At 45.3% G+C, this 64,045-nt stretch overlaps 1 protein-coding gene across 3 annotated transcripts; it reads left to right on the forward strand.

Annotated features, from left to right (window-relative positions):
• Nucleotides 1-48,478: 48,478 nt before the first annotated feature.
• LOC123113018 (villin-1) lies at nucleotides 48,479-54,298 on the forward strand. Of its 3 annotated transcripts, XM_044534125.1 has the most exons (20): nucleotides 48,479-48,685; nucleotides 49,101-49,200; nucleotides 49,299-49,367; nucleotides 49,490-49,726; nucleotides 49,817-49,994; nucleotides 50,079-50,214; nucleotides 50,299-50,461; nucleotides 50,731-50,881; nucleotides 50,968-51,053; nucleotides 51,124-51,279; nucleotides 51,489-51,557; nucleotides 51,681-51,749; nucleotides 51,838-51,975; nucleotides 52,100-52,228; nucleotides 52,331-52,478; nucleotides 52,565-52,575; nucleotides 52,688-52,828; nucleotides 52,903-53,040; nucleotides 53,172-53,234; nucleotides 53,663-54,298. In XM_044534125.1, exons 1-20 carry the CDS (start codon nucleotides 48,633-48,635, stop codon nucleotides 54,002-54,004), a joined length of 2,577 nt encoding a protein of 858 aa, XP_044390060.1. In that variant the 5' UTR covers nucleotides 48,479-48,632; the 3' UTR covers nucleotides 54,005-54,298. The 3 variants fall into 3 exon arrangements, with proteins under 3 accessions (XP_044390060.1, XP_044390072.1, XP_044390066.1); XM_044534137.1 differs by lacking the exon at nucleotides 53,663-54,298 and having other exon boundaries at nucleotides 53,172-53,623; XM_044534131.1 differs by lacking the exon at nucleotides 48,479-48,685 and having other exon boundaries at nucleotides 49,494-49,726.
• Nucleotides 54,299-64,045: the final 9,747 nt, after the last annotated feature.

Here is a 64,045-nt window from a genome sequence, read left to right on the forward strand (position 1 = left end):
TAGTAAAAAGGTTAATTCGGTTGAAGAAATAAATTCTCTGAGTGAAAAAGTTGATGCTCTTATGAAATTGGTTGCTAATAAAAGTTCTCCTATTTATTTTAATGATGTGCCCTTGTCTACTTTGATTGAGAAAAATAGTGATGTCGTAGATGGGAATTTATCTCACGAAACAATTTCAATAACAATGCTTATAGAGGTAATTTTAATCCTAGGACTTTCCCTAGTAATTCCTCTAATAATTATGGCAATTCCTATGGTAATACTTCTTACAATAATAATAGGAATACATCTGATCTTGAGAATAATATTAAAGAATTTATCAATACTCAAAAGGTTTTTAATGCCACGATAGAAGAAAAGCTGAATAAGATTGATGATATGTCTAGAAGTATTGATAGAATTTCTCATGGTGTAGAAAGTATGAAGATGAAAATATGTGTGCCTTAGGTTGAAGAATCAATTAAAGCTTTATATGTTTCTATGTATGAAAGTAAGAAAAGAACCACCATGCTTAGAGCTAAAAGAGAATTTTTAGAAAAAGTGTTTCCTAGTGATTGCTTTCATAAAAATGATGAAGATCTTAAAGTGATTGTTGTTTCCTATATTGATTCCTTGTTTAGTAAGATTAAAATTGATGATAAAGGGATTGGAGAAGAGTCAACTTTATCTAGAAGGCATCCCAATAATTTGGAGAGTGAAAATCTTGTTGAGAAAATTGATAAAAGTGGGTTTGGAGAGGTCAAAACTTTAACTAGTGATGTACCCAGTCTCTTGGATTACAAGGACTTTAATTATGATAGTTTCTCTTTGATTGATTGTATTTCCTTGTTGCAATCCATGATTAATTCACCTCATGCTTATGAACCAAATAAAGCTTTTACTAAAAATATTGTTGATGCCATGATCAAAGCTTTGGAAGAAAAGTTGGAATTAGAGATCTCAATTCCTAGAAAATTACATGATGAATGGGAACCTACTATCAAAGTCAAGATTAAAAATTATGAGTGTTTTGCTTTATGTGACTTGGGTGCTAGTGTTTCTACAATTCAGAAATCTTTATGTGATGTCCTTGGTCTTACGGATATTGAAAATTTGCACTTTGCGGATTCTACCATTAAAAAGCCTATGGGAAGAATTAATGATGTTATTATTCTTGCAAATATGAATTATGTGCCCATAGATTTTATTGTTCTTGATATTGATTGCAACCCATCTTGTCCTACTTGGTAGACCGTTTTTACGTACTATTGGTGCCGTGATTCATATGAAAGAAGGCAATATTAAATTTCAATTTCCACTAAGGAAGGGTCTGGAACACTTACCTAGAAAAATAATTAAGCCACCATATGAATCAATCATGAGGGCATCTTATGGATCCTGAACTAAAGATGGCAACACTTAGATCTTTGTATTATGCCTAGCTAGGGGCGTAAAATGATAGCGCTTGTTGGGAGGCAACCCAACCCAACCTTTACCTTTTGGCTTTTTGGTTTACTTGCTATTTTGCAATAAATTTATAAAGATGCCTCTGATTAGATATTTTTTATGTCTTAATTAGTGTTTGTGCCAAGCAAACCTTTGGGATCATGTTGGGTGATAGTTGATTAGATCTTGTTGGAAAACAGAAACTTTTACGCTCAGTAAAATAATTTTAATAAATCACATAAACTTGATTTTACTCTGAATCTTTTACACGAGATTGATATACAAATTGCCCAGGTTGTCCTAATTTTTCAGAATTTTTGGAGTTACATATAAGTATGCAAAGTTCCCTGGTTACTACAGACTGTCATGTTTTTTGACAGATTTTGGTTTCTTTGCATTATGTGCTTATTTTAATGAATCTATGGTTTGTATTAGAAGGTATGAGCCATAGCAAAGTTGGAATACAGTAGATATAATGCAAGAATAAAATATGAATGGATTTGCAACAATTAGAGTAGTGGTTTGCTTTGTTATACAAACAGATCTCATGAAGGTTTTGTTGAGTTTTGTGTGATTAGCACCCGAGTCCATAAGTCAACTACATAAAGATTTGGACATGGCCCGAGAATCTCAAAGGTATGTCGAATCGCAGGACGAAGCTGTCCGCTGGGTACAGACCCGAAGTCATGAGGAAAAGAACGATCTCAAGGCGGAAAGCCAGTGATAGGTCAAAGAAGTTGAGAGATTAAAATCCCAAATGGTAAAAGCCCTCGAGGAGAATCAGAGATTGAAAGGTGGCATGTTTGGCAAGTGAAATTTCAACTTGTGATAACGTAAAGCATGCGTACGATTTGAATGCAAAAATCCTACCACGTCTTTTTTAGGTCTCCTGATCGGGCGTCCCAAAGAAGAGGCTAGCTCTTTCCGAGGGAACCTGCTAAAGGAATTGTCCATCATGCATGAGCGAGCTCGGAAAGCCATGAGGAGTATGGTCAAGGCGTATGGCCATCCGAGACGCCTCCAGAAGGGATGGGCGAACTGGCCAACCGATTTAAAGGAGGTCGGGGTCGCTTCGAGCTATGGAAGGTGTCGGCTTTCCAAGAAGGAGCACGGGAGGCATGGGCGATGGTGAAGACCCGCTTTACCAAACTAGACCCAGAGCACTTAGCTTGGGTTGGGCCGGCAGGGCCAGATGGGCGGGAAGTGCCACTTCATTTTGTGTATGACCAAGTGATGCTAGTTACTTGGTTATCTCGAGAAGACTATGCCCTGGATACTATAATAGATAACCTTGACCATAAGCAGGGGTTTGATTCTATGTATCCATGTACTTTACATTAATTAAACAATCTCTGTCTGTGCTGTAAACATCGTCTTAACTAGCCATCGGCTTCTACCTCCCCTGCCACTGGCCGGGGAGTGTTCTGTACTATGTGACCTCTGATAACAGAAAATCACTTCAAAGAACCTGGCAATTAGGCCATGTGGTATGACCAGATAGAACACACACATGGAGTTATGTTATATTATTTTTTAATGTAGGAAACATCTTCCAAAGAAAATAGTTCCTTCATGGGTTCCTTTCTTTGGGTTGTTATGCTGACCATAGATGTTTTAACCAGATACCCGTAGTATGCGGGTGATGGTTACTTCGGGAAAATACACCTAGATGTTTGGTGATGATAACCAATAATTTTCACTTCCCTCGTAGCAGACCAACTATGTTCTTAAGAACGCCAGCTTTCGGCTTCACCTGTCTAAGGTATGTGTGTGGGTAATCCGGCCGTAACAATCGCAGAGGTGCTTCGTTTACCTTCTAGCCGAACAGTCGGGAACGTAGAGGGTAAGCATATAGGAGCGAGGCCACCCATCTTGGCAAAAACTTCAGTCAAATTGATTCATATAATGGCTGAAAAAGATACTGGAAGGGTGCAAATACGACACACGCAAATAGATGCACGAAAGGTATATTGATCGGCTTCATCAAAGAAACCCCCAGGTATGACCGGGTGGTAAATTTAAAGATGTATGCCCAAGGAAGCTTAACATAGTTCGGTTAAGCTGGACACAATCTGGGAGGTGCAGAATACCAAAAAAAGGTAAAAAATAAAAGGAAAACCATAATAAAAGAAAGGCTAGTTGGAGTGGCAACACCGGACTAGCCGTAGAAGCGCCGAAGCCGAGCTGTGTTCCATGGGTTTGGTTCGAGGCAATTGTCCACTGGATTGCAAAGACGATACACTCCTCCTGCTAGTACTTCATCGATTATGAATGGACCCCCCCCCATTTGGGCGAGAGCTTGTTCTTCTGCTTCTCGGGGAGACGTAGGACGAGTTCGCGTACGTTGTATGTCTTTGCCCGAACTTCCCTACTCTAGTAGCGTCGGGACTGTTGTTGATAAAAAGTAGAGCAGGTCTGAGCTATGTCACGCTCTCCTTCCAGGGTGTCTAGGTCATCCTGCTGATCTATCTCAGCTTCCTTTTCTTCGTACATGTGCACTCTAGGCGCGTCGTGAGTGAGGTCATAGGGGAGGACTGCTTCTGCGCTGTACACCATAAAGAACAGCGCGTATCCCGTTGATCGGTTAGGGGTGGTGGGCAGTCCCCATAATATGGAGTCAAGCTCCTCCACCAAGTGGCTATCAGATTCTTTCAGGGAATGGACCAGGCGAGGCTTAATGCCGCTCATGATGAGTCCATTGGCCCGTTCGACCTGTCCGTTGGTCTATGGGTGATATACCAAAGCATAATCAAGCTTGATGCCCATGTTAGCGCACCAGTCCTTTACCTCCTGGGCTGTGAAATTGGATCCATTGTGCATTATTATACTGTTGGGGACACTATAATGGAGGACCATGCTGGACATAAAGTTGATGACCGTTCCGGACTTAGCTGAAGTTACTGGTTTTGCCTCGGTCCACTTAGTGAATTTGTCGACCATGACCAGTAGATATTTCTTTTTCTTAGTCCCCCTTTTAAGTGGTCCGACCATGTCCAGCCCCCAGACAGCAGAAGGCCAGGTAATCGGTATTGTCTAGAGAGCCATAGGGCGCATGTGGCTTTGATTTTCAAAGAGCTGGCATCCAATGCAATGTTGGACTAGTGTGTGTGCGTTCGCGCGAGCGGTGGGCAGGAAAAAAACCAAATCAGAAGGCCTTGCTAACCAAGGCCTGAGCTGTCGTGTGGTGACCACCCATGCCAGCGTGCATCTCAGACAAAAGTTGTCGCCCCTCCTCTTCGGATATGCACAGGACTCCGGTAGTGCTTTTTTTGTACGGCTCACCCTCGTGGACCTTATAAGCTTTAGAGCACCGAATTATGCGTGGTGCCTCGGTTTGGTCATCGGGGAGCTCTTGACAAAGAAGATAGGCGAGGAGGGGCTCGGTCCATGGCGCGATTATTTCCATGACCTCATGAGACGAGGGTGTTTCTTTGAGTGTCGAGCCTCCGATGATTTGTTCATCTAGTTCAATGACCGGAGGGGTGATCTGTTCTGGGCTATTGGCTCCAGCATACTTGCCCTCGTCCTGCCATACCACAGATGGCTTGAAAATCCGTTCTAAGAAGGTGTTCTTAGGGACCGGTTTAGTCTTGGCGCCCATGCGAGCAAGGACTTCAGCAGCTTGATTCTTGTCTCTGGAAACATGATGAAATTCTAACCCTTCGAACCAAGCAGATATTTTAAGGACGACATTCCAATATGTCGCCATCTTTGGGTCTTTAGCATCAAATTCGCCGTTGACTTGGGAGATGGCGAGGTTAGAGTCTCCCCGCACCTCGAGCCATTGTACACCCATTGTCGTTGCCATCCAAAGTCCATGCAACAGAGCCTCGTATTCAGCCGCGTTGTTGGAGTCAGTATACATAATTTGAAGTACATACTAGATATTGTCGCCAGTGGGGGATGTAAGGATCACCCCAGCCCCCAGCTAGCTCGGCGTGGTGTGTACACTATTTCAAAGGGAAGTAGCTCTATGGCCCATTTGGTAATGCGGCCAGTAGGGTCCCTGTTGTTTATTTTGTCGTTCAGTGCTACTTCGGATGCCATCGTGCCCGGACACTCTTGAAAGTAGTGTCAGAGTTTTCCGGATGCCATAAAAACTGTATAACCTATCGTCTTCTGGTAATGCGGATACCGAGATTTGCACGGGGTGAGAACTTTTGATATGTAGTAGACTGGCTTCTGCACCAAGAGCTTGTGGCCCTCCGCTTCTCGTTCTACCATGAGAACTGCACTCACCACTTGATTTGAGGCCGAAATGTACAATAGTATGGGCCTATGCCAGGTGTTGTAGTATAGGATTGCCGGCAAATAACATTTTTATTTCTTCAAGTGTGGCAGTTGCTTCATCGGTCCACTCGAAGTTTTAGGTCTGTTTCAGCAATCTGTAGAGTGGCAGTGCCTTTTCACCAAGATGGGAGATAAAGCGGCTCAAGGCCGCCATGCAGCCCGCCAGTTTTTGGACATGCTTCAGCTTCGTAGGTATTACTAGTTGAGATAGGGCTCGGATTTTAGCCGGGTTGGCCTCTATTCCTCTATGGGAGACAATAAATCCGAGCAGTTTACTGACGGGAACTCCGAAGACGCATTTGTCCAGATTCGGCCGTATATCATAAGCTCGCAAGTTATCAAATGCTTGGCGGAGATCATCCACCAACTAGCTAACGTGTTTGGTCTTGATGACTACGTCGTCTGTTGGGGAACGTAGTAATTTCAAAAAAATTCCTACGCACACGCAAGATCATGGTGATGGCATAGCAACGAGAGGGGAGAGTAATGTCCACGTACCCTCGTAGACCGTAAGCGGAAGCGTTATGACAACGCGGTTGATGTAGTCGTACGTCTTCACGATCCGACCGATCCAAGCATCGAACGTACGGCACCTCCGAGTTCAGCACACGTTCAGCTCGATGACGATCCCCGGACTCCGATCCAGCAAAGTGTCGGGGATGAGTTCCATCAGCACGACGGCGTGGTGATGATGATGATGTTCTACCGGCGCAGGGCTTCGCCTAAACTCCGCGACGATATGACTGAGGTGGAATATGGTGGAGGGGGGCACCGCACACGGCTAAGGAACGATCACGAAGATCAACTTGTGTGTCATGGGGTGTCCCCCTGCCCCCGTATATAAAGGAGCAAGGGGGGAGGAGGCCGGCCCTAGGAGGGGGCGCGCCAAGTGTGGAGTCCTACTAGGACTCCCTAGTCCTAGTAGGATTCCACCTCCCTTGTTGGAGTAGGAGAAGGGGAAAGAGGGGGAGAGGAAGAAGGAAAGGGGGGCTGCGCCCCTTGTCCAATTCGGACCAGAGGGGGGCGCAGGCCTCCTTCCTTTTGGCCTCTCTCCTTTATTCCCGTATGGTCCAATAAGGCCCATATACTCCCTGGCGAATTCCCGTATCTCTCCGGTACTCCGAAAAATACCCGAATCACTCGGAACCTTTCCGAACTCCGAATATAGTTGTCCAATATATCGATCTTTACGTCTCGACCATTTCGAGACTCCTCGTCATGTCCTCGATCTCATCCGGGACTCTGAACTCCTTCGGTACATCAAAACTCATAAACTCATAATATAACTGTCATCGAAACCTTAAGCGTGCGGACCCTACGAGTTCGAGAACTATGTAGAAATGACCTAGAACTATTCTTGGTCAATCACCAATAGCGGAACCTGGATGCCCATATTGGCTCCTACATATTCTACGAAGATCTTTATCGGTCAAACCGCATAACAACATACTTTGTTCCCTTTGTCATCGGTATGTTACTTGGCCGAGATTCGATCGTCGGTATATAATACCTAGTTCAATCTCGTTACCGGCAAGTCTCTTTACTCGTTACGTAATGCATCATTCCGTAACTAACTCATTAGCTACATTGCTTGCAAGGCTTATAGTGATGTGCATTACCGAGAGGGCCCAGAGATACCTCTCCGACAATCGGAGTGACAAAACCTAATCTCGAAATACGCCAACCCAACATGTACCTTTGGAGACACCTGTAGTACTCCTTTATAATCACCCAGTTACGTTGTGACGTTTGGTAGCACCCAAAGTGTTCTTCCGGTAAACGGGAGTTGCATAATCTCATAGTTACAGGAACATGTATAAGTCATGAAGAAAGCAATAGCAACATACTAAACGATCAAGTGCTAAGCTAACGGAATGGGTCAAGTCAATCACATCATTCTCCTAATGATGTGATCCCATTAATCAAATGACAACACATGTCTATGGTTAGGAAACATAACCATCTTTGATTAATGAGCTAGTCAAGTAGAGGCATACTAGTGACTATATGTTTGTCTATGTATTCACACATGTATCATGTTTCCGGTTAATACAATTCTAGCATGAATAATAAACATTTATCATGATATAAGGAAATAAATAATAACTTTATTATTGCCTCTAGGGCATATTTCCTTCAGTCTCCCACTTGTACTAGAGTCAATAATCTAGTTCACATCATCATGTGATTCAACACCAATATGCACATCTGTATGTGATTAACACCCATAGTTCACATCGTCATGTGATCAACACCCAAAGGGTTTACTAGAGTCAATAATCTAGTTCACATCGCTATGTGATTAACACCCAAAGAGTACTAAGGTGTGATCCTGTTTTGCTTGTGAGAGAAGCTTAGTCAACGGGTCTGTCACATTCAGAGTCGTATGTATTTTGAAAATAGTCTATGTCTACAATGCTCTGTACGGAGCTACTCTAGCTAATTGCTCCCACTTTTAATATGTATCCAGATTGAGACTTAGAGTCATCTGGATCAGTGTAAAAGTTTGCACCGATGTAACTTTTACGATGAACTCTTTTATCACCTCCATAATCGAGAAACATCTCCTTAGTCCTCACTAAGGATATTCTTGACCGTTGTCCAGTGATCTACTATTAGATCAAAATTGTATTCCTTTGCCAAACATAGAGCAAGGTATACAATAGGTCTGGTTCACAGCTAGCATACTTTATAGAACCTATGACTGAGGCATAGGGAATGACTTTTCATTCTCTTTCTATTTTCTGCCATAGTCGGGTTTTGAGTCTTACTCAATTTCATACCTTTGCGACACAGGCAAGAACTCTTTCTTTGACTGTTCCATTTTGAACGACTTCAAAATCTTGTCAAGGTATGTACTTATTGAAAAATCTTATCAAGCGTCTTGATCTATCTCTATAGATCTTGATGCTCAATGTGTAAGCAGCTTCATCGAGGTCTTTCTTTGAAAAACTCCCTTCAAACACTTCTTTATGCTTTCCAGAAAATTCTACATCATTTCCGATCAACAATAAGTCATTCACATATACTTATCAGAAAGGTTGTAGTGCTCCCACTCACTTTCTTGTAAATACAGGCCTTTCCAAAAGTCTGTATAAAACCATATGCTTTAATCAACTCATCAAAGAGTATAATCCAACTCCGAGATGCTTGCACCAGTCCATTGATGGATCGCTGGAGCTTGCACATTTTGTTAGCACCTTTAGGATTAACAAAACCTTCTGGCTGCATCATATACAACTCTTCTTCCAGAAATCCATTCAAGAATGCAGTTTTGACATCCATTTGCCAAATTTCATAATCATAAAATGCAGCAATTGCTAACATGATTCGGGCAGACTTAAGCATCGCTACGGGTGAGAAAATCTCATCGTAGTTAACACCTTGAACTTTGTCAAAAACCTTTTCCGACAAGTCTAGCTTTGTAGATAGTAACACTACTATCAGCGTCTGTCTTCCTCTTAAAAATCCATTTAATCTCAATGGCTTGCCGATCATCGGGCAAGTCAACCAAAGTCCATACTTTGTTCCCATACATGGATCCCATCTCAGATTTCATGGCCTCAAGCCATTTTGCGGAATCTGGGCTCACCATCGCTTCTTCATAGTTCGTAGGTTCATCATGATCTAGTAGCATGACTTCCAGAACAGGATTGCTGTACCACTCTGGTGCGGATCTTACTCTGATTTACCTACGAGATTCGGTAGTAACTTGATCTGAAGTTACATGATCATCATCATTAGCTTCCTCACTAATTGGTGTAGTAGTCACAGGAACAGATTTCTATGATGAACTACTTTCCAATAAGGGAGAAGGTACAATTACCTTATCAAGTTCTACTTTCCTCCCACTCACTTCTTTCGAGAGAAACTCCTTCTCTAGAAAGGATCCATTCTTAGCAACGAATGTCTTGCCTTCGGATCTGTGATAGAAGGTGTACCCAACTTTCACCTTTGGGTATCCTATGAAGACACATTTCTCTGATTTGGGTTTGAGCTTATCAGGATGAAACTTTTTCACATAAGCATCGCAACCCCAAACTTTAAGAAACGACAACTTTGGTTTCTTGCCAAACCACAGTTCATATTGTGTCGTCTCAATGGACTTAGGTGATGCCCCTTTTTAACGTGAATGCAGCTGTCTTTAATGCATGACCCCAAAACGATAGTGGTAAATCGGTAAGAAACATCATAGATTGTACAATATCCAATAAAGTACGGTTATGACGTTCGGACACACCATTACGCTATGGTGTTCCGGGTGGCGTGAGTTGCGAAACTATTCCGCATTGTTTCAAATGTAGACCAAACTCGTAACTCAAATATTCTCCTTCACGATTAGATCGTAGAAATTTTATTTTCTTGTTATGATGATTTTCAACTTCACTCTGAAATTCTTTGAACTTTTCAAACGTTTCAGACTTATGTTTCATTAAGTAGATATACCCATATCTGCTCAAATCATCTGTGAAGGTCAGAAAATAATGATACTTGCTGCGAGCCTCAACACTCATCGGATCGCATACATCAGTATGTATTATTTCCAATAAGTCAGTTGCTCGCTCTATTGTTCCGGAGAACGGAGTCTTTAGTCATCTTGCCCATAAGGCATGGTTCGCAAGCATCAAGTGATTCATAATCAAGTGATTCCAAAATCCCATCAGCATGGAGTTTCTTCATGCACTTTACACCAATATGACCTAAACTGCAGTGCCACAAATAAGTTGCACTATCATTATTAACTTTGCATCTTTTGGTTTCAATATTATGAATATGTGTATCACTACGATCGAGATCCAACGAACCATTTTCATTGGGTGTGTAACCATATAAGGTTTTATTCATGTAAACAGAACAACAATTTATTCTCTTACTTAAATGAATAACCATATTGCAATAAACATGATCAAATCATATTCATGCTCAACGCAAACACCAAATAACACTTATTTAGTTTCAACACTAATCCCGGAAGTATAGGGAGTGTGCGATGATGATCATATCAATCTTGGAACTACTTCCAACACACATCGTCACCTCGCCTTTTTACTATTTTCTGTTTATTCTGCAACTCCCGTTTCGAGTTACTACTCTTAGCAACTGAACCAGTATCAAAAGCCGAGGGGTTGCTATAAACACTAGTAAAGTACACATCAATAACATGTATATCCAATATACCTTTGTTCACTTTTGCCATCCTTCTTATCTGCCAAATACTTGGGGCAGTTCCACTTCCAGTGACTAGTCCCTTTGCAGTAGAAGCACTTAGTCTCAGGCTTAGGACCAGACTTGGGCTTCTTCACTTGAGCAGCAACTTGCTTGCCGTTCTTCTTGAAGTTCCACTTCTTCCCTTTGCCCTTTTCTTGAAACTAGTGGTCTTGTCAACCATCAACACTTGATGCTTTTCTTGATTTCTACCTTCATTGATTTCAGCATGAATCGTTTTCGTCATCCCTTGCATACTATACTTCATCACGAAGTTCTACTAACTTGGTGATGGTGACTAGAGAATTCTGTCAATCACTATCTTATCTGGAAGATTAACTCCCACTTGATTCAAGCGATTGTAGTACCCAGACAATCTGAGCACATGCTCACTAGTTGAGCGATTCTCCTCCATCTTTTAGCTATAGAACTTGTTGGAGACTTCATATCTCTCAACTCGGGTATTTGCTTGAAATATTAACTTCAACTCCTGGAACATCTCATATGGTCCATGACGTTCAAAACGTCTTTGAAGTCCCGATTCTAAGCCGTTAAGCATGATGCACTAAACTATCAAGTAGTCATCATATTGAGCTAGCCAAACATTCATAATGTCTGCATCTGCTCCTGCAATAGGTCTGTCACCTAGCGGTGCATCAAGAACATAATTCTTCTGTGCAGCAATGAGGATAAACCTCAGATCACGGATCCAATCCGCATCATTGCTACTAACATCTTTCAACATAGTTTTCTCTAGGAACACATAAACATATGAAAGCAACAACGCGAGCTATTGATCTACAACATAATTTGCAAAATACTACCAGGATTAAGTTCATGATAAATTAAAGTTCAATTAATCATATACTTAAGAACTCCCACTTAGAAAGACATCCCTCTAATCTTGTAAGTGATCACGTGATCCAAATCAACTAAACCATAACCGATCATCACGTGAGATGGAGTAGTTTTCAATGGTGAACATCACTATGTTGATCATATCTACTATATGATTCACGCTCGACCTTTCGGTCTCCGTGTTCTGAGGCCATATCTGCATATGCTAGGCTCGTCAAGTTTAACCTGAGTATTCTGCGTGTGCAAAACTGGCTTGCACCCGTTGTAGATGGACATAGAGCTTATCACACCCGATCATCACGTGGTGTCTGGGCACGACGAACTTTGGCAACGGTGCATACTCAGGGAGAACACTTCTTGATAATTAGTGAGATATCATCTTAAAATGCTACCGTCAATCAAAGCAAGATAAGATGCATAAAGGATAAACATCACATGCAATCAATATAAGTGATATGATATGGCCACAATCATCTTGTGCTTGTGATCTCCATCTCCAGAGCACCGTCATGATCACCATCGTCACCGGCGCGACACCTTGATCTCCATCGTAGCATCGTTGTCGTCTCACCAACTATTGCTTCTATGACTATCGCTACCGCTTAGTGATAAAGTAAAGCAATTACAGGGCGTTTGCATTTCATACAATAAAGCGACAACCATATGGCTCCTGTCAGTTGCCAATAACTCGGTTACAAAACATGATCATCTCATACAATAAAATATAGCATCACGTCTTGACCATATCACATCACAACATGCCCTGCAAAAACAAGTTAGACGTCCTCTACTTTGTTGTTGCAAGTTTTACGTGGTTGCTACGGGCTTAGCAAGAACCGTTCATAACTACGCATCATAACCACAACGATAGTTCGTCAAGTTAGTGTTGTTTTAACCTTCGCAAGGACCGGGCGTAGCCACACTCGATTCAGCTAAAGTGAGAGAGACAGACACCCGCCAGTCACCTTTAAGAATGAGTGCTCGTAACGGTGAAACCAGTCTCACGTAAGCGTACGCGTAATGTCGGTCCGGGCCGCTTCATCTCACAATACCGCTGAGCCAAAGTATGACATGCTGGTAAGCAGTATGACTTGTATCACCCACAACTCACTTGTGTTCTACTCGTGCATATGACATCTACGCATAAAACCAGGCTCTAATACCACTGTTGGGGAACGTAGTAATTTCAAAAAAAATTCCTACGCACACGCAAGATCATGGTGATGGCATAGCAACGAGAGGGGAGAGTAATGTCCATGTACCCTCGTAGACCGTAAGCGGAAGCGTTACGACAACACGGTTGATGTAGTCGTACGTCTTCACGATCCGACCGATCCAAGCACAGAACATACGGCACCTCCGAGTTCAGCACACGTTCAGCTCGATGACGATCCCCGGACTCCGATCCAGCAAAGTGTCGGGGATGAGTTCCGTTAGCACGACGGCGTGGTGACGATGATGATGTTCTACCGGCGCAAGGTTTTGCCTAAACTCCGCGACGATATGACCAAGGTGGAATATGGTGGAGGGGGGCACTGCACACGGCTAAGGAACGATCACGAAGATCAACTTGTGTGTCATGGGGTGTCCCCCTGCCCCCGTATATAAAGGAGCAAGGGGGGAGGAGGCCGGCCCTAGGAGGGGGCGCGCCAAGTGTGGAGTCCTACTAGGACTCCCTAGTCCTAGTAGGATTCCACCTCCCTTGTTGGAGTAGGAGAAGGGGAAAGAGGGGGAGAGGAAGAAGGAAAGGGGGTTGCGCCCCTTGTCCAATTCGGACCAGAGGGGGGGCGCAGGCCTCCTTCCTTTTGGCCTCTCTCCTCTATTCCCGTATGGCCCAATAAGGCTCATATACACCCCGGTGAATTCCCGTAACTCTCTGGTACTCCGAAAAATACCCGAATCACTCGGAACCTTTACGAACTCCGAATATAGTCGTCCAATATATCGATCTTTACGTCTCGACCATTTCAAGACTCCTCGTCATGTCCCCGATCTCATTCGGGACTCCGAACTCCTTTGGTACATCAAAACTCATAAACTCATAATATAACTGTCATCGAAACCTTAAGCGTGCGGACCCTACGGGTTCGAGAACTATGTAGACATGACCTAGAACTCTTCTTGGTCAATCACCAATAGCGGAACTTGGATGCCTATATTGGCTCCTACATATTCTACGAAGATCTTTATCGGTCAAACCGCATAACAACATACTTTGTTCCCTTTGTCATCGGTATGTTACTTGTCCGAGATTCGATCGTCGGTATCTAATACCTAGTTCAATCTCGTTACCGGCAAGTCTCTTTACTCGTTATGTAATGCACCATTCCGTAACTAACTCATTAGCTACATTGCTTGCAAGGCTTATAGTGATGTGCATTACCGAGAGGGCCCAGAGATACCTCTCCGATAATCGGAGTGACAAAACCTAATCTCGAAATACACCAACCCAACATGTACCTTTGGAGACACCTGTAGTACTCCTTTATAATCACCCAGTTACGTTGTGACGTTTGGTAGCACCCAAAGTGTTCTTCCGGTAAACGGGAGTTGCATAATCTCATAGTTACAGGAACATGTATAAGTCATGAAGAAAGCAATAGCAACATACTAAACGATCAAGTGCTAAGCTAACGGAATGGGTCAAGTCAATCACATCATTCTCCTAATGATGTGATCCCATTAATCAAATGACAACATATGTCTATGGTTAGGAAACATAACCATTTTTAATTAATGAGCTAGTCAAGTAGAGGCATACTAGTGACTATATGTTTGTCTATGTATTCACACATGTATCATGTTTCCGGTTAATACAATTCTAGCATGAATAATAAACATTTATCATGATATAAGGAAATAAATAATAACTTTATTATTGCCTCTAGGACATATTTCCTTCATCGTCCACGTATGTCTCAACTGTCTTGCTGATTTGATTTTATAGGCATGTTTGAATCATGCGTTGGTATGTGGCGCTTGCTTTTTTCAACTTGAAGGGCTTTGTGTTGAAGCAGAATGGCCCGTAGGGGGTGATGAAGGCAGTTGCGGCTTGGTCGGTGAGGGAGTCCTGGATAAGGGGGTCCTTGGACAGCCGGACTATATGCTTTGGCCAGACTGTTGGACTATGAAGATACAAGATTGAAGACTTCGTCCCGTGTCCAGGTGGGACTCTCCTTTGCGTGGAAGGCAAGCTTGGCAATTCGGATATGTAGATCTCCTTCTCTGTAACTGACTCTATGTAACCTAGCCCCCTCCGGTGTCTATATAAACTGGAGGGTTTAGTCCGTAGAACAATAACAATCATAATCATAGGGTAGCTTCTAGGGTTTAGCCTCTACGATCTCGTGGTAGATCAACTCTTGTAATACTCATATCATCAAGATCAATCAAGCAGGAAGTAAGGTATTACCTCCATCAAGAGGGCCCAAACCTGGGTAAACATTGTGTCCCCCGCCTCCTGTTACCATTAGCCTTAGACGCACAGTTCGGGACCCCCTACCCGAGATCCGCCGGTTTTGACACCGACATTGGTGGTTTCATTGAGAGTTCCACTGTGCCGTCACGATAAGGCTTGATGGCTCGCCTTGTTATCAAGGACCACATGACCTCGGGGGGGGGGCGGGGCTGGATTTAGGCCAAACTCTCTGACTAGGTGGCTTTGTCATGACCGCCCGTTCGGCTGTCGCGCCGACGTTGACTTCTCAGGTCATCAAAAACAGCCTCCACATCAGCTCGAAACTCATCGAACAGATGGATCCAATGGAGATCTCCTCCCTGAACGAGCTCTTGGATCGCATCGCTGCTCTGGGAGTCGCTACAGACTATGATCGGATCGGGCTTAAACCCGACCAAAGCGAGATTAACTCTCCGTCGGTCACCCATCAGATAGCGGTGGTGGAGGAGCAATGCAGCGATTCTCCCTCTATTTTGAGGACGAACTATGTACGGATTCCCGAGCTCTCCGAGCCGATACCCGTCTACGGGAGGACATGGCCCAAGCTCCGAACCTAGAATCGGACAGCGGGCCAGAAAAATTGGGCAACATCCCGAAGCCCGAGCTGCCAAGCTCGGAAGCTCCTCTGCCCGTGGGTCTCAGATCGGGTCAGGGTTTGGACTTAAATCTACCCACCCACCCGAGATCCGCCAGTTTTGACACCGACAGTCAGGCTCCTTCATTTTGATTTGATGATACCCGAGTATGCATTGCGGAAGCACAGTGAGTCATGTCTGACAGTGGCGTCGATGATCTGGTCTATGCAAGGTAAAGGAAAGGGATCCTTAGGGCAGGCTTTATTTAGGTCTTTGAAATCGACGCACAACCGCCAGGATTTTTCCTTTTTGGGCACCATGACCAAATTTGCCAACCACTCGGGGTTTATGATTTCTCGGATGAATTCGGCTTCAAGTAGTTTTGCTAATTCTTCACCCATAGCTTGATGCTTGGGTTCGTAAAATTGGTGCAACGCCTGTTTGACTGGCTTAAAGCCTTTAATTATGTTAAAGCTATGCTCCGCTAGTCTTTGTGGGATTCCTGGCATGTCTGAGGGGTGTCAGGCAAATATGTCCCACTTTTCACGGAGGAACATGCATTATGCTTTGTCAACCATGGGATCCAGCTGAGCTCCAATGGATGTTGTTTTGTTGGGGTCCATTCGATGGACTTGAAGTTTGATAATTTCATCTCCTGGTTTAAAGGATGTGGATTTGGGCCTCTTAGTGAGGATTACGTCATCCCTATCCACCATTGAGCAGAGTGTAGTTAATTCCTCGGCCGCAAGAGCCTTGAACCGTGCTTCGAGGGCGAGTGATACTGTTTTGTTTTCGTCCGGAAGAGCTCTATCCGGATTGCATGTAACTGTGATCACGCCATTGGGCCCTGGCATTTTGAGTTTCATATACATGTAATGTGGTATAGCCTGAAACTTTGCAAATGCGTCACGCCCCAATAGGGCATGGTAACCGTTGTGGAATAGCACAATGTGGAAGAGTAGTTCTTCTGACCGGTAGTTCTCGAGAGTGTCGAACACTACATTGAGAGTGACTCGTCCGAAGCAGTGCGCTTCTTTTCCGGGGATAATTCCTCAAAAGGTAGTGTGACTTTGTTTGACACGAGATCTGTCGAATTGCATCTTGTCTAGGGTGTCCTCGTAAATGAGGTTTAAACCTCTACCCCCATCCATTAGCACCTTGTGGAGTCTGAAGCCGTCCACTATGGGATCAAGGACTAGTGCGGCGGGTGCTCGGACGGGGCAGGCCTTTGGCTCGTCTTTCTCGTCTAAGGTGATTGGCATATTCATCCATGAATTTGCTATTGTCACCTAGTGGATTTGACCTAGTTCTCGAAGGGTTCTTTTCCTCTGATTCGTTGAGCAAAACATCTTGTGGATCGTCAGGATCTCTGTGTGGTTGTCCCGGGGTGTTCCTAAATGTCTGTTGGAGGGTGAGATTTTGAGGATAGCCTTTCCACTCTTTGCGACTTGCCTAACCACCCAGCAAGCTCGAAGGCTATGGGTTGGGTTTGTATTTAGCAGGACCGAGTGTATGGGGCATGGTTTGTCTAGTAGCTTGTCGAGGACTATTCTGGATCTTGCAAGAGGTTTATTCTTTTTCTCGGCGGACTCGTGTTCGACCGACCATAATGGGTTCACGCACTTCGCCCAAGCTTTTCTAGGTTCTTCAGTATGGATTGACTCCACGTGCATGTATTGAGCCTGCCAAGCGCTTTCCATGGTGCAGTATTTGCATACTAGGTCCGATAGCTCATTGAAGTTTTGAATGTTTAATATTCCTTCATCTCCGCAGTTATGTCGAAAAGTCGCTATGATTTCGTGGCCGCTGCATTCCACCATTCTGTTCCCGATGAGGAGGAATCTGGCCCAGAAGTGGTGGACCGTTTCTCCGGGCCGTTGCTTCACGTACATTAGGTCCCATATGTCGGGCTTCCCTGAGTTACTTGGGGAGTACTCAACATGGTGGGTGGGTGGGAAAAATTTTGTATCCCAGTAGGCCGCAGGTCCGGGGTTTTGGCGGCAATGTCATGCGCTGTCGCCATATCCGGCGCATTGGGCCCAGAATCCCGACTGTCAAACAGATACTGTTGCACAGACTCAAGGTCATGCGTTGAGTCGGGTCTTGATCGCGGGCTCCTTCCAGGATGAATGTTGGATTCCGAGCTAGAGGCCTAGATCCGATGATCAGAAATCCGAACATATTCCGTTTTTAGCTCCTGTGATTGCGGGGGCGAGCCTTTGGCCAAATCCTTGATGGTGGTGACCAGGTGTGTGACAGGCGGGATGTAGATTTCCTTGTCATCAGGTCTAAGCCCGATCCGATCATAAACCGAGGATTGGCCATCAGAAATTCCCATGGCTTGGATTCGGTCTAATAGCTCACTCAACAACGAAAGGTCTGTCGAGTCCATACTCCTGGAGTACTCGGGGTCAAACCGCAGTATCGCTGCTCCGGGTGTGTTCGAAGTCGCGCCCGGGCAGTATTCGGTCGGAGCTGGTCTGGATGTACCGACGGGGTCGGGCTTTGAGTCTAAACCCAGGGTGATGGTAATCCTCATGGTGGGGTTCGCCGCCCCCAAAGTTGAGGCGTCAGGATTTTCAAGCTCTTCAAGGGCAGCTGAAGATTTTGTAAGAATAAGATCTCCTCGAGAATTGGCGATGAACTCTAGGTTCCCAAACCTAATCTCCTGATCGGGGGCAAAACTGCTGACCTGGCCGAGGTGGCCGGTCGGATCAGCGTGGAGCACGATACTGCCAAATCCGAAGATCTGGCCGGTGACTAAGATGTCCCCAGCGCAGATGACATTGTTGATGACTAGGCGGGCCATTGATCCTTCGGCAATCTGACAGCGGAACTCTCAATGAAAGCACAAATGTCAGGGTTAAAACCAGTGGATCTCGGGTAGGGGGTCCCGAGCTGTGGATCTTGGATCAATGGGGAACAGGAAACACAGGGACAATATTTACCCCAGGTTCTGGCCTCTCGAAGAGGTAAAACCCTATGTCCTGCTTGATTATATTGATGTGTACATTATGCCTACAGAGTCGATCTACCACAAGATCAGATGAACTAAACCCTAGGTAAGTAGGATGATGGTTCTTCTTCTAGCCTCTATGGACTAAATCCTCTGGTTTATATAGACACTAGGGGTACTAGGGTTACACATGGTAGGTTACAATGAAGGAATAAGCACGCCAATTCTCCTATTTTTACTTGGAGGACACACCAAGGCTCTGAAGATTTCCTATCCTGATACGGAGTCATCCTATAGCTCGGCCTTCCAGTAGTCGCAGAACGGCCCACTTTTCTGACCCATAAGAGATAGGTCGGTGGCCCGAGGACCCCTTAGTCCAGGACTCCTTGAGCCTTCATCTTCTTGGAGCTCTCTGTCTCGTGGGTATCAACCTTCGGCGTCTGCTCAAACACCGGCAGATCTTTGCCTGGTTCTCCTTGATCCATCTAATTGACGAATAGAACACAACTAAAAGGAAAACACAATCGCAATGACAATGAAACAAAAAAGAGAGTAAGGATCGGTTGCTGCTTTGTAAAAGATTTTTTAGAAAGAAAATATACGAACATCACGGATCCGCTTGCCTTCCCTTCTTGGGAGAGAAGAACAATGGCAGACACGGGTGTTGGCTTTCTTGAAGACGATGAGGGAGAAATGGATCCAGTGAAGAGTGAAATGATGATTACTTCGTTCGTCCAACTTAGACTATCAGGAGGTGGGGTTTTGTGATATGACGACTAGTTACTGCCGCGCTACGACTGGGGTGACTCTCTGCCTATATATCACCTTCTAATTTGGTGGATACCATTTGGGCCCGTGCGCTGCATGGCCCGCATGTTGGTGAACCAAAGTAAAATGACATTCAGTAGCGAGGGCCGTTTCAATGACCGAGGAGGAACCAGAAGCGTTAGTGTATCCACTCTACTAGTAATAATTGTTTTTCAAGGTAGCGGTAGAGTGTCTCCACTGTACTAGTAGTAATTGTTTCTCTGGTCCCAAGATGAAAGAGTCCATCCACCCTAAATAAAATCAATTCAAAAGTCCATATATTTACTTAATGAGAGGCACTCCCCAGCACACCGCCCCCAAGCAAACCTGGGTGCTCTTCTCCTCCTCACTCCCACCCACCTCACATCATCTCGCTCCACTCGTACCACCAAATTCCTCACCTCACTCCTACAACAAAAACCAGCACCCCTTCTTCCTCACTGCTACAGAAAACCCCAGCTCCCCTTCTTCTTCACTCACACTACACCTAGGCTCGTCATTCGTTACTCGCTCAAATCTGTGAGCTCAATGTGACGCCCACAAGGAAAATGGTGTCGGCTAACCGCAGCGCCAAGAAGATGAGGCTCCCGCCAACAGCGACACCTGTTGTACATCCTACACCTAGCAGCGCGGGGAGAAGCGGCAAGGTCCACCCCCTGGATCTAACCCGAAGAATCTCGGGCGGACCTCATCACCAATCTCCCGGACGCCATCCTTGGGGATATCATCTCCCTTCTCCCCACCAAGGATAGTTGCCGCACCCAAGTACTCACATGTCGATGGCGCCCTCTATGGCGGGCTGCGCCTTTTAATCTCAATTGTCATGGCCTATCTCTCTTTAATGATTTTGAACACCCGGGAGCCATCATCTCCTCCCACAAGGGCTCCATTCAAGGCCTCTGCATCCCGGCATGCTACCTGTGCATGCACTGCACGGTGGATGCCTGGCTGAAATCCCCTGAATTCAGAAAACTAAAGTTGCTTGAGTTCTACTATTCCCCCAGAAATCACATATATACCACATATCGGACGCCATGTACTTGTGCCCTCAGCACCGATGTCCATCTCATGGTTTTCCTCCTCTCTCCACACCGCCACTTTTGCATTGTGCGACCTACCATACAATTTGGTACAAAAGCTTCGACTCCCAGTTCTAAAAAAAACTTTCACTTGTGCGGGTTCGTATGTCGGAGGCCTCATTGCACATCATCATCAACTCCAGTTGCCCTGCCCTGGAGTGCTTGGTGCATGTTTTGACAGTTAGAATCGGTTGTCTCCAAATAAAGTCACCAAACCTTGTAAGAATGGAAATTTCTTTTGATGGAAGGGGGCTCATCATCGAATATGCCCCTTCACTTCAAAGGTTGATCCTTGATTCTCGTTATTCACCGTCACAAATAACTGTCAAAATAAATAAGTGTCATCTTTGCGCCTAAACTGGAGACCTTGGGTGTAATACATTATCTCTGTGCTCATTTCAAGATGGTGTTTAGCTCCACGGTTCTTCATGTACTATATATTATCATCTACACTTGTAACCATAAGCTACATTTTAAATTCTATGCATAAGTTCTATACATCTTGGAGTACACTTTTTGTACTAATATTATGTTCTATGCTCAATGAAGAGTTTGTCCATGGATAGCCTATCAATGGTGCTGGATTCTATGAAGATCTTATAAATCCATATGAATAGTTTTGATCTGAACAAGATTATTGGCTTGCTGAAATGCTTTCCCTATCTGGAGAAGTTGTATATAAAGGTGATAATTTCACGCACATTGGAAGCCACATATAGTGTACTAGAATTAACCGTTCAGTTGTTGCTCTTTTGACACTCTTTTTTTAGACCTTAACTGTTTTCAATCTTCATGTCTATTTAGGAAACAAGATGGGGTAAGAAAGGTATAACCAATCGCTGGTTTCGTAAGCACCGGGATTTTCTCAATTCTCATGACATTTGATTGAAGACAATAATGTTGAACGATATGTAGCAAACCATGAAAACACTAGATTTGTCACATTCTTCCTGCTGAATATGAGGTTACTATTGTCCATCAGGCTTAAGTTTATCAGCAGCATGGTTTTCACGGATGGGTATGTCGAAGAGCAAAAAAGGAGTTTCAGGTGGACAAAAGGGCTTTTGGACGTGTCGGGCTTCTATTTACAACATCTTGTGGTCATTATCCAGTAAATTTTATAACCCGGGATGTTCATTCTTTGGACCTAACCGATCCATTTGATTGTGACTACCGAAAATAGTGCTAGAGTTAGATGTCGTTGCCCTTTTCAATCTGGGTTTGGTCTAAACCTAATGAACAATTAACCCTCATGCTTTTGTACAGTTTGTAAGATGGAGTTAGATGTTGTTGCTCTTTCAACTCGGTTGTGACTGTCATATTTTCTTTCAAACAAAGCAAATGGCTTGCCATTTGTTTAATTAAGATAGAAATATTGTAACAAATCCCAACCAAGGGAAATAACATCACTCTCGCCGGCTGCTTGAGCTCATTGTGCATTACAGAACCCAAGTGATTAGCCCCGCCAGCACCCACAAACTTATTTTGAGCTAGCACACCAAATTGGTTGTAATTTTTCATAAGAAAGGTTGCATGGTCGTGACAGATTTGGATTCTGTCATTTGGGACCCACGAGGAAAAAGCCTATCCAAGTGTCGACTTAGTCAACAAACGATTCTGCCTACCAGCTATTGGATTGACATCCAACATATATCGGGTTTCATCTATCTCTTGTCTTCTTACTCGAGCCACCCAAGCCAAACCAAGCCATCGGTCCCGCCTGCTCCCGCCCCCCACGACTGACTACACCTCTGGCGCCCTACCGTACCCTTAAATGTTGGTTAGTCCATCCCTCTATTCCCACACACGTCTTGTCATTCTCCGCCGATGTCAGCCCCAACCCGAACCCACACCCTGACCAGTCAACCCTCGTACTCCCCTCCGCCTGTGACTACACTGTCGCATCTTTCATGGCTCTTGTTTGTTCCCGTCTGAGGCGTCGCCGTCGTCGCTTTGGTTCACTCGCCATGCGCGATGCGCCAACGTCTGGTGTTGTCAACGTGGTCAACAACCGAGAGGAATAAGGAGATGATTGTACATGGAGAAGATGACAGTAGGGACCCATTAGGGTCATGGTAGTGCGCAAGCAAGTGCCTTGTTATTAGTACAAGCCAAAAAAATGCTTCCTCCTAATAGTTTGACATCTATATCCCACGCCATTGTCAACGTAGTCAATAAATGAGAGAATTACACAACGAGCGGCTAACACCAGGGACCCAGCAGGTCGTGCAGTTATTATTTAGTATTAGAGACGGAGCAGGGTATCAACGGGATTGTGCGGGGGCTTTGGCCCATTTAGCCCAGGTTTTTATTGTATGTTTACCACATGATGAGCCAAGTTGTTTTTTTTCTTTCTGAAAATGGCCAACCCAGTTCTATTTTTTTAAAAGAATACTCAATAGAGGCCTACTTGCTTTTCTCAGCCCTGCCGGGATGCAAATCTTTCAAGATGAGAGGGATGTATTCGCTCGCCCAAAAAATGAGCTATAAGTAGTAAGAAATGGGTCGTAAATTTAAAAACACAGCAAACCTGCAATTAGTTTCAAATTTATTTTTTAGGATTTCGAGATTTCAAATTTCATTGTTTTTTGCGGGGAAAATTAAGGAGGATTTTAAATTGATATAAATTTACTTATTTATAATTATTTTAAATGTCACTTGAAATTTCAGGATTAAAAACCGTTCGGACCGCACTGAAATATGCAAAATTTCATTAAATGTTTTAACCATGGCCAAAATATGGGTTGTAGTGCTAACAAAAAAATATGGGCTTAAAAAATCCTTAAGAATTACCAAATGGACTATAAATTTATTAGAAATAATGGCAGATGGGTTATATGCTATTTCCATATATTTGAGGCTGACTTGTGGGCCTAGTAGCTTGACACGTATGCTTTCCTAAAAAATAGGTTGACACGTACGCAAGGCTGTGTCAACTTAGTCAACACACAGGGGCAGTGACTGTTGGATGTCCATCCAACAACCGTTGTGCTTCTTCAATCTCTAATCTTCCTGCTCCAGCCGCCCAAACCAGTGCCGGCGGGACTACGTGCTCCCGCCTCCCGTGGTCGGTTGTCCTGCCGCACAGGCCTCATCGCCCAACCCTACTCTCATCCCTGGGCCGGCCATCTCTCTGCTCACCCAGACCTTTTGTTATTCTCCGACGACAACAGTCTTACACTGCAGCCGAACCAGTAAACCCCTGTACTGCCTCCGCGTGGGAAATAACTGTCGAATCTTCCCCGGCTCCGGGTCATTCCCTTCCTAGGCCTCGCCGTTGTCCACCGCCTTGCTTCTCTAGGCGTGGCGTGGTCAACATGATTAAGGAACGACTTTCATCGCAAGAGGATTGTACGTGGAGAGGCTGACAGCTAGGTCCACGACCGCATGCAAGGAAGTGCCTCCTTATTACGCGCAAAATAATGATTAGTCCACCTGACATCGGGGACCCACCGGAAGGGCATTTGTATTTCACGAAAAATATGTTTTACCACTGACAGTTGGGACCCACCAGCTATATCTTCGCACACAAGGAAGTGCCTCCTTATAACATGGAAAAGAAATGCTTCCTTTCCCTGACAGTTGGGACCCACTAGCTACATGTTCATATGAAAGGAAGCGCCTCCTTATTATGTGCACAAAAAATGATGCCCCCTGACAGCTGGGACCCACCATGTCGAAGTGTACGTAGCGTTATCTGTCTGGTCATGAATGTGTACGTACATAACGGTCAATCGATTTCTCTGCACCATGGCCGAGTAAGGAGCGGCATGTGTCGTAGTAGAGTTGCCGACGTAGCATGTCACGTAGTCCCGTCTATATCGTGTACACGTATAAACTGCCACGCTGCAAGAAAGTAAATACGACTACGTACAGACATATGGGCGAGGTCTCGAACGCGTATAGCGATGGCGTCCTGTTCATCGCCAGCCAACCGGCTGGGTCAGAATGAAGGAAACAACGTCATGTTCATCGGGATGCAACCGACTGGGCCAGTATGCGTCCTGTTTATTGGGAGCCAACTAGCTTGGATGGAACAGCCGAAACAAGGTCTGACATACCACAGAACGGAGAAAACGGCCTACTGTTCGACTGCATACTGTCAAAACAGGGTCATGTTCATCGAGAAGGGTCTGGCGTACCACAACATGGAGATAATGGACTTCTATTCGAGTGCCTACGGTCCTAACAGGGTCTTGTTGATCGACATGGGTCTGGCGTACCGCAAAACAGAGGAAACAAACTTTTGTTCGAGCGCCTATGGTCGAAACGGGGTCCTGTTGATCGGGAGGGGACTGGCGTATCGCAAAATGGAGGAAATGGACTTCTCTTCCAGCGCCTATGGTCGAAACAGGGTCCTGTTTATTGGGAGGGATGTGGCGTACCGCAAAACTAGACTCCACGGGCTAGTGCTCATCCACCGTCTACTGCCTCGCTCCAGCCTCCACGGGCTACCGTTCATCCATCGTCGACTTCCTCCAGCCTCCACCTGCTACTGTTTATACACCATCGAATTCCTCTAGTCACTGTTCATCCATGGTCTACTGTTCATCCAGCCTCCACTGGCTACTATTCAACCAGCCTCCACGGGGTCTTGTTCATCCACCCCTAACCGGCCGGGGTGTGTGGCGGCCTCCTCCGGTCTGTTCATCCAGCAGCAACCGCCTACACATGGTAGGGGTCCTATTCATCCACCCTCCTGGGAATTGTTGATCTAAAGCCAACCAACCGGCTGGACTCACCACGTCTCGACTTGTTCTACGTATCGCGCGCCTGGCAACAATGTGCAATGTTCATCCAGAGGCAACCCAAGACACCGGCTAGCTACATCTCGCACACGGGGCTTGATCGGCTGCAGTGAGCATGAGAAGGATCGATCGATAGAGTTCAGTTAGCATCAAAGGAAGAATCGGTCGGGTTCAGTTAGCAGCGAAGGAATCGCTCGGACATTTAGCAGTGAAGGGATTGATCGATCAGCTTCAGTACGTAGTGTAATCAATCGCTCGTGTTCAATACGTACCTGCTAGTGCAATCGGTCGGGTTCAGTAAGCGAACGCCTCGCTTGGGTTCAGTTAGCGAGCGCCTCGCACACACGCACGTACGAGAGAAACACACAAACCACATTGCATCGCTCGGCCCCGACCACCCACGTAACCGAGAACTCTGCGAAATTTTCCTCGCCCTCACTTCTACCATGATTTTTTACGTCATGGACGGCCGGAAGAATGTCATACAGGTGCGTCCCCGGCCTGCCCAGGACGAAAAGCCCATTTTCTATCATGATTTTTGGTAATAGAAGTAGGATCCCACCACATCTATGATGATACATGTTTTTGTCACAATTATCGTCATGGAAGTGTCATAACCATGACAGAAAAAGTTTTTGTTCGGGCCATAATGTCACGGATGTGTCTTTTTTTGTAGTGCCTTGACTGACGCACCAAGGAGGGGCTTTCCCTCCTTGGTGGTGGCCCCTCCTCTCCCCTCTAACCTATATATACATGAGGTGTTGGCCCCTTTTATATACACAAGTTTTGGAGCCTCCTCTAGTTCATCTAGCCCTAGTTCTAGTTGGTCCTAGTTGACTAATTAGAGCTTGATCTAGGTCCTCTAATCCACATAATTAGAAGCCCAGTGTGGCTCTAATCTGCTCTCTCGAATTGTCTGGCGATGATTAGCTGTGGACGGCAAGGCGTTGTCGGATCCTAAATACTGCACACTTGCAACCAAGCAGAAAGGCTCTGCTTTTGGTCTTCCATTCGAGGGATCTTTCAAGGGCGGTTAGCGGGATCATCATCAATGGTTCGAGGGACTCCAAGTACGATCTACACCGACTCGTCTACTTCTGTTGCAACTCCGGAGTCGATAACGATTGTTGATCCAAACTCTATATGCATCTTCATCTTGTTCGGGGGTGATCATAGGGCGATTTGTTTTTCTGCTACGTTTCCCAACAGTTTGGTCCTTCGAAGAATAATACCCTACATCTCGCTTCTTCTTGATATTCATGGTGAGAGATACCTCGTGCAGAGGATTATGATGGTGTACGGAATTGCTACCGAGAGTTTGGATCTGAGATTGGATGATGAATGAGGACCCTAGACCTCCCTTTATAGAGACACGAGAGGTCTAGGTTTACATGGGGGTAGATGTGATCTTGGGTATCGTGCCCCCTAGCCTTGGAGAGCATGAAGGTTGGCTCCGCCTCTTAGGGCATCCTTCTAATTTTGGGCCTAGTGGGCCCTATGTATTTGAGGAGGTCGGGCTCCCTTATGTGAGATACCCCGGGTACACGACCCCGTCATCGAGCCAACTCCTCGCCCAGGTGTTGTGTTCCCATATTTGCTTTCTGCAAAGACAATCAGCGAATACGATCTGAAGTGAGCCTCCGGTCGGCCACTTGTGCCCAACCTAAGCCGCGGGAGCTACTAGGATCAATGTTTATTAATTTGGTATGGTTTTCTCCTCAGGATTACGATCCTCAGGCCGGACACGCGTGCCCGACCTGAGTCTCGGGGGCTACTAGGATCTGTGTCGGATCTGTTTTTATCGAATGGCTCGCAACCATCTCCAACCATTGCAACTTGTCCCATGATACAAAGCAAGCAAGCGTAGGGGCTTGTTACAAAGGCTGCGGCTGACTCGAGGGTAGATCAGATGGAGCAGGTTGCTATTGATACAAAATGATTCAACCATTGCAACAAGAGAAGAGGTATGTTGCAAAACAAGTAGATGCAACATGGTGCTTGTTGCAAAGGTTGCGGCTAACTCGGTAGTAGATCGAACGAAGTAGTTTGTGGTTGGGATGAGATGGTTCGATCCATTACAGTAAGCGTATGTTGCAAAGAAAACGAGCGCAACATGATACTTGTTGCAAATGTTGTAGGACTTGGCGCTAGATTGAACGAAGCAGGTTGTGATTGGTATGAAGCATTCAACCATTGCAACAAGGGGTTGCTTGCAAAGCAAGCAAGCATAACATGATGGTTGTTGCAAAGTCTGCGGTTTACTTGGCGGTAGGCTGGAGAGTCGTCTCACTCTCGATCGAACAGCTATCGAGGCGGCCGATCTAAGAGCATCTCCAGCCGCGCCCCAAGAACGGCCTCCCCAGGCAGTTTTTTTCGTCGGCGCCGAAAAAACGGCCCAGCCGCGCCCCTAGGAGCCCGTTTTTCGCCGGCTTGGTCCGAAATCAGCGCCGGCGGACCCAAGCCGAACCCGATGCGCCGGGTGGCGCTCGTGGGCGCCGGGGCGAGCGATTTGGCGCGAAGCAGCCGTGGGCCCGCCGAGTCAGCGAGACGGCTGCTTCGTCGACCCCATCGCCTCGGTTCCCGCGGGAATCAATGCGAAGGCTGCCGGGCTGCCGCGCTGCCGCGCCGGTCAGCCGGTCAGCGAGATGTTTTGTCTTTCAACTCCAAACGGCTTTGAATTTCTGAACATATTATCACTTGGATTTAATTCAGATCCATGCTTCTGCTCTCATGGTCACATTTTGTTGGCATGTATTTCATCAAAATGTACACAGATCAACCTATATTTTAGGGCGTGTTTCCACTTTTGAGAGTGAACTGGTTTTTCTCGTGCCACACATTTTTTCAGGGAAATTGCAGAGTATTGATTAGTTCATGAGTCTATTGTTTAATACTCCTAATGCTATATACTTACTTTGATGTTTAGGGCATCGTTGATTGCAGAATTGTAAAAGCACAGTAATATAAAGAAAGTACAGGATTGGAATGTCATGTTCATGTAAATCCTACGTGATTTGAGTTTGTTTGATCGCGTTGTTGGAAAGGCAAACGATCTTTTTCAAAAGAGTTAATTACACAAAACCACAACTTTAGGATAATTTATAACACTTTGCCACAACATTTGAGTTTTTTAACACAAAACCACAACTTCACGACAACCTATAACACTTTACCACAACTTTTAAGTTTTTTAACACAAAACCACAACTGCTGGACTAATTCTCAACTTTGAGCCCAAATCTATCGGTCAACTTCTTTTAACAGACAATCTGAATAATTGAGCCCACACGTCAGGCTCTAGGTGACAAGTTCCCTCCTACGTGCCGCTGACTGAATATGTGTAACATAGCAGTGTGCATACAACATCGTCGTCTCCTCAAGGACGCGTTCATCTGCATCTTCTACGCCATCTAGCACGGAAAAGAAAAAAAATCCACTGTCTTCACCTTCTTCGTCTGGCGCACTCCGTCCAACCATGTTGTCGTCTGGACAGCGGCGGCTAGCACATGCACTATACCGCATTGTGCATAGACAAGGCTCCTGCCTTTTGCTCCACGGTCGTAGAGACACGCTTGTCCTCCCCAGGACCTCTCTGTCTAGTTCATGCGCCCCGACCGACCATGCCATAGTCCGGACGGGCGCTGCCAGCACATCTGTGCCACCACATGGTGCACAATCAGGGCTGCCACCTCGTGCTTCACGACCACTGTAACGTGCTCGTCCTCACTGATTATGATGTTGAGATCATTTGTAACTCCATCGCCAATGACAGTGACACGCGGGCGCGGCTTTGCGACACTAGGAACCTCGGCATCGAGGATGCTTAAAGTGATTGTCCCGTGGCAGAATTTTGACCACCCCAACAACACCCAGCTCCCTGCTCAATGCGTCGGTGGAGTTCATAGCGCCGGTACGGGGTGGCAGGAGGAGGAAATGGTAGGCCACATAGGAGATGCGCACATGCTACCTTTTTCATGCTTAGGTCCTAAGATGTGGGCGCAATCAATCAAATTGTCTATTAAAATAAGTTGATTGGTAGATTTGGGCTCAATGTTGAGAATTAGTTCAGAAGTTGTGGTTTTATGTTAAAAAAACTCAAAAGTTGTGGTCAAGTGTTATAAGTTGGCCTGAAGTTATGGTTTTTTGTTAAAAAACTCAAAAGTTGTGGTAAACTGTTATAAGTTACCCTAAAGTTGTGGTTTTGTGTAATACTTTCCAAAAGGGTTGGGGGAATTCCAGATTTCATATGAAATGAAATAGAGATGTTTTTTATAAAAAAATCTTATAGGCTTCAATCCTATGTAGGGAAAAACCATAAGTATATAAATCCTTCAAAAGATCATATGAAAATCCTTTGAGTCAAATATTAACATCCATAATACTAAATCAATACCATTACGTTCATAATGAAATTGTTAATATGTTATCAAAAATTGACAAGACAAAATATTTATCCATATTTATCAAATTAACCAAAAATTAGAGAAGTGTTATCTGTATTTATCTCATTTGTTTGAAAAGATTGTATTTATCATTAAATACTTGTTGTAAATGTTTTTTTTCTTAAAAAAAATTGCGAGAAAACTTCGTACCTATTCATCTTCAATCTGGCAGTACAACAAACACCAAAAATAATAAAAATTACATCCAAAATTCTGTAGACCACCTAGCGACGATTACAAACACTGAAGCGAGCCAAAGACGCTCCGCCCTCATCGCCCCTTCCTCGACGGAGCCAGGCAAAACTTTTTGTAGTCGACAATTGGGAAATCGTCGTGCTAAGGTCCCATAGGACTAGCGCAACAGAACAACAACTGCCTCCGATGAAGAGTATCATAGATCAAAAGGATCCAACCTGAAGAAACACAAACATAGACGAACTACGACCAGATTTGAGCAAATCCATCAAGCACAAATCCGCCAGAGACACGCCTCCACACGCCCACTGATAAAGCTAGACACTCCACCGGGACGGGGGCTAGACAGGGAGAACCTTATTCCATCTTCAGAGAACCACCGTTGTCTTGTCTTCCTGAGCAAGACAAAAACCATAACAAAACTCGAAAAAACATCTAAAAATAAAGCCCTCCTGCCGGCAAGGGCGGGGATCCACCGTGCCACCATGGCCCTAAGGCTAACGGAGTCGAGGATGACCGACGGTGGCGACAACGGGAGGCAGGGGAACCGTAAGTTTTTTATAAACTTGGTCAAACTTTGTACATTTAAGTTAGCACAATGCTAATATGAATAGTAAATAAAAACAGAGGAAGTACTTAGTATTTAAACAGAACCAAAAACAAGATAGGGTCACAACCAACACTTCTCTAAGAACTGGCGACGCAGTGTCCAAATCGACTTTCAAACAACTCTGAACGTATCACCGGAAAAGAAATTAATAGAGATATATACTACAAAGAATACAGTGTACTATTGGGTTTGTAATAAGTACGTTAGAAATTTCTGGTACACGTTTTATAAACTTGAAACAACCAGTCAGGGACCCTTGTGGTGCTAATGATGCACTGGTCGACCAAAAAGCACTCAACAAGTATTTAAAAGAAATTCTAGAATGTATGGATCACATACCTCTTAAAGGGTGGGTTTTATTGGCTCAAAATAAAGCATCAAAAGAATACACAACATAATGAGCACACACACAGCCTCTGCATAGTTAGGATGCACACAACAAACACCAACACATACATAAAAACACATCAGCAGATAGCATAGCCATATAAGACCAAAGCTCTGCGTAGACGAGGAAAAAAAGGATCAAATCCGTGATCAGCAAACTACAACAACGACCATATCCACACCGACCATCTCATGACACCATATGGATGATGAGTTCTTCAACAACAACGCCTTCAGGAAGGGAGCGTCGTCGTCACCGGATCCAACCACCTAAGGCCAGATCTAAGTTTTCACCTTTAAGAACCAATCGAGCATATCCGAACAATGTCTTCAACAAGGTAACGACATAAAGAAGCCGTCATTGCCAGGTATAACCAACGGGTCACGCCTAGCTTTTCACCTCGGAGCTCGAGACCGGGTGCTCAAGTAGCACCACCATCAACGTCACTTATGTGTTGTTGCCACCACTTTTCCGCAATTCCAGCAATTACATGCGATGTGCGATCGTTGTCACTGCACAACCATCCCTCTGTGTCAAGTCATCGTGCATAGTTTGCATCTCTCCGCCTACCGATGCCTATCATCCCAGTGGCCGACATGGCCAATACTGAAGCATGAAAGACCATCGTCGTCCCACGCCTGCGCCGAGCACGGCGCTGCTAGATCGGGAGCACGCAATTATGTTATCGACACAACGCCTCCTGACTGGAGAACTTTGCCGGCACCGAGCACGCCCTCTGTCACGCTTGCCGTGGATAGAGCCATCCGATCCAAATTCCCAAAGCCTCACCCCACCTCTACATAGCACATACCCACCAGAACACGATGCCCCGCCACAACCGATCGCAAGGGCTTTGCCCAACGTCACATAGGCAGCGTCCACGGTGGGCGATACGATTTGTTTGGGCGTCTATGCAAACGACGGCAGCAGCAGCAGCTAAGAGCATCTCCAGGCGTTCTTCTTCTTCTTCTTCTTCTTCTTCTTCTTCTTCTTCTCCATGTCGACGAGGTCAATCGAGCCGTCCTGCATAGTGAACCCGGGGGAAGCAGCGGCGGCAGCGGAGCCGGCTGCGATGATGTCCTCCATGTCGGCCTCCATTTTGTCGGCGTCACTGAGATGCGATGAGGATGAGGCCTGTGAGTAGAGGTCGTGGCGAAGAGGTGGCGTCGGTGAGGCTGCATAGTCCTGCGGCGAGTACGTGTACGGCGGGTACTGCACGCCGGCGAACGCGAGCGAGGGCGTGCGCTGGATAGGGCGCCCATGTGGGAAGGTGATGTTGGGGTTGAAGCCACCATGGGCGTCCCCAATTGGCATAGCCTGGCGACGGCGTGCTCCATGGGTGCCGCGTATGGGTGCCCACCGGGTGGATTCATCATCGCTGCGCACGCCGCCTCCACCTGTTCGGCTGCATGCTCCGCCGCTGCCACTGCCGCAGCGTGCGCTGCTTTTTCCTTGGCCTTCTTGGCCCTGTTGCGCCTGTCGGCGGTGACGGCCTCCCGGCGCTCCACATCCGTCTTCCACTCGACGTTGCTCATGCCGGGGGGCTTGGACAGCGGAGCCCTCGGCTTCCTTTGTGTCGCTGGGCGACGGCGGTGATGGGATCCGTCGTGGCGCATGGCATCACGTACTTCTTCGGCGGCATGACGGGCGGAAGGGCAGGGAGGAGGTGGGGGTTTGGCGGGAGGAATGGAGATGAGAAGGGGGAACGGGAGGAAACGGCGGGAAAAGGGCTTCCAGTCATTGATAGAGCGGCCCCATGCCGCTTTTCGCTTGTGCCGGCGCGCCCAGGCGCCCGGCCGCTTGGGTTTGGGGCGGGATCGCCGGCTCTGGATTTCGTCCAAGCCGGCGCTAAACGAGATCCTGGAGGTACGACTTGGCCGATTTTCGGCCACCGACGGGTATGTTGGAGACGTGGCTGGAGATGCTCTGAGGCTGCGAGCTTTGGCAGCCAAGCGGCGCTAGGGAGGAGGACACATGGACGAGGCCAGGCTAGACCCCTTTGACACCACACACACACGTTGGATGCGCTGCCGCTCAAAAGAGCTGGATGTGGCCGCGCTTGAAGTCCTCCACGAGCAGCGGCCAAAGAAGCGGAGAGCGGCACACAAATCCACCATGGCGCGTCCAGCAACGCAACTGGCAGTTCTGCACTACCACGGAAGAGCATCGCAGCAAACACAACCAGGGAACGCCCTCCCTAGTCGCCGCGCGCGGACGAGCACGACCGTCGCCGCCCCAGGCTCTCCAGCCAGCCGCCGCCGCCCCAATTTCTTCCAGCCGCCTTCGGCAGCCAGGCCCGCTGCCATCGCGGCTGAGGCCGGTGGCAGCGGTGGTGAGAGACTGGCGGCGGAGGGTGCCTTTTCTTGGATCTAGGTTTCGCTCCGGAGCCGCCCTGGGGAGAGACCCGGGCCGCCGGGCGCCTCGGTCAGTTGGTTTTGATTCTCGTGCGGGACTCGCAACACTCGTTTTTCAAAAAAATCCTTATTGTTTGAATATACATCTACCACGTAATTAAATTTGAATTCACAGTTTGAGAAACAAAAAGAAAATAAATCGTGTTGATCACTTTAGTGGGACAAATTTGTGGTCCAGTTTACCATGATTTGGACACTTGTGTGTATTTTCGACATCGACGCACAGGTATCATCAGCATGGCAGATACACTGGAAATTCTCCTAGCGAGAACTTGTCGGTGGCTATGATGACACTATTGGGTATTATTGCCTACTTTGAGATGTAGTCGTGGCCTTTGATTGCACCTACCTCCCGCTTCTCTAGCTTTGGCGAGAACCCTATGCTCATTTGGTCAAAATAGGTGGTGTTAGTGTCACATCGTCGTTCCTTATTTGGGGGGTGCAGTCTTCAGCGCCGGAGCTAGCTCTAACAACACCGGGTGGCTGCCCGGGCTCCATCGTTGCATCTTCTTGGAACTCTATGGAAAAGGTTTGTTTGAACTAGGATTTTCTTCCTTTGGACCATTCAAATTTACCACAAAAATCTTGTCGAGGCTTCAAGAATTGACTGCATCCCCCACTAGCCAGTCTCTGTTTGCTGAGTCTTCCTATGTGGCAACACAATGCAATGGCCTTCCCTCTTTTGAAGGCAAGGCTTGTTGGCGGGAGCAATGATAGTGATCACATGTGCAGGGTGTGGGCTTTTGGGATGTAATGTACATAGAAATTTGTGCATCCTTGGTGACACCCTTACCGAGTTTTGGTTAATATCTTTTGTTCTGCTCATCGACAAGGGTCATGTTTACATCCTGGTGGACTTACACCACCTTAGTTATAATAGGGGTTGACTAGGACCACCTTTGTGTCTTGTGGCCATTCTTTCGGGGTGAAAAATATTGTTATGATGCATCAATGAAGGTTCCATGCACCGCCATTTCGCTATTCATGGATAGAGGTTGGGCAAGGCAAGTTTCCTATCATTGTAGTCACATCTCAGTTGTTTAGAATGATCATGTTTTTCCTTCTCCTGGCCTTTTTGTGAATGTCCGAGTGCTAGGTGCAATGCTCATATGCAAATCCTTCTAATTGTTCAGTGTTTGTGTTGAAAGATTTCTTGTTTTAAAAAATGGCTTGCTCCCAAGTGCAATCGAGAAGACGATGCAATTCTAGGGAGGATAAAAAATTGTAGGGAGTTTGTGTTTCGAGTATCCTATTTGGCGCCACAGGCGCCAGTTAACGTGCATTTTGTTAACTGGCGCATGTGGCGTCCGTAAATGGGCCAGTCCATCTAGGCGCCGGTTGATGATTTTATTTTTGAAAATTCTGTGAACTTTTTTGAGATTGATGAACTTTTTTGAATATTGATGAACTTTTTTGAAATGTAATGAACATTTTGTCTTGAAAATGGATGAACTTTTTTTTATTTATGAACTTTTTTTCAGTTCCATGAACTTTTTCTAAAAGTACATGAACTTCTTTTCAACTTCTATGAACTTTTTAATTGAATGAACTTTTGCTATATTGGATGAACTTTTTTCAATTTGAATGAACTTTTTTTCAAATTGATGAACTTTTTCAAAATATGAACCTTTTTTTACAGATATGAACATATTTTTTCAAATGGATGAACTTTTGTTCTTCAAATCTGTAAACCGTTCTTCGTTTCATATTTTTATTTTTTGTAAAAAAACTAAGAAAAACTTAGGGCAGCATGCTAGTGGGCCGGCCCATGCTAGCAGCGCTGCGGGTGCCGGATCGTTAATGGGCGCTTGTAGTATCGGGGTTGAGTAACAACATAGTGGGCCGTATCTTGCATCCATGGGCCGTTGGGCTTACGCCACGACGACATATGATGCTCAACTAATTGATGTATCGGGAATCCTATTCATCACCTTCAGCGCAACTTACTGTGTTAATGGAATGTGAAGCCTGAAGGCGGTCGGAATGGGCTGGCCCCAGTCGCTCGGTGATTTCTTTTTTCCTGCTGGTTTCTGAACCGGTATTTTGTTCTTTTTCATTTTTTGTTCAAGCATGAGAACTTCTCTCAAATTCGTAAACATTTTCTCAAAAGTTTGAACTTATTTTTCCAAATTAGCTAAGTTTTCAAAAATTGGTAAACTTTTTCCTAATTCGTGAATTTTTCATTTCACGATCATTTCCAAAATTTGTGAACTTTTCTCAAATTTATGAACATTTTTTTAGTTTGCGATTTTATTCAGATTTATGAAGTTTTTCAAATTCGTGAACCTCTTCGTTTTTCTGATTTTTTTTCAAATTCATGAACCTTTTCTAACTCATGATTTTTTTCCATATTTTGTGAACTTTTTGGAAAGTTAGCGGTCAACTGGTTGCTGGTTAACGGTCGATCGGAACATTTAACTAGGAACCGAATGAACAAGGGGACCGAGCGAGTTGCTCGCCCCGTTTAGGCCCCTCATAATGCTCCATCTTGTACATGTGCTAAGGCTGTCATGTAGGCAAAAAATCTGATGTGACAAGATAATTAAGAGGCGAGAGATGAGTGTTGTGACCTCGGGAAGAAACAATGCCAAGTGCGAGAACCTAGGCAAAACACTTCCCACCAATGCAAGAAGAACATTAGTTGCAAAATCATTAAATAAAGGATGCTTAGCACCAATAAGTTGAGCACCTATGCATTGGGGGCTTTAGTTGCTAAAGTTTTTTATGTACTTAGCACCTCATGTAAGCACCCGTGCATTGGAAGAGGCCTTATTGGGCTAGACCACAAATGGGCAGCGTGTGAGAGCTCTTTATACAACTGGCACATAAGGCGCCAATTAGGAGCATTCTTAATGGATATCCCATGATCTATTTTTTTGGTGGGTACCTATTCCCAACAAGTGAATTCTATACCCAACCCAAAACAATATAGTTGTCTACTTTTTCCCGTAAAAATAATATAGTCTATTTTTTCTATTCAATCCACAATCCAATCCAATGTAAAAAAAAACTCGTATAAAACCATCTTCAGTTTTTAGTTCACAACCATGATTGAATTTTTAATATATTTTGTTTGAGGACACCATAGGAAAAACAAGTATCAAATTATTGGAAATTCTTTGAATCAAATTATTTATAAGAAAACCCTATGGGTATAGAGTCCCATGGGCTTCAGCATTAGCAAACGAAGTCACCTCACGAACTTAAAAGCTAAGAGCATCTCCAACGGCAACCCGGAATTTTGCCTGCATCCGTCTGCGGACAGATGGATACCAGTCCGCAGACACGGATTCGGGAGGCCGCCATCCAACACGCTGCATACATTTCAAATTCTTTTTCAACAAACCAGATGAAATTCATGTAAACTTGGTCGGATTTCATATAAACATGACGGATTTCATACAAATCGGACAAAAATGATTACATTTTGGACATATTTTCCACTAAAAATGAAATCAGACTAGTCTACGGCCGGCGCGACAAGTCTCCAACGTCGTCCATATGACTGGCAAAAGTGAGCCGCAGAGGTATATACTTCAGCCCAAAGGATGACTCGCTTCCCCACCGCTCATCGGAGTGAAATCGTCGCCTGATGCTTCAGCCGGAGGGGAAGGGTCCCTACGCTGCACGGAACAAAGTTGGTTCTTGAGTGAGGGGACGACGGTGGCCGACGAGAGGGCAGACACCGACTATGTACGCCGGCGATGCCTCGGCGGTGGCCTTCCCGGGACCCAAGCGGCGGCGGCCTCCTGTATTCTACTTCTCCTCGATGATGGTGACGGACGAGGACGCGCTGGTAACCGACTCGTCGACCTCCGCACATCCCGGCTTCTGTCTCTGCCTGCATGGCACGGTCGCAGGAACGAGGGATTTGGGACGACGCGGCGTCGTCCACGGCAGCGACGATGCCCGTGCCGACGTGGAGCAACTCACCACTCCTCCTCGAGCCGGCCTGAAGGGACGAGTTGCTGAACCACGCGCCGGCTTGAGGCGGCAACTGGCCCCGTCGGGCTAGGCGAGGGAGGTGGAGCAGCGAGTTTCTCGCTCATATCCGGCAGGCTCGGAGGGCCACCCAGCCGGCTTTTATGCCGGAGAACTGATCTTCCTGCTTGTCGGATGCCATCGAAAGAGTGGAGAAAATGGTGGAAGAAGAAGATGGGGAGCGGCGAACTTGATGCTGCGATTTTGCCCGGGGTGTGGCCTCGTTTAAATAGAGGGCAGACGGGAGGAGCTTGCTCGATGTTGCGCTTAATACCGGCCCTCTCACGAACGGATGTGTGGCCGGAGTAGGTTCCTCGGCTTCCACGTGGATTTAATGGAGGCGTTTGAATGCCGCGAGGAGGCGTGTTCAGCCGGGCGTGTAGCGGGCGGCGCCCTCGGCCGCTGCGCCGCTTCATTGGCGGAGGCAGTGGGAGGTCGCATCCGTCCTAAGCCGCTTTCAATGTGAAGCGGCGCGCTCTACAGTGCATGAATGTGGCGAGCTGGTGCCTGGCAAAAACACGCGCGGGCGAGGGAGAAGGGGTTTGGGTGGGTCAGGGCGGTTAGAAGCGGGAGTGATAGCGGTCCAGACTCTCACAAAGCTCCCCACGGTTTGCGGGAGAAAATACGCCCGAACCGCGCCGCGGATCAATATAGAACCGTGTTGGGTGGCTTCCGAGGTTCGGACGGTTGCGGGAGATCTGAGGATGGGAAGCCCTAAGTTTTAGAAAGAAAAAGAAAGAACTTGAAAGCTAGTCGTGCTTTCGCACACATTTGCGGGTGTTCGATTTGGAGGGCGTTTGATGGAAAACCCTATCGCCGCATTTTGTGGCGAATTGTCGAGGCTACGCACACCCACGCGGTGTGGGACGATTTGGGCCGGCCTAGCAGAGGTTCCCTGAACCGGTTTTTTCAATTTTTTATCGTCTTTTTTCTTTTTTTGTTTTTCTATATTTGTTTCTTTTTCCTTTTTCCTTTTTTTGTGTGGGTTCTTTTTTCTACTTTCAGTTTTCCTTCTCAAGTTAACTTTTCTTTTCAATAAATTTTCTTTCTTTGGTTTGTTATTTCTTTCTCTTTTCTTGTCTTTTTTAAACTTATTCCAAACTATTCAAGTTTTGTTTGTGTTTCCCAAAAAATGTTCAGCTTTCGAAAAAATGTTCTCAAATTCAAAAATTGTTCTCATTACATAATTAAGTTCAAAACTTTCAAAATTCAGAAAATGTACCAGATTTCAATTTTTTGTTCATGTATTAAAAAAATCACACTTCCAAATTGATTAGGTATTTTTCAAAAAAAATCTCTGTTTCAAAATTTGTTCTCAAGATTCAAAAAATGTTCGTGCTTTAAAAATCTGTTCGCGCTTCGAAGTTTGTTCTCCATTTCGAAATTTATTCTCAAGATTCAAAAAAATGTTTGTGCTTTTAAAAATTGTTCATAAATTCCAAAACGTTCATGTTTTCATAAAATGTTCAGTTTTCAAAAAAATTATCTCAAAATTCAAAAAATATTCTCATTACACAAAAAATATCAAAGCTTTCGAAATTAAGAAAATGTACCGGATTTCAAATTTTTGTTCATGCTTTAAAAAATGTTTGGGAATTGCAAAAAAGTTCCAACTTTCCAAATTTGTTCACAAATCCAATAATAGTTCATGTTTTCAAATTTTGTTTACAAATTCAAAAAATGTTCTGGAAGTTTGAAAAAATATAACTTTTTTTTATTTTTTGTTCACAAATTCAAGAAATATTCTCCCTTTCCAAATTTGTTCACATCATCAAAATGTTCATGTTTTACAAAAATTGTTCAAAAATTCAGAAAATGTTTTTGTTCTGAAGAAAATATTCGTAATTTCAAAAAATTCAGTTGTAGGCCTCGCTTCGACCCAATAGATGGACTGTAGTTTTTGGGAATTTTTCGAATTAATATTTCAGTTTTGTCGCTCTCGTATGTGTCTTTAACTGCCGCGCTGCGAATTGAACATGAAAGCGTCTATGTCCGATTGGTTTGCACGCGGTCCAATTAGTATGAAGTAGCCGGCCCAAGCTAGCGTTGCGATTTTTCATCTCGGGATGCCGCCCCGTGCAACTGTAAGTGAGCCGGTCCAAGCTAGCCGCTCCTGTGCGAAGGGCCGGCACTTTGCCACAGCGAGCGGCGTACAGGAGCTCCCTCGTTTGGTAGCGCATTAAAGACCAACCAGGCTCTAGCGGGCTAAGGGCATGTACATTAGTTCAGACTGATGCCGTCTGTGACGTCAGGTTATAGACAACACAAAAGACACCCAATATATTAGGCTGTCTGTTTGACAGTCCGTAGCACCACAAAATCTGGAATTTTTGTTAACCAATCGAAGTTAGTTACTACTAATCCACAGCTATTAAAACAGAGCGAGAGACTTTCTTGGGCCATTACAGACGACCCGATCATACAACGGCAAAAAGGAAGCCGTTAAGTAGCGAGTTGTGCGGCAATCGCTCGTCGGTTTTTCTGCAGACGGCCATCTTCTCTCTCCTTTATCTCTCTCTCCTACGGAGGGAGTCTATCTCGCGGGCGCCCACTGCGACGCGCGAATTCCGACAGGCCACACTTGCCCGTTTTAGCAAGTCTTGGGCTATTGTTTAAAGTAAATCTGGGCCCCACCCTGGGCCTCGCCCGTTGAAATCAGGGGGCCGGTGAGATTAAGTTTTACGGGCGAGAGAGAGTAGAAGGGTCCAGCGCACATGTGGGCTGATGCGTCTTCATGGGTAGGCCCATCAGCCATCGGCTTCCGACAATGCGAGGAAACGAGACCGCTCGTTGCGACGCTCGCTCGCGAAGGAGCGTTTCCGTATCCTACGTAGGTTTGTTTACAGACGGCTGAGTCAGTCCCGTTGTACTTTTTTTTTTTGCGAATGAGAAACTTGTATTACTCAATCAAGGGAACCTTACAATCATCAGCTACTATCACCAGAGACTCCTCCGGACCAGACCCTAGCCAGGTCATAGTCCTGTCATGAATTCTAGCAAACAATGCTAAACTATCACTAGCTTTATTTTGGGATCGAGAAACATGAGTAATACAAGTTTGTCTCAGGGACAGCAAGTACTTAATCTCCTGCACAACGGGGGCATAGATTGATCGATCGACGCCTTCGCCTGAAATCATGGTCACAGCCTCCTTAGAATCCAGCTCCACCACTATCGGAAGATCACAGCGTTGTAACGCCAGGGAAACACCTTCCATGCAAGCACAAAGCTCCGCCTCGAGGGCATCTCGACACGAGAACAGAGATCTACAGGCTGAAAAATTTATTTCCCCCCGGTGATTACGAAGAATCATTCCAACCCCGGCCACTTCCGAAGAGACGAAAGAACCGTCAGTGTTTAGTTTATACCAACCCGAATCCGGGGCACACCATTTCTTCCCATCAGCTTCGATTCTTTTATTCAGAGCCAGGGCTGGCTTATCATAAACTATGCAAGTTTTGCCTTTTATCGTGTCCGCCTTGGGGTTAAGATTGATGCCAATCAGAGAGTCGACATAGCTCCGGAGAAATCTCACTGAGACCTCCAACGGAGGTGCAGGTTTAGAGTGCACAATTTCGTTCCGGATAAACCAGGATCTCCAGAAAACCATCATCACCATCATTCTCCCCACGTCATTCAAAGGCGCTAGAACATGGGGCAGCCATTCGTTGCCATTATTCACTAATTCTTCTAGCTTTGGAATTGCCCACACTTTGGCCATGGCTGTATAAAGATCGCGTCCAAGCTGACAGCGCACAAAGGGGTGGAAGTTATCTTCTTCCTCCCTGCCACAAACCGGGCACTGGCTCACAGTTTCAAGTCCGATTCTATGTTTCCTCTGCCATGTCGGGAGAGCATTGGTGGAGAGTCGCCACGCGAAGTTACGCACAGATGGCGGAGCCCGGCTCTTCCAAATGAAACTCCAACATTTCCTTCGACCTGACGGCACCGAGCTCGAAGAAGTTTCAGCAGCACGGTGTACTTCCTCAAACGCCAAGTTATACGCCGACTTCACTGAAAAAACGCCATGTTTATCCGGGCCCCATGCAAGCACATCGTCCTCCAGCCTTGGAGATGCTCTGATTTTGAGAATCTCACGTACGTCCGCGTTAACAAAGTACTCAGTTAGGATCTCGTAGTTCCACGATCCATTCTGGTTTAGCAAATCTGACACAAAACGGATACAACACCTGCCCTGTGGCGATATAGGCTTATACGAAAAGGGTCTTGGAATCCACTTGTCCCTCCACACTCGAATGTTTCTACCGTTCCCCACCCTCCAGACCAAACCCTTCTTCAGCAACTCCAAACCATAGCTGATAGCTTGCCAAGACGAGGACGCATTCCCTGAAAAAACAGTGTCCTCTAACTTACCCAAAGGATAATATCGCGCCTTAAGAACTTGGGCGCACAAACTATCTGGTTTAGTTAATAGCCTCCACGCCTGACGTGCCAATAAGGCCTGGTTAAAAAGTCCGAAGTCACGGAACCCCGCTCCTCCCTTGTCCTTCGGCTGTTGCAGCTTATCCCAGGCTCGCCAATGAACTTTCCTCTTTCCTTCTGATGAACCCCAATAAAAGTTCCTTACCATGCGAGTGAGATCATCACAAACGGAGAACGGAACCTTGAACACCCCCATAATATAAGTCGGTAGCGCAAGGGCCACTGACTTGATCAGAACCTCACGACCTGGCTGTGCCAACTGCCCATCTCCCCATTGTATCAGCCGTTTGGTTAGGCTAGCTTGAAAATTTTGGAATTTGCCCTTTGACATACGCCCCTCAGGGTCGGCAGCCCCAAATACCTCTCCTCAAAGTGAGGGTTAGTGACCTGCAAGGCAGCATGGACTCCTGCCTGAACCCCCTCCGGGCAAGCCTCACCGAAAAATAAAGAGCACTTATCGAAGTTCAAGCTCTGTCCTGTAGCCATGCTGTACACGTCCAACACCCCTTTCACCTTTCCTGCTTGAATTGTGGACGCCTCAAAGAACAAGAGAGTATCATCTGCAAACAGTAAATGTGAAATGCCCAGCGCTGTTTTGCACACTTTAACTGGTGTGATTTCCCCCTCAGCTACCTTGCTTTTCAGTAGGGCTGATAACCCATCTGCCACGAAAAGAAATAATAACGGAGATAAGGGGTCCCCCTGCCATAGCCCATGCGACGGTGTAAACGAATCCAAGAGAGTTCCATTAAAATTCACTGAGTATCTCACCGATGTGACGCACGACATTATCCAATCCACCCATCGTTGAGAGAAACCCATCTTTTGCATCACTTGCCTCAGGAAGACCCAATCTACCCTGTCATAAGCCTTTGGCAGATCCAATTTGTAAGCACAAAAACTCCTGGACGGATCTTTTTCCTGCTTAATGTAATGGATGCACTCGAAAGCCACAAGTGCATTATCCGTGATCATCCTCCCTGGGATAAAGGCACTTTGTTCCGGAGAAATAATACCCTCGAGGAGAGGCCGCAACCTGTTCACCAAGCACTTAGAAATCACTTTGTAAATGACATTACACAAGCTTATAGGCCTATAATCTGATAACTTTGTGGGGTTTGAAATTTTAGGGATTAGCACAATTGTAGTATTGTTTACCCCCTCCGGCATCACACCCGTATGGAAGAAATCCTTAACTGCCGCCAAAACACCGTCTCTTAGGGTGGTCCAATTCCGTTGAAAAAACCTGGCCGGGAGGCCATCCGGCCCCGGGGCTTTAAGCGGACCAATCTGGAAGAGGGCATCTGAAATCTCCTTGTCAGAAAAGGGCGCACAAAGTCTCACGTTATCCTCCTCCGACACCCTGGCTTCCAAAAGATCAATGACAGGAGATGCATCCAAGGAAGTATCGGCAGTGAAAATGTTCTTGAAATACTCCTTCGCCATCGCCCCCATAATTTCAAAGTCTGAATGTACAGTGCCGATACTATCCGTTAGCTCACGAATTTTATTTTTCCTCGCCCTCCAGACTGCCTTACTTTGAAAATATTTAGTATTCTGTCCCCCTCTTTTAGCCAGGTTATCCTTTGCAGCCACAACATTTCCTCTTGATACAATAGTTCATTCATTCTGTCAGTCACCCTACGTATATCCTGCCTATCCGCATTCATGTGCATAAGTTCTTCCAGTTGTGTTCGTGACTTAGCCAATTCTCGGGTAATATTACCAAATTTCTTGATCCACATACACATGGCTGACATGGTTTTTGACAACGCATCTCGTAATTGTCCCAAGTTCTGAACATTACCCACGGCCTCCCACGCCTCTTTCACCACATCAGGTAACATAGGATCCCTCTCCCAAAACACCTCATACCTCCTTTGCTTGCCTCCATTTGGTCCTGTATCTGCAGCACCTTTGAGTATTAAGGCTACATGGTCAGAACAAGGCGAAGGAACATGGAGGACCGACGAGAACGCAAACAAATTCCTCCACGCATTAGTGGCTACCGCTCTGTCCAACCTTACTTGCACATTAGCTAAACCCCCTCTCATGTTATTGTATGTGAAGGGAATGCCCGTAAACCCAAGATCCACGAGATCACACGTCTCCAAGACGTCCCGAAATGCAACCATCTGAGCCTCCGCCCGTGGTGTAGCTGATAGGTGTTCATAATTCCACAGGGCTTCATTAAAATCGCCAATTACCAACCACGGAAGATCATTGATATTTTTCAGGCGCTGCATCTTCTCCCACATGACATGCCGATTCTCCACTCTCGGTTCCCCATAAACACATGTAACTCTCCATTGGGCTGCACCCTCCTGAACACGCACTATGGCATCAATGAACCTCTCCTCCTTGTCCAAAATCACCACCTCATATGATTCATGCCAGAATAGAGCAAGACCACCACTCAACCCGTTGCAATCAACGTCAGTAAAACCCTTAAGGCCGAGGCGCCCTCGGATCCTCTTCATCTTATCAACTTTTTGCCTAGTCTCACACAAAAACACCAATTTGGGGGAATGCGACTGTGAGATAGTCGCCAGCTCTTGAACTGTCCGGGTATTCCCCCCTCCCCGACAGTTCCAACTGAGAATATTCATTGGCTCCGACGGCCCTCCGAATCGGAGGCCGTCTCGGACGCCACATCCAAATCCATAACTTCACCATTCACACCCTGCTTCCTTCTTTTCGCGATCGGGACTTTCCCTGGTGTAGACGAGGGGCCCCCATCAGCAGTCTCCGAGGAACTCCCTCCCTCTATCATAAGAACCGTATTAGACACCTTGCCAGCAAGGTTCGGCACCGGTTGCCCCCGTACGCTGACAGTGCCATCTCTTGCAATCAACCGCTTCCGAGCTGTCCTCTGATCATCCTCTCCCATATTATGCTCCTGTACACCTCTGCCAACTTCACTGCACCCCGCCCTAACCGCATCATCCTCCCGCATCCCAGTACGAGGTGCATTAGTGCCTCTACCTCCTACCCCTCCCCTTCCTCCTGCTCCTCCCCTACTAGCACCACCCAAACCTCCTCTTCCTCTACCTCCAGCAACTCCTCCTCCACCTCTACCATTACCAGAACCACCCAACGGCGGCTCGCTGTTCCAATGGAGCCAATCCCCCCACTCACATTCAGACGGGTCATGAACACCGTCGCCACATTCCTCTACCACATGTCCCATGCACCCACAAAAGAAGCAGAAGTCTGGTAGCTTTTCATAGCTGGCAGGGTACCTCTTGTATTCCTTTAGCGTGATGGGCACAAATCTAACCAAGGGTTTATGCACGTCAACAAAAACTCTTACCCTTAGAAAGCTTGAAGGGTTGATCCTGCCCTCATTTACAGCCACGCCGCATGCCCACCTTTTTGGCCACTCTTTCGGCCAACTCCTTCTTCCTTGTTAGACCATCTAGTAGCCCTTTAATTCTAGCCCATAAAGGGTACATATCCAAGTCATACTCAGCAACATTCGTAAATCCATCATACTCAACGATAACAACCGGATCTCTACGGAACTGCCAGGGCCCTCCTTCCATTACCCGCTTCCAATCCCCCAAGCAGTGACACTGTGCCAAGAATAGATTAGGGCCTTTGATGTTAAACGTGACACCCTGGGCGCAAGACCAAGCGTTCCTCAACGAGTTCAGCAGAGCCGCATGGCTAAACGGTCTCAACGTATGAACCCTAAACAAGCACAGCCAACGAACCTCCTTTATGAGATCTTCAACCTCCCCCGACAGATCCAAATCCTCCTCCTCTTCACCATGAAGTTTCAGGCCTTCGAAGGCATCTTCCAGGGCTGGATCATGCCCTAAGTTATCCCAATCATGTTCCTGTTCCTGATGGCCATCCGCCGCCGCTTCCTCCCTCACACCTTCCGCGCCCGCGTCCAAGATCGGATCCTCGGGCGAAGGCACTCCCCCTCGGCTCCCTACACCATCGACCATCTCCTCCCGATGCCCCTCACTCTCCTGGCCTTCCTGCTTGCCATCCCCTACTTCCTCCCGCCCTGGTTTGTTCATCAAGGCAGGTACTCATGAACCCAAGCCCTAGGCCACTCGATCGCCGGAAGGATCAGGCAGTCGATGGTAGGGTTTTGCGGTGGACTCCGGCGTCGCTGTCGGAGGAAAAGGTGGACTCTAGGAAACCCTAGAGGAAAAGACTCAATACTTTTTTCACCAAGAAATTAACTAGTCCCGTTGTACTTGCCCTAAGTAGCAAATTGTTTAGTTGCCTAGATGGCACATAGAAGCTAGTCCGCATGAAATTTAAAGCACCCTCAGCCTGGCTCATCAGGAACACTTAAATTGACCATTTTTCCAGATGCAAACTGGGCCTAGTGCAATTTATATTATCGGAAAAATACGAGCTGGGCTTCATATGAGCAATCAAACTACATGCAGATAAGAGCAACTTCAATGGGGCGACCCATTTTGTCCGCGTGTGTCCGTTTGGGTCGGCGCGGACAAAAATGGAGGCCCAACGCGACGACCCAAACGCAAATCGCGTCCGCCTGGCGTCCATGCGGACCCATTTCCGGCCCAAAATTGCGCCTGGAATGCGTCGGCGCGGACGCGCCGCACGTCTCCTCGGCGTCCGCCGTGTCCCCACCTGTAGGCCACCCAACCACCACCGGTCGTCTTACTTATGACAAACACCGACAGCGGGCCCACTTGTCAGCCTTAGGAAGCGTCCTTTTTTAAGCACGTGTGCGACGGGGGGCGGCCTCATCCACTTCTCCCGTCCACATCTGGCCCCCACCACTCCCTTGCTTCCTCGCCGGCGACAGGAAACCCTAGGCCGCCATGGGCATCTTCGACAACAAGGGCAAGGGCAAGGGCAAGGGCACCCCTGGCGCCTCGTCCTCCCGTGCTCCCCCTCCCCCTTCACCGCCAGCGCATTTCCGCCCTGAACGCCGACGCCTGCACATCCCGGTGCACCAAGCGCGGTGGCACTGGAAGTACAAGCAGCCCCTCCCCCACCCTGACGTGACGCTGCCGCACCATTGGCACTTGGATCCCCAGCGGATCCCGGTGCCGGCGGTTCCGCGGAGCCAACGGGCGCACGACGACGAGGTGTGCCAGCGTCGCGCGCAGCTCACGCTAGAGCAGCGTCGGCTGCCCGAGTACGCCGCCGACTCTCCCAACTGAGAGGCTTGGTTCGCCCTGGAACACGAGGAGCAACAGTGCTCGGGTGTCGACGCCGTTCCCACCGCCACCCCCGCAGGTACAGCCGGAGGACGAGGAAGCGGAGGCGGAGTACCAGGCCGCCCTCGAGGAGGCCCTGCAGCAGGAGCTGGAGGCTAGCCACCTCGAGGAGGACGCGCGCTGGGATGGGCTGGAGCAAGCCCTCGCCCTGTCGGCGGCGGGGGACTCCGTCCACTCCCCGCTGTTCATGCCGCCACCGCCACCGTCGCCGCCCATCCAGCCCAAGCCGGAGCCGGAGCCGACGCGGAAGCGCTCCCCGCCTCCACCCACTTGGCCGGAGGAGGCCTACTCATGGACGGGCCAGTACCGCGAGTGGGTGAGCGTGCCCCCCGTCCACTTCGCCGTGACGCCGAAGCAGGAGGCCGCCCACCTCGAGCGCTGGAAGGCGCACTGGCTCCGCCAGGAGCAGGCCGACGACGAGCAGCAGATGTGCTACGAGGCCATGCTCCAGCGTGATGTCGAGGCGCTCCGGCTCGAGGAGGAGGAGGAGCGCGCGCGGCTAGTCGCAATGCCGCCGCCCTAGCAGACGCTGGAGGAGGCTGTCCTGGCAGCATACCAGGCGGCGTTCGGGTGGCAGACCCTGCTCCCGTCTTCATCGACCTCACTGGCGATGGCGATGACGGCGTCGATGCCAAGGGCAAGGGCAAGGCCGACGACGTCTAGGGCAGCGTGAAGGGAAGGCGGGCGCAATTTTTTTTAATGTTTAATTATGTTTAAGTGGACTTTGGTCGGCGTTTGACCGGCCACTTATGTTTATTTATGTTTATTTTAAATTTATTTTGTGCGACCATTTTTTTGCATGCCCGCACATTTGGGTTTGCCCCCGTTGGGCGGCCAAACCGACCCATTTTAGAATGCGGACGCGCAGGTCCGCTTTGCCGACCCAAACAGACAAAAAACAAAGAAAAGCGGTGTCCGTTTGGGTCGGCCCGTTGGAGTTGCTCTGATGACCCAGAACCTGTATATACCGGTCTTCACTGAGAAACTAACCAAACAACGCCCTTGTTGATCGCGGAGATGCCCCTACAACACGGGGAGTGCGAGTGAGACAGGGATCCGGCTTGCCTGCTCCCTCCCCGTGCTCCCATCCGTGCTCCCACTTCATCCTACGGTTGTTTTTTTTCCCTTCTTCCTTTCTAATCTAATCATCTTTCCTCTGATTTTAAGGAGGTGGACCGAGCCTTATTTTATTCCAATCAAATCATGCCACATATGCGGGAGTACGGATGGGCACACACGTGTGGAACAGACAAGTCTCGCCCGTGAGACAGCACGGTAAATCCGCACGTCACGCCCTTCAAGGCAAAGCAATGGACGCGCCCTCTATTTCTCTCGCCATTACCTTTCTCGGCTCTGGTGGAGCCCGCTGGAGGGGAAAGTGCGTAATTGTTTAGCCTCTGCAGCTCCACCAAACTTCACTACCAGCTGCTTGCCCACCTTTCCTTTTCTTCTTTTCTTCATCTTCTTCCTCCCCTGCTCTGCTCACTTGTTTGGTGGGGGCGAGCTCGCATTGCCTCCTCTTGCTGCAGTGTTTCGAGGGGCCATGTCGACAATGAAGGGCGTCGACGGCGAGTTCCTCGGCGTCGGCGACAAGCCGTACGTCCCCTCTCCTGCTCCCTAACCCCTCACCCTCTTTGCTGTTCCTTTTCTTCTTTTTCATTTGCTCTCTCGGGCTAGATTCCAGGCAAAGCTTGGATCAGCATTTGAATATGCCTCCCTGATTCCTTCTCTTTCCCCCTCTCATCTAATTTTGCCTTTTCGCTTGAGAAAATGCCACTGTTAATTTTTGTTTTTTTACCGAGGAGCAGCAGTACTGCAATAATTTTTGCTTGGAACTCTCAAATCAGGGAAGGAATGTGGAAATAAATTTCGTGGCTTCAAAAGTTTTATGCATTAAGCAATATTACTCTTCATTTTACCTCAGTGATGTAAATGTTAGGCAGTATAAATCTAGCTTAGGCTGTACGATTTTTTATTAAAATTTTAACTTTAAATCAATATAATGTTCCAGAGGGCTGAATATCTGGTGTATTATGGGCACCAGTGTAGTCCCAATTGCAAAATCCTTGCATGGCAAGTTCTACAATGGGAACTGCTATATCATACTCCATGTAAGTCCTCCAGGGTAGGCTGTTTCAGCTGTAAAATCGTACATTTTATTAGCCTATTTACATCACTGAGTAATTCCAAATGTTGTACAATGTTTCAGACAGCTGAAGTCAAGAGCGGAACTCGAAGGCATAATGTGCATTACTGGATAGGGGAGGAGGCCAAAGAGGTGTAACACGTGTTACGACCACATCAATTAATTGGGCCCTCTTGTCACTCTTTTCTTAACAATGCCTTTTGCTTATGACTTACTTTGTGTCCTGCTGTCCATCCTGCATTGTGGTCACCTAGGAAGATTGTTTGATGGCCTCTGACAAGGCCGTTGAGTTGGATGCGGCGCTGGGCTCTCACACGATCCAGTACAGGGAAACACAAGGCGAAGAATCCGACAAGTTCTTGTCATACTTCAAACCATGCATCATCCCTGTACAAGGTAGCTTCTCTTCGCACTGGAGAAGATCTGGGGATGAATGCGACGGGACCACGATGTTTCGGTGCGAAGGAGAGCATGTAGCTCGTCTAAGAGAAGTAAAAATTGCTACACCAAAGAATTTCCAACACATCTCAGTGAGTCAATGTAAGACTACTAACGACTGACAACTCTGATGATGTTTGTAGGTTCCATTTTCGCGGTCCTCTCTGGATCATAAGGCGGCATTTATAGTGGACACACCATCCAAGATTTTCCTTTTCAGCGGTTGTAATTCTTGCGTACAAACAAGGGCTATGGCACTAGATGTCATAAAGCATTTGAGAGAAAACCGACACTGCGGCAGATGTGAGATCGGGATAATAGGTAGTGTTGAATGAAATTACATCTTCCATTAGCAAGGATAGAATATTCTTAGGTTTTTATTTTTGTTTTTTACTGATTGTATAGAGGATGGAAAGCTTGCTGGTGATTCAGATGCTGGTGAGTTTTGGAACCTCTTTGGAGGTTATGCGCCTATTCCTCGTGATGTACCAGACGCAGCCAATGGGGGACCGATGACTACCTCACCCAAGAAACTTTTTTGGTGACTTCCCCCGCTTAATTCAGACTCCATTTGTAACCTTGAGTTAGTTTTTAAAACTATATTTATAAACTTTCCTGTATGTAGGATTAACAAGAGAATCCTTGTTCCCATGGAGGCCCAGTTTTTAGAAAGAGAAATGCTGAAGTCTGACAGAAGTTACATACTGGACTGTGGAGCTGAAATATTCTTGTGGATAGGGATGACAACACTAGTTTCAGAGAAGAAGACATCTGCTACCGCATTAGAGGTAAGCATAAGGATACCTGATTATTTTCCTTTTTGCTATCATTGCATATCTGCTAGTTATTTTGTAGGCTAACTTGGTAGGAAAGTTCCTACCAGAGCCACAATTGTTTTCTTAGTATGCTCATATGCAGATATTTGTTATCTTCAGAAAATATGTAGTTCAGATAAGTTACAACCATACAAGAAACAGATGAAGGGTGCTAACATGTTTGATTAGTGGTATCTAGTTAACTCTTTCCATAAGCTTGAAACAAATTCTTATTTTTGTAGGAGTACGTACACTTACAAGGCAGATCATCAATTGGCCGCACTGTTATAATGACTGAAGGTCATGAAATTGCCGATTTTAAGCTGCATTTTCAGCATTGGCCAAAGAATGTTGTGCAGAAGTTGTATGAGGCAGGGCGGGAGAAAGTGGCAGGTATGAGGACCATACTATTCTGTATCTATTGGTTCCATTAAATATGTGAATATCATGGCAAGGTCTCATGCAGAATCATGTTGCAGCAATTTTCAAGCATCAGGGCTACGATGTTGCAGAAATTCCAGATGACAATCCTCGGCCGCTCATCAGTAGTAATGGTTGTCTTAAGGTAAAAATTATTGCCTAGATGTGACGTATATGTATGAAACCGTCTTTTAACAGAATAAGATATACCACAGGTCTGGCTGGTAGACCGTGGTTGTGTAACCCTCCTTTGCACCGAGGAGCAGGAGCAACTATACAATGGAGACTGCTATATCATACAGTACAGCTACGCTGAAGATGGAAAAGATTATCATCTGTTCCTTGCTTGGTTTGGACAGGATAGTGTACAGGTTTACTCTTTACTAGTCTTGCGTAAATCAAAGGCATTTTTTCATTTTTTTTCCCTTGCTAAGGAACACTTCCACCAAGCAGAAATTAAAGCCATTAACATGGTCAGCTGCAATCATGCTACTGAGATAGTGATTGGTTCTGTTTACGCATATAGCATGTTGTCAGTAGTTTGCATGTTACTTAAATTAGTTTGTGAATTTGGCTGCAGGAAGATAGAGTTGCCACAGTTTCATTGATGTCAAGCATGGCTGATTCAGTCAAAGGGCGTGCAGTTGTGGTGAGCTAATTCACTCCTTAATCCCACTCTAAATCCTGCCGTTGACAAACAAAAACAAAAACAAAAACAAAGTCTTTGCCATGCTATTCAATAGTATCACTCAATTGTGAAATACAATTTCAGGGGCAAGTGCTTGAGGGCAGAGAACCAGAGTTGTTTTTCCTAGTATTCAAGTCATTGATCATATTCAAGGTATACTTATCGTGTTGCGTGGTTCATGTATTAATGAAGGGATGCATACTTGGATATGAATGCTGGAGTTTCTCATCTTCGTTCACAGGGTGGCAGGAGTACTGCATATAAGAACTCTATTCTGCAGAAAAGCAATAGAACTGAACTGTACCAGAAAGATGGGGCCGCATTATTCCGGGTTCAAGGGCTGAGACCTGATTGCATACGAGCCATTCAGGTTCATCTGGTGAGTTTGGGCAAAACCAAAATACAAATGCATAGCCTTTTACGCCAAATCACACTTAAATATCATTTAATCCTCTGCTGTTCTAAACCATCCTATGGTTACTGGATTACTTACTGAATTGCAGGCTGCAAGTTCGCTTAATTCGTCACACTGTTACATTTTGCAAGACGGTGCTTCTTTCTTTACGTGGCTAGGAAGTCTTTCCTCACCCAGTGACCATGTTCTACTTGATAGAATGATGGATAAGTTGTGTGTAAGGATAACACTGCAAACAAACCCCTTTGTGTCTTATTACAATATTTCTATAGATTGTAATGTATTCCCCTTATGGACTATATTTAGTGCTATTTTGCAGCCACTGAAGCAATCATCGCTAGTAAGAGAAGGTTCTGAAACTGACCGTTTCTGGACAACATTAGGAGGAAGATCAGAATACTCCAAAGAAAAGCGTATCAAGGGTTGGCCAACAGATCCACATCTGTATACGTGTACTTTTCAACAATGTACGTGCAACAGTCTTGTGTATTTTTCGTTCCAATAGCCTCTGCGCACAAGATCATTACTGACCCTGCTATATGATTGTTTTCAGGTCTGTTCAAGGTTAGTGCTATTTTACACTGAACCACAAGAAATGAAGGATACATCCGACTCGTACCTTGTTGATCTCTATTGAAAAGGTTGAATAGTTTCTTCTGGTATTCCATTCTTCCAGGCAAAGGAGGTATTCAGCTTCTCGCAGGATGATCTGGCAACGGAGGAGACCTTGATACTGGACTGCGGCGAAGAAATCTACGTCTGGGTTGGACTTCACTCAGGTGTCACGTCCAAGGAGCACGCCCTCGACTTCGGCAAGGTCATAGTGTTTCCAACTTGTGATAATGCGACGGGGAAATCACAAAATTCAGTGTGTTTTTCCATTACCTGCAGATGTTCCTTCAGGCAGGCATTGCTCGGGATGGACCACGGTCGGTCACTGAGACAACCGTGTATGCTGTCGCGGAAGGGGATGAACCTGCATTTTTCACCAGCTTCTTCAATTGGGATAGCTCAAAACAAGCTGCAGCTGTAAGTGCTACTGAAGCGCACATCAATGCTGGCTTCATTTTTTGTTGTTCACAAATCTCATAAAATGAGGCTGCCCAGTCGATCAGTTCAAGATCAATCTAATGACTAGTTTCTGTCTTTGTTGCATGTAGATGCTGGGCAACTCATTTGAGAGGAAGCTGGCAATGCTGAAAGGGCTTTCACCAAAATTGGAGGTTGTAGTTTATTACCTTATCTCACTAATTTTCTTCAAAACAACCTGTCTCAACAGTAAAAATTTGCCTGAAGACTAATAGCTTAACTATCAGCTGAAAACAACCTGTCACCGTGCATACTCCATGGAAACCACATTTATGAAATTTGGGGAAAATCCAAAAGAACATTTTGTATAAGGGGGATGATATTCCATAAACCTGTTAAATGCCAGAATATAATTTAATCGCATTTCGAGGATATAAAAAATCTACATGAATAGTGATCTAGTGCTACTACTGTTCAGCAATATTTATTTCGTTGCTTGCCAATTCCATATCTTCCAAAAATGAATTCTTTATCCCTTTTAAAACTAAGGAAATTAGACATAGTTTCAGTTTGACGTTTGCCAACTGTTTTCAATCTTGAAATTCCCCCACCTGTGTGACAGTCACCGGACAGGAGCTTGCGCAAGTCTTCGTCGCGAAGACAGGGGATGTCGTCAGAGCCGACGACGCCGGAGCAGCAGCAGCAGCAGCAGCCGGCGGCGAGGAGGACGTTCGGTTCTGCCTCTGCCGGGAGGACCGCTAGGGAGAGACTGCCACCATCTTCATCCGCAGCGTCGCCGTCGCCGGCAACACCTTCCTGGTCTCTCAAGAGCCGAGGGTCGTCGTCGCCGTCGATGCCAGCCACGGCACGGCGGCTTTTCCCTTCCTCGCTGCACGCACCGGGGACAGCGGCCGCACATCTCCCCTCCCCTACGGCCATAGGGAGTCCTGGTCGACGACGGTGAGCAGAGCTCCCCGGTGCACACCGGAGGAGGATAAGTGATACCTGTACCTGTACCGTAACATACGCCCGATATTTGCTTGCCCTAGGGGATGAACTGCAGTCAAAGTCCTCCATCACAGAACGTGATTTCGCCTCGTCCTTGGCTAATCACAACGAAAATATCATAAGATTGCCCATAGTGGGAGTAATGGTAGTAAAGTTTATTAGTCCACTTTGTATTTTGTGTAAAATTTTGACCTTAATTTTTTTAAAGGTAATGCATGTCTAGAAAATAATATAGTTGGAAATATTTAAATACCAATGATATAAGTCTTTTTGACATGCATTAATATTTTTTAGTTAAATCTATAGTCAAAATTTATCACAAAATACAAAGACGACTTAGACTAGTCACAGCGGGGAGTAACTTAGAGTAGTAACATGCATATGTTATTAGTCTATATGTTACTACCTCTACAGTGGGTAGTAACATATGAGTTGTGTCATGCATCACTTCATTTATTAGGTTGTACATTTATTTTTTCTTGATATGTATGATGTTACAGTAACTAGCTATGTTACCACATGCATCTCTTTCTTCATTAATTACATGCACATCATATATTTTGTCTAGATAAATGTGATGTTATCTTTCTTCATTAATTACATGCCACATCATATATTTTGTCTAGATAAATGTGATGTTACCACCTATATTACTCCCACTGTGGATAGTGTTATAAACTAGGACGGAGGTAAGAGTCCAACTTGGCAAATTTGCTTATGGGATAATAATTTAATGAGGTGCTATGGGTAGCATCACACATTTCAAGATAAGATGAGTTTACAATCTAATAAATGAAGTGTTGCATTGCACTATGCATATGTACTCCTCATTATAATGGTAGTAACATATAGTAACATATGCATGTTGCTAGTCTAAGTTACTCCCCACTACGGGTAGTCTAACTAGTATCAATTAACTAGTATCAATATATGCCAACTAAGCATTTTTTATGAGGTGATACACATTAAATGAGGAAAGAGATGATTAAATATCATAGTATGATACCGTATCATATTAAATGATGTACTAGTATGTAAAATACATATTAATAAAAGAAGTGACTATGATACCAATATATGATACTATTATGCATTATGGAGGCCGTACCCACCATTTCCTTTTAACTTCATTCTCGTCTTTTTTTTTGACCACGTTTTTTTGACCTTCTCCGTGGTTCCTTCTCTGTTTGCCCGGGCACGTCGGTGCCCCTATTCCTGGCTTGCTATGATCGCCATGCCAGTTCTTCAATGCACGCGGACACTGACGAGGGTCACTCGGGGGACATTGCACCAGCTACTTAGGCAAAAAAACAGCCGCGTGAGCTCAGGGCCGGCTCGATCCTGGAGCTTCGCCACCAGAGTCGCTGGCTGGGGAAGTGATGGGAGAGGTGTTGGAAATACGCCCTAAAGGCAATAATAAAGATATTATTATATTTCCTTTTTCATGATAAATATTTATTATTCATGCTAAAATTGTATTGAACGAAAGCTTAAATACATCTGTGGATGAATAAACAAACATCGTGTCTCTATTAAGTCTCTACTAGACTAGCTCGTTGACTAAAGATGATTAAGATTTCCTGCCCAAAGACATGAGTCGTCATTTAATAACAGGACCCAATCGTAAGCTTAGCATTAGAATCAAACCATACCACTTAGTTAAATTGCTACAACTTTATTGATGTCAAGCATCTGTTTTTTAGACCATGAAATCGTGCCACTCCATAATACCAAAAGAACATTTTGTGTGTATTAAAAGTCACCGATAACCCACAAGTATAGGGGATTGTAACCGTTTTCGGGGGTAGAGTATTCAACCCAAATTTCTAGATTCGACACAAGGGAGCCAAAGAATATTTGCAAGTACTAGCAGTTGAGTTCTCAATTCAACCACGCATGGAGATTAATTATCTGCAGCAATATGATTAGTAGCATAGTAATATGATAATTTTAACAGCAGTGGTAACAATAACATTGACGGTAACAGGGATAGTAATGATTGGAAAAGTCGATACGATGGAGACGTATCAACTCCCCCAAGCTCAAACCTTTTCTTGTCCTCAAGCATTTCAGTTGATAAACTGAAAGTGAAAAAGAAAAACTTTTACGAACACTTTTGCTCTTGTTTACATAAATAAGCTGAAGCAGCACCCAGGTTTTCAGCAATGATTATGACTAACCATGTCGACAATAACTCTTAAAAATTATATTAACGCATATCAATGGCATAATCAACTAGCAAGCAATAAGAAGATATCTCGAACGACAACACTTTGTCAAAACAACCATGATATAATATGAAAACAGTGGTATCTCACTTTATAGAATGCTTCATGTGCTTCACTTATATCTTTTGAGTATGGCTTTATAGAATGCTTCATGTGCTTCACTTATATCTTTTGAGTATGGCTTTATAGAATGCTTCATGTGCTTCACTTATATCATTTGAAATTTGAATTGTCTGTTTCTCTTCACATAGAAACCCGTTGTTTGTAGCATGCTCTTTTGCTTCACTTGTATTTGTTAGAGCATGGTCTTTTGTATAAAGAATTAAACTCTCTTGTTTCTCTTATATCTATTTAGAGAATCAACAGGAATTGGTCAATTGCATGGTTAGTTATAAAATCCTACATAAAACTTGTGGATCACTGAATATGATATGTTTGATTTCTTGCAATAGTTTTGCGATATAGAGATGGAATATGTGGGAGGTACTAGTAAACGGTTGTGGTTAGTAAGAATGTTGGTGTTAAGGTTTGTGATTCCCGAAGCATGCACATATAGTCTCTCGTTATGCTATGAAGTTGGAGCATGATTTATTATTGATTGTCTTCCTTATGAGTTGCGGTCGGGGACGAGCGATGGTCTTTCCTACCAATCTATCCCCCTAGGGGCATGCGTACTAGTACTTTGCTTCGGGGGCTAATAAGATTTTGCAATAAGTATATGATTTCTTTATGACTAATGTGAGTCCATGTATTATACGCACTCTTACCTTTCCGCAATTTGCTAGCCTCTATGGTACTGCGCATTGCCCTTTCTCACCTCGAGATGTGGTGCAAACTTCACAGGTGCATCCAAAACCCCGTGATATGATACGCTCTATCACACATAAGCCTTATTTTATCTTCCTCAAAACAGCCATCATACCTACCTATTATGGCGTTTCCATAGCCATTCCCCCGAGATATATTGCCATGCAACTTCCACCGCTTCCGTTTTGATGACTTGAGCATTCATTGTCATATTGCTTTACATGGTCGTAAAATAGCTACCAAGATATTTCCATGGCTTGTCCGTTTTTTGATATCGTTGTTAGGCTAGATCATTGCACAATCCTGGTACACTGCCAGAGGCATTCATATAGAGTCATATTTTGTTATAGGCATTGAGTTGTAATTTTTATTTCTTTTGAGTTATAAGTAAAAGAAGTGTGATGATCATCATTATTCATTATTAGAGCATGTCCCAGTAAGGAAAGGATGATGGAGACTATGATTCCCCCACAAGTCGGGATGAGACTCCGGACAATGAGAGAGAGAAAAAAGAAAAAAAGAAAAAGAAAAAGAAAGAAGAAAAGGAAAAAGGAAATAGAAAAAAGAAAAAAAAGAGAGAAGGGGCATTGTTACTATCCTTTACCACACTTGTGCTTCAAAGTAGCACCATGTTTTTCATATAGAGTCTCCTATTTAGTCACTTTTATATACTAGTGGGAGTTTTTTATTATAGAACTTGGCTTGTATATTCCGATGATGGGCTTCCTCAAATGCCCGAGGTATTCATGAGCAAGTAAGTTGGATGCACACCCACTTAGTTTTCATGTTGAGATTTCATACACTTATAGCTCTTAGTGCATCCGTTGTATGGCAATCCCTACTCCTCGCATTGGTATCAATTGATGGGCATCTCCATAGCCTGTTGGTTAGCCGCGTCGATGTGATACTTTCTTACTTTTTTGTCTTCTCTATATTTACCCCTATCATCATACTCTATTCCACCTATAGTGCTATATCCCTGGCTTGCGCTCATATATTGCGTGAGGGTTGAAAAAGCTGAAGCGCGTTAAAAAGTATGAACCAATTGCTCAGCTTGTCATCGGGGTTGTCCATGATACATACTTTGTGTTAAGAAGACAGAGCATGACAAGATTATATGATTTTGTAGGGATAGCTTTCTTTATCATTGATATTGTGAAAGACATGATTGTTTGTTGGGATGCCTGAGTATTGATGTCTTTATCTCAAATTATGGACTATTGCTTTGAATCACTTATGTCTTAATATTCATGCCATGATTAGATATATGATCAAGTTTATGCTAGGTAGCATTCCACATCAAAAATTATCTTTTTTTATCATTCACCTACTCGAGGACGAGCAAGAATTAAGCTTGGCGATGCTGATATGTCTCCGTCGTATCTATAATTTTTGATTGTTTCATGCCAATATTATACAACTTTCACATATTTTCGCAACTTTTTATATGATTTATTGGACTAACCTATTGATCTAGAGCCCAGTGCTAGTTCCTGTTTGTTGCATGTTTTTTTTTGTTTCGTAGAAAATCCATATCAAATGAAGTCCAAATGCGATAAAAATTTACGGAGAATTATTTTTGGAATATATGTGATCTTAGGGACTTGGAATCAACACAAACGGGGTCCACAGTGACCACAACCCTCCAGGGCGCACCGGGCACCCCCTAGCGCACCCAGGTGTCTTATGCCCTCCTCAAAAGTCGGTTGGGGCCCTTCTTCTGGTGCAAGAAAGATAATTTATGGAAAAACATGTAAAAATTTCAGCGCAATCTGAGTTATGGATCTCTGGGAATTTAAGAAACGGTGAAGAGCCAGATCTAGGGAACGCAAAATAGAAGAAAACAGAGAGGGAGATCCAATCTCGGAGGGGTTACCGCCCCTCCGCTGCCATGGAGGCCATGGACCAGTGGGGGGACTCTCCTCCCATGTAGGGGGGAGGCCAAGGAAGAAGAAGAAGGAGGGGGGCTCTATCCCCACTCCCCCAGTGGCACCGGAGTGCCGCCGGGGCAAGGATCGTGACGGCGATCTACATCAACAATCTTGCTACCGTCAACACCAACTCTCTCCCCCTCTATGCGGTGGTGTAACATCCCTTCTCCCCACTGTAATCTCTACTTGAACATGGTGCTCAACTCCATATATTATTTCCCAATGATCTATGGTTATCTTATGATGTTTGAGTAGATCTGTTTTGTCCTATGGGTTAATCGTGATCTTGGTTAGTATGATCGTATATTTTTATTTATGGTGTTGTCCTATGGTGCCCTCCATGTTGTGCAAACAGAGGGTGCCCCGCTGTAGGGTGTTGCAATATGTTCATGGTTTTCTTATTGTCGGTGTTGCGGGGGTGACAACAACCTAAACGCGGATAAGTGGGTTATGGTGTATGGGAGTAAAGAGGACTTGATACTTAATGCTATGGTTGGGTTTCACGACCTTAATGATCTTTAGTAGTTGCGGATGCTTGCTAGGGGTCCAATCATAAGTGCATATGATCCAAGTAGAGAAAGTATGTTAGCTCATGCCTCTCGCTCATATAAAATTACAAGAATGATTACCGGTACTTGTTATCGATTGCCTAGGGAAACATGACTTTCTTGTTGACAGAGCTATCCACTTTTATTACCTTGCAATTTATCTGTACTTTTATTCTCGCAAAGTACTCATAGTTTTATTCTCACAAAATAGTTTCATACTATTTTTAGGTAAAGCAAATGTCAAGTGTGCGTAGAGTTGTTTCGGTGGTCGATAGAACTTGAGGGAATATTTGTTCTACCTTTAGCTCCTCATTGGGTTCGACACTCTTATTTATCGAAGAAGGCTACAAACGATCCCCTACACTTGTGGATTATCAAGGCCTTTTTCTGGCGCCGTTGCCGGGGAGCAGCGTGGGGTGAATATTCTCCTGTGTGGTGTTTGCTTTATCACTAAGTAGTTTTTATTTTTTGTTCTAAGTTGTTTTCTATCTCTAGCTATGGGTAGGAAACCCAAAATACCAAAAAAAATAGTTGTGCCTGCTAAACCAATGGTTGAAGAACCACCCAAAATATATCATACTATTGAAGCTTTCTACTTGGATCATTTTTTATCCCTATGTGCTCATGATGAAAACCGAACTAGCTTAGTTGAGGGAAAATCATTAGATGAGCATGCTTGTTTTGTGCCACACCATTTATCTCACAAAGGGAAACTTTTACTACATCAAATTAATACTATGCAATGCTATATGCTTGGAATTTATGTGAAATACATGATTTTACTTGTTGTTCTGAAGACCCTAAGAAACACCTTCCTTATCAATGTGAGTTTAGCGATAATGGAATCCTATCTTCTTATGCCAAGGGTGTTTATAACTACTTTGGTGTTGAACAAATTGAAGAATTTGTTGCTTTTAAGGGTGCTTATGAAATTTCTTCTTTGATTGAAAAGTATGATGCTACTCTTTTACAAATCTAAATTTTTTTTCCATACTTAAATATTGCTAAGAAAACTATGCTTCCAATGCTTATGTTAAAAATATATTGAGTACTTCTCTGCTGTACAAGAAGAGACTAATATTTTGCAGGAGTCTATGGAAGAAGAAATTGATGAAACTGTGAGCTCATTCGATGAAAAAGATGACGAGGAGAGCCAAGAACAAAATAAGGAAGAGCGGATTAGCTATCCGTGCCCAACTTCCAATGAGAGTAACTCTTCAACTCATACATTGTTTAATGTCCCTTCGTTCTTACCGAAGGATGAATGCTATGATAATTGCTATGATCCCGTTGATTCGTTTGAAATATCTCTTTTTGATAAAATTGATGCTTGTGGCCATGATGCCAATATGAAATATGCTTATGGAGGTGAACTTGCTATGGTTCCTTATATTAAGAATGAAATTGTTGTTATTGCACCCTCATACGTCTCCAACGTATCTATAATTTTTGATTGTTCCATGCTATTATATTATCTGTTTTGGATGTTTTATATGCATTAATATGCTATTTTATATTATTTTTTGGGACTAACCTATTAACCTAGAGCCCAGTGCCAGTTTTTGTTTTTTTACATGCTTTAGAGTTTCGCAGAAAAGGAATACCAAACAGAATAAAACTTTCACGATGATCGTTCTTGGACCAGAAGCAAACCAGGAGATTGGAGATAAAGTCGAATAAGCAACGAGGCGGCCACGAGGGTGGAGGGCGCGCCCAGGGGGATAGGGCGCGCCCCCTACCTTGTGGGTCTCCTGACCTAATTCTTTCGCCCATATATACTCTTATACCCCCAAACCATCAGGAGGAGCCACGAAAACACTTCTCCACCGCCGCAACCTTCTGTACCCATGAGATCCCATCTAGATACCTTTTCCAGCGTCCTGCTGGAGGGGGATTCAATCACGGAGGGCTTCTACATCAACACCATTGCCCTTCTGATGAAGCGTGAGTAGTTTACCACAGACCTATGGGTCCACAACTAGTAGCTAGATGGCTTCTTCTCTCTCTTTGATTCTCAATACCATGTTCTCCTCGATGTTCTTGGAGATCTATTTGATGTAATACTCTTTTGCTGTGTGTTTGCCGAGATCCGATGAATTGTGGATTTATGATCAGGTTATCTATGAATATTATTCGAATCTTCTCTGAATTCTTATATGCATGATTTGATATCTTTGCAAGTCTCTTTGAATTATTGGTTTAGTTTGGCCTACTATATTGGTTTTTCTTGCAATGGGAGAAGTGCTTAGCTCTGGGTTCAATCTTGCGGTGTCCTTTCCCAGTGACAGTAGGGGCAACAAGGCACATATTGTATTGTTGCCATCAAGGATAAAAAGATGGGGTTTTCATCATATTGCTTGAGTTAATTTCTCTACATCATGACATCTTACTTAATACGTTACTCCGTTCTTTATGAACTTAATACTCTAGATGCATGCTGGATAGTGGTCGATGTGTGGAGTAATAGTAGTAGATGCAGAATCGTTTCGGTCTACTTGACATGGACGTGATGCCTATGTTCATGATCATTGCCTTAGATATCGTCATAATTATGCACTCTTCTATCAATTGCTCGACAATAATTTGTTCACCCACCGTATTATTTGCTATCTTGAGAGAAGCCACTTGTGAAACCTATGGCCCCCGGGTCTATTTTCCATCATATAAGTTCTCTATTCCATAGTACAAGTTCTCTTTCCATCATATTAGTTTCCGATCTACTATTTTTAAATCTTTTACTTTTCGTTCTATAAACCAAAAAATACCAAAAATATTTACTTTACCGTTTATCTATCTCTATCAGATCTCACTTTTGCAAGTAACCGTGAAGGGATTGAGAACCCCTTTATCACGTTGGGTGCAAGTTTGTCTGATTGTTTGTGCAGGTATTCGGTGACTTGTGCATTTTCTCCTACCGGATTGATACCTTGGTTCTCAAACTGAGGAAAATACTTACTCCACTTTGCTGCATAACCCTTTCCTCTTCAAGGGAAAACCAACGCAAGCTCAAGAGGTAGCAGGAAAAATTTCTGGCGCCGTTGCCAGGGAGGTCTACACCAAGTCAAGCCATACCAAGTACCCATCATAAACTCTCATCGCTTGCATTACATTATTCGCCATTCGCCTATCTTTTTCCTCTCCCCCACCTCTAATATGATTTTCGAAAAGATTTTCCTTTTCTTTGCCCTCTTCCGTTCGTCTTCTTTGCTTGCTTTTTGTGTGCTCGTGTGTTGGATTGCTTGCTTTGTCACGATGGCTCAAGATAATATCAAATTGTGTGACTTCTCCAACACCAGCAACAATGATTTTATTAGTACTCCGATTGCTCCCGCTAATAATGCGGAATCTTGTGAAGTTAGTCTCGCTTTGCTGAATCTTCTTATGGAAGATCTATTTTCTGGCCTTCCTAGTGAAGATGCCGCATCCCATCTAAACAATTTCATTGATTTGTGTGATATGCAAAAGAAGAAAGATGTGGATAACGATATTGTTAAACTGAAGCTATTTCCATTTTCGCTTAGAGATCGTGCTAAAACTTGGTTTCCATCTTTGTCTAAAATTAGTATTGATTCGTGGAACAAGTGTAAAGATGTTTTCATCTCTTAGTATTTTTCCTCCTGCTAAGATCATCTCCCTTAGGAACGATATTATGAATTTTAAGAAACTTGATCACGAACATGTTGCACAATCTTGGGAGAGGATGAAATCGATGATATGAAATTTCCCTACACATGGTTTGAATTTGTGGGTGATTATACAAAAAAAATTATGCCAGATTGAATTTTTCTTCTAGAAATCTTTTATATTCGGCCGCGGGAGGCACTTTTATGGAAATTACTTTAGAGAGGCTACTAAACTGTAACGCCCCGGATTCGATGCGCCAGGTGTCTGCCAGTTATTTGCCGTCGTTGCCATGTCATTGGCTTGCGTGTTGCATTTTATCATGTCATCATGTGCATCTCATTTTGCATACGTGTTCGTCTCATGCATCCGAGCATTTTCCCCGTTGTCCGTTTCACAATCCGGCACTCCTATGCCCTCCGGCGCCCCCCTTTTATCTCTCGTCGTGAGCGGGTGTTAAACTTTCTCGGAATGGCCCGAGGTTTGTCAATCGGCCTTGGTATAGCACCGGTAGACCGCCTGTCAAGTTTCGTGCCATTTGGAGTACGTTTGATACTCCAACGGTTAACCGGGTAACCGCAAAAGCCTCTTTTGTCTTGCAGCCCAACACCCTTTCAAAGCGGCCCAAAACCCAGCAAACTCCTCTTTATGCTCTCGATCATTCGATCACGATCGCGTGGCCGAAAACCGCTCCTCATTTGGACTCTCCTAGCTCCCAGAAACTATATATATGCCCTCCCTCAAAAATCCCGCACTCCAACCCCAAACCCTAGATTATTCCCCTCTGCGCCGCGCCGGACATGTCTGCCCTCGGCCGGACACGTCCGCCGCCGCGCCCCGCCCAATCGGAGGCCACCACATG

The sequence above is a fragment of the Triticum aestivum genome, chromosome 1B (genome assembly GCF_018294505.1).
Source record: "Triticum aestivum cultivar Chinese Spring chromosome 1B, IWGSC CS RefSeq v2.1, whole genome shotgun sequence".
In the NCBI taxonomy this organism is placed as follows: domain Eukaryota; kingdom Viridiplantae; phylum Streptophyta; class Magnoliopsida; order Poales; family Poaceae; genus Triticum; species Triticum aestivum.

Excerpts from the sequence above, each read along its gene's own strand:
- LOC123113018 (XM_044534125.1), top strand. The coding sequence starts at position 48,633 with ATGTCGACAATGAAGGGCGTCGACGGCGAGTTCCTCGGCGTCGGCGAC. Across the intron at positions 51,280-51,488 it reads TTGGACAGGATAGTGTACAG|GAAGATAGAGTTGCCACAGT; the intron begins GTTTACTCTTTA and ends ATTTGGCTGCAG. Across the intron at positions 51,976-52,099 it reads GAGCCATTCAGGTTCATCTG|GCTGCAAGTTCGCTTAATTC; the intron begins GTGAGTTTGGGC and ends ACTGAATTGCAG.